The sequence below is a fragment of the Syngnathus acus genome, chromosome 20 (genome assembly GCF_901709675.1).
Source record: "Syngnathus acus chromosome 20, fSynAcu1.2, whole genome shotgun sequence".
NCBI classification, from domain to species: Eukaryota; Metazoa; Chordata; class Actinopteri; order Syngnathiformes; family Syngnathidae; genus Syngnathus; species Syngnathus acus.
In genome coordinates, this window is record NC_051104.1 from 2403269 (window position 1) to 2474517 (window position 71249).

At 48.7% G+C, this 71249-nt stretch overlaps 2 protein-coding genes across 7 annotated transcripts in view; one reads left to right on the forward strand and one right to left on the reverse strand.

Annotated features, from left to right (window-relative positions):
- cdh19 (cadherin 19, type 2) overlaps window positions 1-9025 on the forward strand; it is an 11608-nt gene extending 2583 nt beyond the window's left edge. For 2 of the 6 annotated variants that reach the window (XM_037279906.1, XM_037279907.1), the window contains exons 2-14: window positions 816-950; window positions 1128-1383; window positions 1443-1737; window positions 2554-2673; window positions 3088-3255; window positions 3833-4023; window positions 4156-4409; window positions 5485-5621; window positions 5680-5801; window positions 5903-6020; window positions 6482-6733; window positions 7954-8459; window positions 8539-9025. In XM_037279906.1, coding sequence (XP_037135801.1) covers window positions 1171-1383; window positions 1443-1737; window positions 2554-2673; window positions 3088-3255; window positions 3833-4023; window positions 4156-4409; window positions 5485-5621; window positions 5680-5801; window positions 5903-6020; window positions 6482-6733; window positions 7954-8444 — 2361 coding nt within the window. In that variant the 5' untranslated portion in view covers window positions 816-950; window positions 1128-1170 and the 3' untranslated portion in view covers window positions 8445-8459; window positions 8539-9025. The other 4 variants (XR_005101346.1, XM_037279908.1, XM_037279910.1 and 1 more) reach the window with 4 other exon arrangements.
- An 8276-nt stretch (window positions 9026-17301) lies between these two features.
- cdh7a (cadherin 7a) lies at window positions 17302-57407 on the reverse strand. The gene is made up of 12 exons (XM_037279856.1): window positions 56932-57407; window positions 53138-53699; window positions 38886-39180; window positions 37063-37182; window positions 30667-30834; window positions 27565-27752; window positions 26821-27074; window positions 25736-25872; window positions 25071-25192; window positions 21062-21179; window positions 20603-20851; window positions 17302-19469 (listed from the first exon to the last, which is right to left on the reverse strand). The coding sequence occupies exons 2-12, from the start codon at window positions 53375-53377 to the stop codon at window positions 18910-18912; spliced, it is 2451 nt and encodes an 816-aa protein (XP_037135751.1). The 5' UTR covers window positions 53378-53699; window positions 56932-57407; the 3' UTR covers window positions 17302-18909.
- Between the last annotated feature and the right edge of the window lie 13842 nt (window positions 57408-71249).

Here is a 71249-nt window from a genome sequence, read left to right on the forward strand (position 1 = left end):
GGTATCAAAAAGCATCTCACTTTTCTCGCCATCAGATCTCAAAACATGTCAAACCGCAGATTTGGTGGCCTGATGTCGCCTGATGGAAACTGCGATGTGTAAAAACAAAAAGGCTTCTTGTCTCACTGCTGAAAGCGAGCCTTTTGTCCGTTTTGTCTGCTGTTCGTGGTTTTCTTGGACCCAGTGTGACACTGCATGCTGGCCCTAATGAAGACTTGTAATGAGATCGATAACTTCCCGGCCAGACGTGCGTCGATGCTGTCATTACAACCAGGTCAAGAGTGCGAGAGGGGACAGTTTTGAGGCACAGGCCTCAAACTCGAACTCAGGCCTCAGACCGTCTCTATTGTTGTTGACGCGTCCTTTGTTGTTAGTACTTAGCAACATTAGCTTAGCGCGAGCAAATGCATGTTAGCACGATCGCGTTTGTTTGTTTCAACTTCCCTGGCTAAAGAAGCAAATTAAAAAACATCCTGTGATATGTCCCCGAAATTATTCTTTCTATTTATTCTAATTGTTACTAAGTGTGCATCTTATTTTTTTCCACACCACAGTCATCCATCACTGTTTAATCAAGTCTCTATATTCATATCTTTTATCGCTATGCTTGTTTACTAAACATTTATCATGTGCTCTTAATTGCCACACAGCATTTAATGAAACGGAGCCAATTTCTCCACAATAAAGCCCCCCTGCCCCCCAACCTCTTTTGTACAACAAAGTGCAGAGAGCTTGCAAATGTAGGTGGTGTAATGAATGTTTGGGCTTTGAGAGCGTTGCATCTTTAATCTGCTCATTCTGCAATCTCTGTGAAGTGTACAGAACATTCTCGCTGCCTGTGTTGCTTCTTCCACACGCAAGATGGCAAACGTCGCTGCCGGGATGGCGACAGACTGGCCGGCTGGCACGAGAGACTGGACGCTTGCAACCTCCTGTTGTGTGTGTCTTTGGTAAGCCCACAAAAGGGAATGAGAACATGCAGCTCGCCTCTCTCAGTCAGTTTCAAGGAGAGTGCAGTGGCGCTGTCTCTGACCACTCGAAACGCTTCCTACACTTTGCGGGGGTTCGTCGGAACTAAAAGAACCAAAATGTGGCCAGCAATTGCGTTCAACGTTTCTTTATTTCAGGCTTTGAGACGGCGCCAAAGTGACAGGAAGGTTTCGAGCGAGCATGGGAGCTGCAGAAGACACCAAAGCGAGGAGCGTGTTGGCGGCCCTGACACTGCTGTCCCTGTTGAGCCACATGGATGGCATCGGCCAGGGCCCCCAAGGGCCCCGCTCGGGCCCGGACTCCATCGGGAGGCACCGTCGCCACAAGAGAGGCTGGATCTGGAAGCAGATGTTTGTCTCGGAGGAGGACCCCACACCTCGCGTCATCGGCCAGGTACCGAAGCCCCTCCGCGTCCTTCACGCTCACAACTCATCCGACCTCTCGTCACGCAGCTGAAATCAGATTACGACCGCGGGGAGTTCACCATCCGATACATCCTGTCCGGGGAAGGCGCCGGCGACACTTTTGCCATCGACGAGTACTCAGGCAAGATCCGCACGCTGAAGAAGCTGGACCGCGAGGAGAAGGCCTTCTACATACTCCAAGCGCAAGCCATCAACAGGCTCTCTGGGGAGCCCGAAGAACCCCAGTCCGAGTTCATCATCAAGGTGCAGGACATCAACGACAACGCACCGCAGTTCCTCAACCAGCCGTACGCGGCCAGCATTCCCGAGATGTGCCCCGTCGGTACGTTGGACGCACGCCATTGACAAGATATCGTGACATTAGCTTAGCAATAGCAAACATGGCAAGTTGAGTTAACATAAAGGCTTTTTACTTTGCACTACCCGACGGCAGCAAAGCAAGCGCTTTGCTCTGCCCTCCGGCATCACCTCACCGCCGTAAATAAATTCTTTATGATCATTTCCGCAGATGCACTTTTCAAGGCAAATTTATATCCCGGTTGCAGATTAAAAGCAGAAGGTTATATGAATGTCTGTCATCCGTCCACCTGCAGGAAGTTAAATGTATTGCTTTCTGCACGACGGCTCAGTTGCCTTTTTCTTCTTAAGTAATGTTATTACAGCCGCTGCCCTTTCATAGCGCAAACATTAGCATTTCAATTTATATGTAATCTGACTTTTGCAGTATAATATCTCCCCTCTAATAAATCAGAATGTATTTGGCTGGGAATGAGGCAGCGGCGTGACGCTTGAAGGCGGACGACTTTCAAATACGAAGCCAGAGAGAGATTATGGTGAGGCCGAGGCTAAGCGGGCGACCCCTCCCCCCCACCACCCAGTCCTGTTGTCGTGGTGCCATCTCATCCGGGCCCGGCGGCACCGCGACACGATGCCGGGCATGTTCCTGGCTCAAATGAAAACACATTTTGCTTTTCTGAAAGCAAAATTGACCTCAAACTGTTTCTTCTAGAAGCAACATGCAACTACAACAGTCTTTATGAAAAAAATTAAAATTAGGTCCTGTCCTAATCCCTTTATGTACTGGTCGAGTGGAACTGCCGTCCCCAGCTATCTGACTCCCCCCACACCCCCCCGCCAGGCACCACCGTGGTCCAAGTGACGGCCACAGACGCTGACGACCCCATGTTTGGCAATAACGCCAAGCTCATCTACTCCATCCTGCAGGGGGAGCCCTACTTCTCGGTGGAGCCAAAGACAGGTTAGCGCACACCAGCTCACTGGTAGCGTTTTTGTTTGAGTCAAAAAAGATTGGATGGATGTTTCCCAAGGCTTGTTTTTCCTCCTTGTTCCCTTCAACTCACTTTCTAAAGGTAGCTCTTTATTGACTGATGCTATCGTGATACTTTTCCCAAATGGTTGCCCCACCCCCACCCCTGGCTAGATTATTGTTATGCCCGGCGGCGCTTCCCGCACACAGCGTTGACCTTTAATGATCCGCCAATTCTTTAAATGCAAAGCGAGACTTGAGACTTCTTGAAGTGGTGGTTTTGCCCCAAGCGTCGTTTGCCCTACGAATCGAGCTCAAAATTTTCAGCACGTTTTCTAATAAATTCTTAACCGCTCATTCATGAATGCTGGTTGTTGTTGATTTGCGAATGCGCCGCCCCCGCAGGGATCATCGTGACCTCCTGGCCCGACATGGACCGCGAGGCCAAGGAGCAGTACCTGGTGGTGGTGCAGGTGAAGGACATGCTGGGCATGAGCGGCGGCTACTCGGCCTCCGCCACCGTCAGCGTCAGCTTGAGCGACATCAACGACAACGGGCCCATCTTCCAGCACCGTGAGTCTCAAGCCTGTCGATGATCGGCAAATACAAATCGGCAAACGGGCCGCCACAGGCAAGGAGGATTAGACCCTGAAATCGACTCTTTTAGTCTTTCGCAGTCACCCCGGCCGCCCGTCCGTCTATTGCCACATTGCTTTCCGAAACAGGAGCAATCTATCAATCCATCAACTTCCAACTTTGGAATGCAAAGCAATAAGATGGGTGGGGGAGGGGGGAGAGGGCGTGTTCGTCTGGCTCATCTGCATGTCGCCCCGTGGACGACACCAATCCTTCACACGTCGTATCGTGACCTTTAGGAAACAAACGTTCTCTGTGATAAAGCTCGCCCAACAGATGATCCGGGAAAGAAATCAATTCTGCCGGAGTGAGGCGAGGCGAGGGTGGCTCGTTGTCACGTACGCCTTCGCCGCAGACGCTTATAAATGTTGCATCGCCACACTTGTGCCTGAACCGTGCCCTCTGTTTTGACACAGCGTTACAAATTAGAAGCAACAGTGACAGCACGGGCACCATCGATAATAAAATCTATCAATGAAAATTGTAAACATTCCATGCCATCATTTCATTTCAGATTTATACACCTTTGCCATTCCCGAAGATGCCGCGGTGGGAACCACGGTGGGCAGGGTCAAAGCGTACGACGCCGACATAGGCGTCAATGCCAAGATGAACTACAGCCTGCTGGCGGACCTGGAAGAGAACGCTACCTTCAGCGTCCACACCGACCCGCTGACGCAAGAGGGCGTCATCCTGCTGGCCAAGGTGAGGACGGCCCACTTCCTGTTTGGTCAGAAAGGGCTGACAGATAATCGAGGGGGTCACCGCCCGAATTGTGATCACATGACTTTGTTGTGAACATATTTTCGGAGATGACCTTCTAATGTCTCGTTGCAGCTGCTGGACTACGAAACCAAGCGCCGCTACGTGATGGTGGCGGAGGCCATCAATGAGGACGTGGATCCCCGCTTCCTGCCCCCGGGGGAGTTCTCGGACCGGACCACGCTGAAGATCCTGGTGGAGGAGGTGGACGAGCCGCCCGTCTTTCTTTCGCCGGTCTACGAGTGGAAGGTGGCTGAGAACGCGGCGGCGGGGATCGTCGTCGGCGTTGTCAGCGCCCGCGACACCGACGCGGCCAACAACACTGTCAGGTACGCAGGCTCCCTCTAGTGCAGGGGGTCTCAAACTCCAGTCCTCGGGGGCCGCATTCCTACATGTTTTCCAAGTTTCCCTCGTTAAACACACCTGATTCAATTATCAGGCTCCTGCAGAACGTGAGGATGAACTGATCATTTGAATTTGACAACTTATGTTTTAATTTATGATCATATATGCCATTTTTAATGTTGGTCATCATCATGTGGGTTGACGGAATGCAGCGGCTAGCTAGCTAACGTAACTGTCTTTTTGTTACCAAACTTGCCGGCGTTTCACGTTAACACGGCAAATCAAGACAAATCAACCTCCGTCCCGTGGCCCATTTTTCATATTATGGACCTGAGCGTAGAATAGAATTATGAAAAATGTGTCCTTTGTTTGGCTTTTTTGAATTTGATTGCGTGTCGAAAATGGAAAGAACAAATGATACACGGATTATTTTCCTCCATGCGGTGAAAAATGATTCAATTTCAAACGCCGTTACTTTGTGGGCGCATCCCTTTTTACCCTTGATCTCCGCATTCCGGTCATATTTATCTCATATTAGTTTAGTTGGAAATGAGCCCGGCTGAATAAATCATCATGATTTTTTCCCTTCATACCTCACAGGCTTTTCCTATCTATTGCGGTATTATCACAAAGCGACGTTGGCCGGGACGTGGGAATGTAATAAAGCGCCCTGCGAGGCGGCGTAGCGAATTGAGATTTGATGTCATTTGCAAGCGAGGCACGTTTTCCCGCCCGGAGTCCGTCGGAGGCGAGCGAGCTTGCCAATGGCAGGTGCCGCACATCATCCGCCGCCCGCCGTCCATTAGTGTCCCTTTGGTGACGCCGGCGCCGTGATGAACACGTCCTGCCTGACATTTTCCAACTTTGCAAAGTTGCACTAAAAATGATGAAGTTTGCTCTTGTTCCAGCGAGCTCGATGTGATTCATTTCCGGGCCTTGGCTTCGTTCCATACCGTAACGCGTCATAGACGATTGTAGCGCCGATTGTACTGTGATGTCAACGTGCAGCTTGATACGAATGCTGCCATCGTTTACTCCTGCCTGTGGTGCCCTCACCAGATATTCTTTCGAAAAGCACAGTGACGCAGCAAAAGCTTTCAAGATGGACCCGCTCAACGGAACCATCTCCATCGCCAAGCCTCTGGACCGAGAGCTATCCGCCTGGCACAATCTGACCATCGTCGCCAAAGAGAGCTGTAAGTGCTCTGTGGTCTCGATGGTGGTCTCGATGCTAACGTGCGCCCGCTCTCTCAGCGTCCAAGCGTTTGTCCTCCCGGGTTCTGGCGTCCATCAAGGTGCTGGACATCAACGACAACGCACCGCAACTGGCCGGCCCTTACCGGCCGTATATCTGCGAGGGAACGCAAGCGGGGGAGGTACGAACTCGTCGCTAACATCTGGGCCACCTCAACTGCAATATGCACCGTACAAGGCCGTCAAATTGACTTGATGGTGAGAATTTTATTTGACGTCTCAGCTCATCCAGCTACTGAGCGCCATTGATCCAGACGAGCCTTCCGAGGGTCACCACTTCTATTTCTCCATGGTCCCCGGCAAGCAAATCAATCCCAACTTCACCATTCGGGATAACCAAGGTGTGTTTTTTAATACTAAGTAGAATCATAGTGGAAATATAATCAGTGAATCTGCTTGAGGGCAGCATCAATTCTACTGAATGAAAATGGACAGTTCGGTATAATTAGTAGGAACGTAGTCACATGAATATGATATGCCTTAACACCTTTCAATTCTTAAACAATTTTTAGATCTCAAATGCAAGTGGAGTTGTAGGGAAAAATAAAACTGCAGCACAAAAGTGAGTTTTGTTGTTTGTGAGACGGAAGGAGCTTGAAATGAAGGGCCGCTGCTCAATCCGCCGTCCGCTTGCCGCTGCGCACCCTTCCCAAAGCCCCGCTAAGTATTGAAACAGATATTCCAAATGTGCTTTTTCACATGCTGAATATTTCATTTTCTCACTCAGCTTTGAAATGTGTTCCATATTCCCCCCCCCCCCCCCACTAAAAATAATCTCCTTCTCTTCCCCCTCCCCCTCCAGACAACACGGCGGGCATCGTGGCACGCAGGAGCACCTTCAGCCGCAGGGAGCGCAGCCACTACCTGCTGCCGGTGGTGGTGACGGACAGCGGCTCGCCCGCCCTGTCCAGCACCGGCACGCTGACCGTCAGTGTGTGCGGCTGCGGGCCCGCCGGCCGCTGCCCCTCCGGAGGCGTGGAGGCCCTGGCTCTGTCCATGGGGGTCAGTCCGCGCACCTTGCTTGTGCTTCTCGTCTGCCTGCTCTTGGCCGCAGGTGAGCAAGTGACAAACCGGCAGAGCAAAAAAAAAAAAAAGCACAGTGTGACATCAATATATAAGCCTTGACGGGGGGGGGGCTCCATGGAAGCCGTACTTGACAAAGTCGTGATGGAAAATTCACCGTGACTCGAGTGCTCGTCTTCACGACGACTTCGCCGCCGCTCGTTTCTGTTTCCAGGTGAACTCTGCCCATGGATTGTTTTTCCGGGCTGAAAAGGATTTGTTTCATGAGATGTGAAGTGATCAACGCCAGCTATGAAGAGGACCACAGCATCTGATTACTAATTTTTGCATCTTGAGTCCTCTGGAGCCCCCTCCTTATTTCCATTTTTTACCTGATCCCTCTTTTATTTAGATTTTTTTTTTTACCCAATCCACTGATTATTCACTTTGTGCTTTTTTTACCCAATCACCCACCCATTCTTTTTTTTTTATACCCAATCTCAGTTCATTCACTTTTTTTTTTTAATCAGAGCCCCCACTTATCATTTTCTTAACCCCTTATTCCTATTAAAATGAAATCAAAAATTAAAAACATTAAATTATTAATTATTATTATTCATTAAAAAATCAATTAAAAACACCCCCAGCCCCATGTCAAGTATCAAGCACAACAAATCCCCCTCACCCCTCCTTCCTTCCTGACTGGACAAAAAGAGAAAAAGGTTTTGGATTTGTTTTGTCTCCCGGCAGATCCGCTGAGCTAGAGCGTTTCCCGCCCTCCCGCCGTCGCCACGGCAAGTAAGCAAACGTCTCCTCACGGCAGGAGTGTCCCACTAACAATTGAATTGGCGGCTACAAGGTGAACGCGTGCCCTCACAATGCCGCCGCAACCGGCCGCCGCCATCCCGAGACGCTGACGTCTGCGGCATAGTGAGGAGCTTCATTATGACCTCTGCTGCTTGGCGTGGTCCCCACGCCCTCCCTATGAAAGATTAATGGCCATGCCCGCTGTGCTAACACCCCTGACAGATGAGAGGCTGCAAAAAAAAAAGAAAAACAAATTCTGCTGCATCCCAACAGTACAATGACTTATCTCCTGCTAAGGTGCTCATATTTTTATTATGTGGATCCATCCATAACCATCCCAAAAGATGCAGCCAAGTCCTTGGAGACCATTGTCATCTTTTTGGCACCAGATGTTACCACCTCTGGATAGATGAGAATTGTGTCCATGTCATGTCAAGTGGTAACGGAGCCATGTTGTGTCCGCAGCCTCGTCAGTCCCCACGCTGTTGCTGTGGCGACGCAGGCGTGCGCAAAAGGCGGCACGCAGGAAGGCCAGCGAGCTGGAACTGCCCGATACCGTGTCGCAGAAGGTGCTGTACTACGCCCAGGTGGGCCAGCCGATTCGAGACCCGGTGGTCCCGCTACGCTCCCACCCCAGGAGGCGCGAGAGGCGGCTGGCTCGGGAAGAAGTCCGGGCCAGCATCCGCATGTCCCTGCGAGAGTCTCGCCTAGTGGGGCCCGAGGACGATGTCTTCAGGCAGTTCATCCTGGACCGGGTGGAGGAGGCGGACGGCGACCCGTACGCGCCGCCATTCGACTGCCTGACGGCCTACGCCTACGAGGGCTCGGGATCCTCGGCCGGCTCGCTCAGCTCGGTGGACTCGTGCGCGTCGGAGAGGCCGAGCCCGGTTCCCGGAGCTCCCTGGGCCAGACTGTCGCCCTGGTACGGCGGAGGCCAGGAGGACACCATCTTCTGAGGACTACACGACCAGGTAGGACCAAAACAAAACAAGTGCCAGTTGTCGTTGCTGTAAAACTGTTGACTTTTGTCACGCTGTGCTTCTTCTTCAGGCTCGCTGCTGTCACGCTTGGTGGAGGGCTCACTCTGTTCTTCATTTCGGAGGTTTTGGACTTATTGATGCTCAGTGGGATCCCCCCGCCCAAGCTTTCCTCATTCATGCTGCGTGCTTTTTTTTTTCCAGACTTTTGTGCAGCACACTGCTGTCACACCGTCTTTTTGTGTTTGTCACCTTTCTAACTTTTGCACTCAGTGTTCCTTTTCTCTGCTTTATTTTCAGACTTTTCCGTGGCAGCTTTACCCAAAAAGTATTTCCATTAATTGATGTAGAATGTAACATTTGATTGTGCCGTTGGTTTATGCTTTAATCAGTGTCGTATTATTATGTATTATTCTCCCCCGTGTGAAAGCACACTATAACTGACCCGTAAATTTCCATTCCATGATGCAATCTACAATGGAATATTTGATATACGGAAGGTGTGAACGCTTATCGTAATGTATTTTTATAAATAAAGATCACAATTCCGGAATGCGCCAGGCTGCATTCTGTCATGCTTGCCAGTGAGGCAGCCAATCAGCGGCACAAATTTGAAATGTATAAAGACATACACACCAAAAAAAAAACAAGCGTGATGCGTGTTAGCAATAGCAACAGCTAATTGCGTCCCCGCCCCCTTCTGGCTGTTTAATTGGGCTGAAGGTCAGACGCCAGCGAGTTCTTCCTGACCAAGTAAAATGCCAAGAAAGACGTCGATCTTTTTCCTTTTGGCTCGCTAAGTGCTCGACTCAGCTGATCCGGTCCGCCCGCGCTGCCCGCGGCGCTGTGTGTTTTTTTTTTTTTCCCCCTGCTTGGTCTTTTAGATTCAACGATTCCTCAAAGTGCTCCCCTGAAGACGCAGGGGTTCACCTCAAGAGGGGCCTTTCAAGGCGACAGCGGCCGCAGACGTGCACAAAGGTGATCGATTTGGGCCGTGACGCTTCTCTTCAAGTCCTCCTTCAATCACGCCGCCACGTAAAAAAAGTCATTGGGCTCCCGTTGTCCTTGGAAAGCCTCGGCCCGTGCCAATACTGCATCTAATTTCAACTCGCGGGCCCTTTTCTTTGTGTAATTATCTCCATTACGCCGGCTTTCATCTCGGCGTCGAGATCCGGGAGATTCATTTTCAGCTGGAAAACTCCCCTTTTAAGCTCAACATCACCTACGCTTGCCTTGGACCGTTTTGACATTTGACAGCAATAGAAAAACTCTCAATGTTATTTTATTCTTTCTACGCTGACTCATAATAGAAGTATTTGAAAATGTCCGTCTTGTGTATAGCCGCTGCAAAAGTTGTCAGGAGTCCAATTTGGTTGATAGCTACTAAAAAATTGATCAGCGTGTGTCAAATCAAGGAAAACGATGAGGAGTGAAATTACGGATATCTTCCAAATCGTGTCGGCAAACAAAACCAAGCCGGCGGCGCTTAACTACACTGACGATTGTGTGGCTAAAATAGTGATTCCGAAATCACTGGTACCAAAGGGCATCCAAGTGACGTACTCGAGGCAGCCTCTCCAAATATCCACTCGCTCGCTCTCTACCCTCGCCCACTAGCTTCTACCTTGGCGGTCACACGTTGGTTTGCTGGGTATCGTAAAGTTTGTCGACAAGTTTGATGAGAAAAACAAGAAGCGATTAGGACGCTGTGAGATGACCCTCGGACGCCATGTCGACTTGAGTGGGAGTGGACGGCGAGCTTCTATCGCGTATCGATTCTTTAAGTCCTACTAGTGAGCCGCGATCGCATGACCAGAGGCGGCACGTCGAGCGCAGCCCGCGTATCGCAATCTTCATCAAGTTCAATTCGGCTTGGTGGCTAAGTTGGATGCTTGGCTAAGCAGTGCATGTCTTCGGCTTCCATAATGTGCCGTTTCCACTCGGTGGCAGAGGCCTCGGGACCGGCGTGAAAAGTGTCATTGATAAAAAGAGGACATGGCGCTGAAGGATTGACGCTGGCGCCGGACATCGCTCAAAAAGCTCATTGAAAAGCTCCGGCGGGCCCACGCGTTCCCTGCTTGGTTGGCGCTCACTCTTTCTTCTCTGCGTCATCCTTCAAAAAAAAAAAGTGAGTTACGCCTTCCTCTTTTGAACCCAGAAATGACTTTCAGTACTTCTTATTTTCTTTTGTGCACGCACACACACACACCTACACACGCACACACACACTTGTGGATGATAAGTGAAGTCTCCTTACTCTAATCTGCAGCATGGCAAAAAAAAAAAAACTTTTTTTTTTGTTCCTTCTGTGTCCACAGCGGGTGACACGGGCTGAATTTAGTCGACTTTGACACGGCGGAGAGCGATGGCCGCCGCGCACGGCTAATTAGCTGTCATTGGTAATTGATTCAAGTCCGAATGGAAGTAATACATGGAAATTGAATTTGATTTCGACAGGCTTGGAGCTTTGCTGCCTTGTCAAATCCGGTTACATGGCGTAGAGAGCGGCTGTAAACACGGCAGCAAGATGGCTTCATTCAATCAAATTGAGTTCATCAGGGAAAAAAGGCCTGAGAGAGACATAAGTGCTTAAGTACTTTCCAAAATGAGAAGCACTGGCAAGGAGGAGCCCACCCCTACCCCTCTTTAAATTTGCTTTCTAGTGCTGAACAAAAATTGATTTTTAATGTTTTTCGCTGGTTTGATTTGGTAGTCAGTTCAAAATGGTCGACTTCCTGTTTAATTTCAGACAGGGCTTCTTCAGACGTTTTGGTGTTTGCTCTTATGACAGACACGTTCCATCTGATTTTGTTTTGCACCTCTGCATGGGTGGGGGGTGGGGGATGGGGTCACCCCCACAGCTAAATACCCCACACCACCGTGCACCGCCAAGTATTGAGCCCGCCGCGCCTGCTACGCTGTGATGCGTGTCGACGTTGTCGATGCAGCGGCAGCGGCCGAGTAGCACATCATTAATAACCGCGAGACCTTTGAAGATCCCGCATAAATGTCTAATTAGGTTTGCTAACCTTTAGGAAACACCCGCGTCGGAATGCTAAGCAGGGCCGGGGGACGTGTTGTGCCGCGCGCCGTGCCGTGTTGACACTGAGCAGCTTTGTTGAAAAGAAAGAAATGGCACTCGTTTAAAAGCAGCCCTTGGGAGATAACTTCTATTGTTGTTGCTGAGGCTGAGCTGGAGCGCAGCGGGAAAGGAGGCGACTTGGCATCAGAAATGCGGTGAAGCAGCATGCGGCTCATTTTACACACTTATGATTGTCACTGTCAACAAGTGGATGAAAAAGGTGAATGAGCTCGTATCTTGAGAAAGTGCAGTTGGCTGGCTCGCCTGCTCGGAATGCAGAGGCGCCGCCGTGTTAGCGTTGCATCAGATGACGCGAGCGTCGCCGTCCCGCGTGCGTTTCCTCTGCCGCAGCCAAGCTGTCGGCCTCCATTAACGACCCCGCCGATGTTTGTGACAACCCGCGCGCGCGTGCGTACGTGCGCATCTCATAAATACGCCGCAGCGCATCTGTCGACGACGCTCATCTCGGGACGTCGTACGTTTTTATTGCTTTGGCGAGGTGAAGCCTTCCTTCTGTGCACAAAAGTCTGTCTGATGCCAGGCAACATTTGAGCTGACGCTTCGTTTTTTATTTTTGTTCCCCTTCCGTGAGGTCACATTTAGAACTTTTACAACCCCACAAAGACATAACCAAAAACATTTGCATTTCTACATTTGGATGCCGTCGTGAATCATTAGCGTGACAAAACAGGACGCGTCCCGCTTGTCAGCATCTGCCGCCGCCGTCTTTATGAAAGATTGCGCGCTTGCCGCAATTTCCTTTTGCCGCGACGCACGCGACAATACTTTCATCTTCATCACAATGAAATCGTACGCAGCCAGTAAATGCAATTCTACCCGTTTATCAGGCCCCGACGTCTCAGTGAAGCAGCATGCGGTTTGTTATCCGAGCTGCTTCTCGTCAACAATTGTGTTTGTTGCCACAAGGCGGCGGAGGAAAGAAAAAAGTCAAGTGCGAGAAAAAAATAGGAAATTGTCCAGGAGAAAATGAGACTGCATTTCCTTCCCTTGAAATCATCTCATTAACGTACTGTAATTTGCAAAGGTAAATTCGCCGTCATTGCGGCTGTCGGGCACATGGTGCCATTTAGCAGCGTTAAATGCGGCCGCCGCGCCCGTTCGCAATCTGCCAGATGTTGCCTGGCTGCTTGGTTGGGCGAGCGAGGACGCGGTGGATGACGGACGGGCGGCCAGGCAGCCGGGACGGCTCCCGACCATCAAAATATTTGCTTGGCCTAGAAAATCAATGTTTGTTTGTTTGTTTTTTAATGACAAGAAAATTGGGGGGGAGGGGCGTAATTGGACAGTCACGTGTTAAATGTTCTCTCGAAGGTACTTTTCCACCAGATTATAAATTAATTATCTTGAAATGTTTTTCCTCCCTTTACACTTTTAGCACATTTGGCGTAGGCTCAGATTGTTTCTCCCGCTCGTGGCATGTGCAGCATATGGCCATTGTGATGGAAGGTAAAAGGAAACGACAGGCCATTTGAAAAAGCTCTTGTGGCGGCGGCATGAATAATGCAGCGGGCGAGCGGTTTCAAAGTTGAACGTCTCACCGGGATAGGAGAAAGCCGGCCGGAGATGCGGCGAGATTACGCCGACGTCCGTTCGACACCTGTTCAAACTCAATTAAATGCGAGCCAGGTAATTTGCTCTTCTACTGTTTTTACTTCTTTAAGCTAAATCCAGGAGCGCGCTCGCAGTGGAATGATTAGGTGGCGGAATGTAAAAATATGCAAAAGAGATGAGAGGATGCGTGCGTGTTGTGGCTAATAAGCTCAAAGAAATAACGTAGCGCCAAACGCCGATGCGGCGCCGTGTCGTAAAAGGCCCCCATCAGCCGCTGATGGATTTGCACCGGCGCGTTAAACCTGGCTGATGGATTTAATAAGCCCTTTGATAGATGATTTACTCGGTGCTCGCATTGCAATGCCACTCGACAATCCTGACACAATTCAAGCCACTCCAAAAAGTCAACAATTGCATTTTCTTTTACTAAGGTTTGAAAAATTCAAATGCTGCACTGGGGAAAAAAAATTAATCTATATATCGGTTTGGATGTGACTATTATGAAACAGCAAACCAAAGTAAAATTTAATAAGAAAAAAAACTAAAGATCGATTGATAGTTTTTAAGATAGTTTGGGGATTACAAAAATATACTTTAAAACCATTTTGAGCTCGAGTGACAAAATTCAAAATGAAAGAAAAACTTTTTGGGAAAAGTTGTTGATTTGGTCATTTAAAAAAAACAAGAAATATTTCGTAATTTGACGAAAGGCATTTTCTAAAGGCAGCCAAACGCAAGCTTTTGTATTGAAGCGAATCTCTAGAGCGAGAGTCCCGGCGGTAAGAATGCACCCACCCGCCCGCCCATGCGCACGGCCTCTTGTGGCATGTAAGCGTTTAGCATGTCGACATGCTGAACACGCGTCGAGCGCGCCATCAATCCCGACTCACTTAATGAGGATGAAAAGTCGTCGTGGTACAAAGCCTCGCTAATTAGGCCGCCACCATTGATTACGTCTCTTTAGCGCCACTGCGTCATCGCCTGTTTTGCTTTTGCAAAAGTCTCCGCCGGACATCTTGCTGCTTTCACTTCCAATTCATTGCGCTGATGTGTAGAGGCAAAAAAGTGTCCCAATATTTATGGAGCTGGCACGGCTGTGATAAATATTCAATGAAGAGCGTAGACACGCACGGCGTGTGGCTGCAAATCTATCCAGGGTGTTTTCTTTGGGGGGGGGGGGGGGCATCGCGTTGCTGCCGGCTGTCTGGAAGAGAAAATAAAAGCGTGGCCTGATGCTGCCATACTTGTTTTTTATCTGCCGTCCGGACCGCTAGCCTTTGTCCACACAGCGAGCCGTCCCCCTTTTTTTTTCTTTTCTTTCTCCGAAGCCCAAAGAAAAGAAAGACTTTGCTTTGGAGTTGTGCTTGTTTGCTGCAGGCTGAGCACACAAATGAATATTCAACTTATCTTGACTGGGCTAACACTGCGGCGTGTGTGTATGTTTGCGCGTCGGAATGAACTTTTCCAACTTTGCTAGTATTGTAGCAGGGCTGACTCCTTTGAATTCATGACGCGAAGTTGCGCCTGGAATTGATTGGAATGCGATTGGTGAATTGTGAACATATAGAAGAGGGTGTGCAGACATTTGCAACCATTGTCTCGCTTGCATTCTTTTTCAAATGCTAAATTTTTTTTTCTCATCACAAAGCCGAAACGTTTGAACAGGGGGGTGTCGACTTTCTATATCAGTTAGTGTTGGCTCGTGAGTGAACGATTCCTTCAAAAGAACGAATCTTTTCAGTGAACAGGAGTGAACGATCGTTTTTTTTTTTCCAGTTCATATGACTTCAACCAGTAGGTGTCGGTAATGCGCATTGAAGCTGGTGCCACCTCGACGTAAAACAGGACGAAGAAGAAAATGACGCAACTTCCCGTTCACAAACGAGTCGTGAATTGCATTTCCCGTTCACCAACTTAACGGATCTGTGAGTGAGTGAGTGAGTGAGTGAGTGAGTGAGTGAGTGAGTGAGTGAGTGAGTGAGTGAGTGAGTGAGTGAGTGAGTGAGTGAGTGAGTAATTTGCATTTCCAGTTCATCGCGAGATCGGATCAGTGACGGAACGAATCCTGACTTTCCCGTTCGCGAACGAGTCAATGGGTGAACTGCCTTCCTTCCCGTGCATCAACGTCAGTGAACGTGTTGCGTCTCCCTCCTGTCGTGAACTATGTAAGCCAGAATGTAGATTTACGATTTGCCAAGGGAAGAAAGAACCACTCACTGAAACACCACTTATTTTATGCACGTTTTCTCCAAGCTAACGGCTAACTTTATTGCATGAAGGGATGCGCCGTTATGCAACAACGGGAAAATTATGCTTTTCTTTGGGTAATCTTGATTTTATAACACTTATAGTAGTTTTTAAATAACGTGTATGCATATATACGCCTAAATATTGTTATCCAATATATCTACTGCAATTTCACATTAAATTGCTGGTTTGAAATGTACTTTTATTATTATTATTATTATTATTGTTTTAATAAATATTTATGTTAAAACTTGTCTGGTGTTTTATTCCTTGTTTTTATATTCGCCAATTAAAACATAAAAATCAGACATTTGGTTAATTGCTTTATATGACAATATGTATGTGTTTTACGTTGTTATATGAGTTGGTGTCCCCCAAAATAACAAATTTCGGCATAACGGATTTTTTTTTTCAACCTTTTAATCAAACACAAACACATTCGGTATAATTACATCATCAACTACAATCCAACAAATACAAAATTAAAACATCAATGTCGGCATAACGTGTGTCGGTTGGCATAACAGCAACGCTGTCTGTCACTCACTCGTGAATCTTCGCGAACGAACCTGAAAATGGCGGTGTACCTAATAGAGTGTCCGTGTGACGTCACAGATCAAACAGCCAATCAGAAAGTGGGGGTGAGGGTGGGTGTGGCACTTTTCACTTTCAGTTAAGCTTTGACCAAGATTTTTCCCTAATGAAGTGGCCTGCGATTAGGTACACCTGAAAATGGCGGTGTACCTAATGGGGTGTCCGAGTGACGTCACAGATCAAACAGCCAATCAGAAAGTGGGGGTGAGGGCGGGTGTGGCACTTTTAACTTTCAGTTAAACCAGGGATGTTGAACTCCAGTCCTCGGGGGGCCGCGTTCCAATATGTTTTCCAAGTTACCCTCGTTAAACACACCTGAGTGAAAAGATCAGTTCATTTTCACGTTCTGCAGGAGCCTAACTTTAGACACAGGTGCACTTAATGAGGGAATCTTGGAAAACATGTTGGAATGCGGCCCGAGGACTGGAGTTTGACACCTGTGACCTTTCTTATTTATTTATTTATTTATTTATTTATTTATTTATTTATTTATTTTTACCTCGTGAAGTGTACTTATTAAAGTGTCCATGAGGTGCGCCTAATAACAGGCCACTTCATTAGGGAAAAATCATGGTCAAAGCTTAACTGAAAGTGAAAAGTGCCAGACCCGCCCTCACCCCCACTTTCTGATTGGCGGTTTGATATGTGACGTCACTTGGACACTCCATTAGGTACACCCCCATTTTCAGGTGTACCTAATAACAGGCCACTTCATTCGGGAAAAATTATGGTCAAAGCTTAACTGAAAGTGAAGTGCCACATCCGCCCTCACCTCCACTTTCTGATTGGCTGTTGATCTGTGACGTCACTCGGACACCCCATTAGGTACACCGCCATTTTCAGGTGTACCTAATAACAGGCCACTTCATTAGGGAAAAATTATGGTCAAAGCTTAACTGAAAGTGAAAAGTGCCACACCCGCCCTCACCCCCACTTTCTGATTGGCTGTTGATCTGTGACGTCACTCGGACGCTTTATTAGGTACATCGCCATTTTCAGGTGTACCTAATAACAGGCCACTTCATTAGGGAAAAATTATGGTCAAAGCTTAACTGAAAGTGAAAAGCGCCACACCCGCCCTCACCCCCACTTTCTGATTGGCTGTTGATCTGTGACGTCACTCGGACGCTTTATTAGGTACATCGCCATTTTCAGGTGTACCTAATAACAGGCCACTTCATTAGGGAAATATTATGGTCAAAGCTTAACTGAAAGTGAAAAGTGCCACACCCGCCCTCACCCCCACTTTCTGATTGGCTGGTGATCTGTGACGTCACTCGGACTCTCCGTCAGGTACAGTTGGTGAACGGGAATTGCAATTCACTGACTCGTTCGTGAACGCGTTTTGTTTTATGGTGAGGTGGCAGCAGCTTCGATGCGCATTACCGACACCTACGGTGTGGGATAAGTTATGTCATTGCATGTTGGTTGAAGTCATGAACTGTAAAAAGAACAAATAACTTCAGGAAGTGATCCGTTCACTCACGTTCACTGAAAAGATTCGTTCTTTTGAACGAATCGCTCACTCACGGGTCAACACTAGTGGCGACTTCCAATTTGGCCCCGCCGATGCGGGCTTGTGATAAGAATGGCGGCCGGCGGCGGCCACCGGGGCAATCTACCCAAGCGCTGATAGCGAGTCGCGTCGCCTGATTGGCGCTAAGTGTCCCCCGCGGCAAGCATCTTGTCGGACGTGTCCTCCTGATTTGGATTGACAGTGGTCCAAGGCGCCTTATGCCGCCGCACGCTCTTGTGTGGAGTGTTTGGAGTGTTTGTCTCGCCATACGTCAACAGCAAAGAGCACTTAGCCGCATGCTAATTAGCACTCACATTTTGAGTGGTTTACCGTACACTTCTGCTGGCTCCACAGAGAGGCACAAGTTCTAACTAGGACGATTTTATTAAAATTCAAATAACCGAGTCAAGTTAATTTGAAATCGCTACTGTGGATAAAAAAGCTTAAATGGGCCTTACATGTTGGGAGATGTGCAAAGAACCTCACGTTTAAATCAGTTTGGCGCACAGCAGACGTATGTGAACGAGCCGAGATTATAAATCGATAGCTGGAAAAAGACATCTAACAACTCTGCGGTTTGACTGTATAGCAATTTTATTTCATGAAAAAAAAGTAAAAAAAAAAAAAAATCACAATCTTGCCTGCTGAAAATAAATAACAACACCCATCGGTTGAAAGTGTGAGAAGGGAAAACCAAACGTAAACAACACAAGGTGGTTTTCGTACAGTGAGCGCGTGTTCCATGAATGAAGGTGACCATCCATGCTGGACTACAAAAGCAAAAACTTCACAGTTCCACCTCAGCGCTGAAAGACCGGCACGCTTCTTCTTCTAACGTCTAAGCGGTGTCAATGTCACACAATCAAGAGCAATAAGAATCTAAAAAAAAAAAAAAGCCCGACCCGACAAAGTCGAGGAGGACTGCTTTTATCTCTAACAGGAGAATGAGGATTACAAAAATGAGACAAGAGCGACATTTCAACGTGGCGAGGGCTGAGACGTCAAGCCGTCGCTTTTTCGATTGACTCACTTGCTTAGCATGATGCGCGACTTGTTTGAGGCACCTCCCCCCACCAGCACACTTCAAAACGAGACAAACGTACTCACAAAGAGTTTCAGGACGACCCTCAAGTGTAAGATCGGTGGCTTTTCTGCTTGGCCAGTTGGGCGTGTGCATTCCAAAGATTCCAAACTTGGGTCGATTTTTGATGATCTTTTTGGATGGCTGTCAGACACCCTTTGGAAACGCACCTCCCGCTTGGTGTTACGCAATCAGCGTCTGTAGCGCACAACCCCAACAAGAAACTTCAACTTGAGTCGACTGAAGTGAGATCCGTCTGAGGAGTTAAACGAGGCCCAAAGCTTTTTCAAGCGTCTTTCGCTTCGCTCACTGCGTCTTGTCTTTGAATCTCTCCCACTAAATTGCTCATCCGTCAGTGTCCTCCTCTTCCTGCATTCAAAGGCTTCAAGAAGACGCCGGCGGCGCCGTCGGCGTTGCCGTAGAGGTCGGCCAGTTTCTTGAAGCGCGGCCCCCAGTTGCTGAGGTAATCATAGTTCTGCTCCGAGTCGGTGCTGAGCGACTCCAGCGAGCTGAGTGAGTCGGCCACCGAGCCGCTGCCCTCGAAGGCGTACGTCTGCAGCGAGTCGTACGGCGGCGCCCACGGGTCCACGTCGGCGTCCTTCAGACGGTCCCAGATGAACTCACGGAACACCACGTTGTCCGGGAGTGACTTGTAGGCCGGGCGGGTCGCCGCCGAGCTGGCGGGCGTGTACTGGAAGAAGGTGGGCGTGTCCGGGGTGACGTCCCGCCGCGCGCCGGGGTCTCGGATGACGTTGAGGTTGCGCAAGGCCACCATGTCGAAGGCCTCCGTGTCCTCCTCGCCACCGCCCTCGTCGTCGTAGCGGACGATGTTCTCCCGGATGTCACGCTCCTCCTCCAGGATGAGCGGAACCTTCCGCCGCCGGCGCGCCGTCACGATGAGGAGGACGATCGCTGCGGAAGACAGATGGTGGAGTCAGTATGGAGTGACAAACGACGCTCTTCAGACGCCATCAAATTGTTGGCGGCGCCATTAGCAAAACGCTTCAGACGCGGCGGAGATGCAAATGACTTTGAAGCACAAGGAGCAAAACAAGCTAACGATCCATCCGTCTCGACGAGGTCCAATCATCTTTCTTCTAACATAAGTGAGCCCGTGACATAACCTTAGCGCCACCGCCGTTCTGAAACCAGGAAGCGTCGACGAGCCGAGTGGCATGGCTTTGAGCTTGCGGCGCATTAGCGGCTGAAAATAACTCTCCGCCCAAGCAAAGTGGCAAATGTCGAATCGTCCTCCATCCATCAATGTCAAGCTGCTGCCAGCAAAATATCATTTCGCGGCCCACGTTTCCTTTTGGCGCCAGCCCCCTTCGGTCGCTAATCACGTAGCAAACGGAAGAAATTGACCCGCCGACGACTTTTCTCTGGCACTCGCAAGGGCATCGGTCCCAAACGTGACGGCTCGGGATTTAGCATCGGCGTTTCTTGGAGTCCTCCAATCCCAACCGATGTTAAGTTCAAAAAGTCGTAATTTTAATCGCGACTTCAAGTCCGATTGCTGTTTTTCTAACGTGGATTACAGGAAAAGTGTGCCGTGTTCCTTTTTGACAAATTCCTTCTCGTATCCTCAAATAACCTCAAAGGTCTTTGTAAACGTACGCCAAACTGTCAGTTGTCGTCTCCTTTCGCCTTTCGTAAACAATTACGCTGCCGAAACGCACGAATGCTGTCGACGAGCGCCGTCAAGGCAAAAAAGATGACAAGTGGTTGCCGTGTGAAGACGGACGGATGGACGGACGACAGACCCGAGTGGACGGGAGAAAAGAAAATCTAAGCGCTCCATCGCATCCTAATTGGCCCTCAAGAGGATTGTGCACCTAAATGATGGCGCCATAGTTGTCAGGATGCCTCGCTTTAAAAAGATTTCCATCATCAAGAAAATACAAAGTAGACCTCAAGGAGGGACAATTTTCAACGGTGAAAAATGATCATTTTATCAAATTCATCCAAGTTTCGACGGCTGCCGTCGACATTATTCAGGAAACACGGGAGCGGACCGATGAGTGGAGGCGAGGCCGACTTCTTACCCAGCAGTGTGAGGATGCAGCCCAGAATGGCCAAGAGAGCGCCGGTACCGAGACCGGTGGCGGCGTAGGCCACGGCGCCGCACGCCAGGGGAACGCCGTCGGCGTCGCACTCGCACACGCGCACCGACAGCGTGTTGGTACTACTCAGGGCCGGGCTGCCGCTGTCGGCGATCAGCACGGGCAGCCGGTACGCCGGCTGCTCGCGTCTCCGGAAGGCGCCGCGTTTGGTCAGTACGGACGCCGTGTTATCTGGAACCGACACACACCAAAAGACGGCAAATGTGGAGGTTTTTATGCTGGCAAAATGAAAACAAAAGTCTAGGGCTAGCATTTCCATAGACCAGTAGTATATAAATAAGTAAACAAACAAGAAATGATTGTTATCATTTGTTAGCTGGGTTTGATTCGGAAATCTAAGAAGAGAAAACATGGCATCCTTGAATGAAAGTGCTTGGTTACCTTTGTTGTCCCGGAGGGTGAAGTTGAGATTTCCCGCCACGGCGGCATCCAAGGAGAAGAAGAAGCGATGACCGTTCTGAGGCTCGTCCTTATCCACGCCGCTCACCGTCTGAATCACCTGCCAAGAAGACCAAAACAAGCCTTTGAAAATCCAATGCAATATTTGTAGTGTGTGGGTGGGCGGAAGGCAGACGACAGCTTTGACAATGGCGTCAAGGTGGGAGTCGCTGACTCATTCCCCTCAAAAGCTGACGACTCCTTCGCAGCCCCGCCGGCCCTCCCCGACAACTTATCGGGCCAGGCAGACCCGCTGTACTGACAACATTACAAAAAGAAAATTCAAAACAAAAAAGTCCGGTTTTTCTCACTTGTATGCCAACACGTGGAGGTGGCGCCAAAACGATCACAAAATGTCGCTTCGGCTTCATTGGGGAGGACAAAAAAAAACGTGATCGGGAGAGCTGGAGCTATAAATCCGCCTGTTGATGAGAACGCACCATACGGCGGCATCAGTCACAGGGACGCGTTTCGTTTCTTTATCGGCGAAGACGTCGATACGGCATCGGGATTAGCCGAGACCGAACCTGTACCGAATGTTGTGACAGCTTGCCAAAAGCCGCCATTCAACGGGCAGATCGCGCAAGCTATGTTATGGAAATCTGGATAGCGCGATCAACAACAAGGAGGAGGAGGCGGCCCGGCCCTTGCGCAATTTCAACCTTTTCATGTCCTTTGAGTGGCGAGGACGGATCGGCGGCTTATCGGCAAGAAGGCGGCGGCGAGAAAAGACGCCCTCCCCCCAGGAAATCTAGACTTAAATCAAACACTTTGTAATGCATAACGCCTTTCATTAGCCCGAATGAGGAGGCCCGCGAGTCGGCGGATGAAAACGTTCCTGCCGCCTCCAAAAGGCAAATGAAGAGTTGTGAGCGAAGTGCTTTGTTTTTGAAAATCTTCAGACTGCTGCTGGCCGAAGCACCGCTTTTGCAAGTTGGACAAATTCAACAGCAGTCGACCAACAAATAAGCGCGTTCCGAGCATGAAGTTGTTTTTCATGGCCAAAGAGTCATGCGAAGACTCGAGGGGGCGAATCCCGAGGGAGCTTGTCATCATTCATGCATGAACGGGCTCAAAAACTGACCTATTTAATTCATGAATATTATGCAAATGAGAAGTCCCAACATGAATAATTCTCCTCCCCGTATTGCTTGCAAATGTTTTCCGTGGTGAAGCTTTTGCACCATTCGAACGCGCAGTGGCGGATGCTGGTTAATTTCGGCCGACGTCATAAAATGTGTTGCGGGTTGGCGCCCTTGAAATGAAACGGACGCCACCTAACACACAAGCCCCGCCCCCTCTGGAAAAAGCCAATTATCTCGCAGTGTGGCTACTTGAATGCTTTCTCAAAAAAATTGTCTTCGCGGGAGCTGACACACGTTTGGAAGAGAAACGCGAACATCACATCTGACAGCGAACACGCCCGGGTGCCTTCTTTGACATCGACAAAGAAAGGAAACCCGTCCGCGTGGAATATTCAAACGCGTATTAGCAGACGCAGCCGAGCGAGCGTCTTTGAAGCAAACGCAAACTTCGAGATCAAGGCGTGGAGTGGAAATAAGCGCGCCGTCGACGAGGTGGCACTTGTCGCCGTGGCGATATGACAGCTGTCAGCGGGGACGTGTGGGGGCACGCGGCTTTCGCAGCTTTCCATCAGCGCCCTAAACATCACCCGCATGTGACACCCGCCGTGACAGGGCGGCGGCCTGCTCGACCTGATGCGGATTACGCGAGCGTTGCCATCCCGCCGTGTGATCCGATGATGTTTTTTTATAGCTTGCCGCATGTTTGTTTTCACCTCACCTTGCGCCTTGCAGGCTGAAGTGATAATTTGGACGGATAGGCGATGACATCGTCACTCGCACGCGGTTGATGTGGAAGTGATGCCAAAGTGCAGTTGAGACCGCAGCTGGCGATGCACTTTGCACTTCAGGGAGAGACGAGATATTAAAAAGGGGTAAAAAAAACCGACGAGGCAAATTTAAAGCAAATTAGTCCCAATGCACTTCAATTTATTTGGGCGCAAAAGTAAAGATAGATTTTTTTTTACTGTCGATGATTGTGTACAAGATCCATTTTGATAACTTGGCACAATGGGAGGGAAAAAAAGACGTTTTAAAATAGTTTGCTTGTTTTATCAGCGCGCCTGGCTGGCACTTCTGATAAGGGGAAAAAACAAAGAACTGCTCTCAAAATGTCTTTCCTCTTTTGTTTTAAGTACCCCAAAAAATGCAATCAGAAAATGACAACACACAAAAAAACTTCGAGATCAGACGTCGGCATTCGCCTCTTCTGATTCTTGAAGCAGACATCAAACAAGTCTCTCGATATCTCAACTATTGTTGCGTCGTCGTCATTACGCTCTTAGCTCAACTTTCTCAAAGTCACAAACAGCCTCGAGATCTCAATCGTGACAATCCATCAATCATTCATGCAAAATGTCAAGCGTGCTTGACTTGACTTCTTTCTATTCATGTCATTTTTTTTATTTTTACAATGTGCCATTGTTTGCCGAGGTTGAATCAGTAACAAGGAAGGGGTTGAAAGTATCTCTTGAAACACGGGGACTAAAAATAACTCCTAAAAAATCGACTTAAAGGGGAACTAAATGTTCATATTTTCCATGGGTGGCCATGACGGCAAGGGATGCAGAATGCAAGACCAGGTGTGCTCATAGATAGAATGCGGCGGGGGCCGGGGCTGCCCTGGCCACCCCATCAATTAATAAAGATGGCAAAGTGCAGATGCCGTCGATGATCCGTGACAAGCGTCAAGTGCGTTAATTAGGCCCGACCGCTGCAGGTTATTCCCATGGCCGCCAAGCCCGCCATTTGATTTCATCTTCGGAGCAGCTAGCGGGCGTGACAGCCAGTGGGCGGCCTCAGCGAGGGGACACGGCCATTACTGGACTGCCGCACACGCTAAAAGAGCAGTTCAATTAATTTCAAATCAGCACTCTGACATGTTGCCAGTCCGACATTTCATCTCTTTTATTGCATCGCAACTGCTAGAAACTGACCGGGTCCGATTAAAACGGTCGCCACAACAAGGTCACGTCACACATTTGCCTCAAAGGTTGACTTTGGAGAGAAGATCGAGAAAAAGGACCTTTGGGCCACAAAGCAAGGACCTTCTGAACCTCGAGCTAAATGAATAAAAATAATTAGATGTGTTTTTATCATTCTGTTGCTGATGTTCTGATCCTCCAGAAGGACGAAATAAACAGACTGATTAGCAACATTCCGCTTGAGACGTGTCTGGGCCCGCTTTGATTGCTTCGGCGCGGTCACATTCACATCAGGAATGAATTACGGTGGCGCTCGTAGGTCGTGGTGGTGGTGGGGGGGGGGGGGTGTAAATGCGCAACGCGTATCGGAGCGGAGTGCTGGCGTGAGATTGATGGCTGATAGAAAGCCGCCGCTGCTTTTGTTCAGCAATAATCATCGGCGGACAAGTGGAAAGGACGATAATCATCCAGCGGCGGCGGCGGCGAGGGCTTTGTCGATAACGCCGGTGGCTAATGAAGACGCAATGTTTACGCTAATAACGACTCGAGGGTGACGTGCGGGTAAAACAATTTCATTTCAGCTTCAACTGCACTTAGCCGCTTTGATTTCTAATGATTTTGAAAATTAACACAAAAGAAGCAGGAAAAAGTCTCCGAGCCAAATCGGAACTCCTTCCTGCATACCAATCAAATCACTTTTTTTGCCACTCTCATCTCAGACAAAAGTAGTGTGCGACATCTTCAACAAGGCCCTGTCTCGATTGCAGCCCGCCACTGAGGCTGGCCAATGGCGTGCCCCCGTCAGCCGCTGCCTGATTGCCTTCCCCAAAAGCTGGAGAAATCAGCACGACGGCCACTCAGGTCATTTAGCAACAACCTGGCCGAATGCGAACACATGGAAAGAAAAAGCTTCACGCAGGCAAGCAAGGTTGAGGAGGGACGTACCGTGCCCGCCGGCGCGTTTTCACACACCAGCGTCTCGTAGTCGATGGCGAAGACGGGCGCGTTGTCGTTGACGTCCAGCACGGTGATGACGGCCGCGCCTTTGCCGATTTGGTTGGGGTCTTCTGAAAGACGGACAAAAGGAGCGGCGCTCATATCACTTTTGCTTTACGACTTCCCGCGCCAACGCCTAAACGTCTGTGGCCGGGCGCAGCGGACACTAATTCGGCTTGGCGGGCCCGGCCCGAGATGATGCGCTGACATTCAGAGGGCTGACGCAGCGGACACAGAAAAAAAGGACGCGCAGCACCCCGGGGCCACTGGCAAGCATGTTGCGCTGACATGGAGGCTGGCGGACACCCGCTCCGCAGCTGCCAATTGCGTCTGAGCGCCACTACGTCACACGAGGAGGAAAAATAAAAACCCCGAGTCATGACCTCCCCCAGTCGGGTCGGGTCAGAGCAACTGTCCTCACGCGTGACTTCATTCTCACTGACAGCACTACAAAATCTTTATGGAGTGCCGTGGCGCCACATTTGCACGCCCCCAACGCGCTCAATTAGGACTCCGACTCTTCTTGATTGCCTTATAAATAGCCCAGACAAGCCACGGAGGAAAAAAAACAAAAAAACATGAGACACACGAGGCGACGGTTGCGCTTGACTCACGACTCTCGATGGCGAGGATGGTGATGTTGTGCACCGAGTTGGCCTCGCGGTCCAGCGGCTTGGCCGTGCTGATGATGCCACTCAGCGCGTCCACGTTGAAGAAGCGCTCCATGTCTGTGTTGCGGTCGATCGAATACCTGCAAAGCAGCGCACACCCCTCAGTCAACTTGCACAATCTTTTTAAAAAACTGAAACGCATGCGTGCAAAATCAACACATGTTAATAACATCGATGTCATTATTTTGTTTATTATTTTATTTATTTTTATTTATTATTGTATTTTTTATTTTTTTCATGTATTATTTTATTTTTTAGATAATTTTTTTATGAGAACATTGTAAGTTCAATTAGCCTTTTTTTAAAACTGAAATGCATGCGTGCAAAATCAATACGTTAACATCGATGTCATTATTTTGTTCATTATTTTATTCATTTTTTATATTTTTATTTATTATTGTATTTTTTTAATTTTTTTACTTATTTTATTTTTTATATAATTTTTTTATGAGAACATTGCAAGTTCAATTAGCTCCCACCTATTGACTATTACAGCAAAATAATTTGACTGCGGTGGCGCCATTAGTTCCGCAATCTTCTTCAATTCGTCTGGTGTGTTGGAAAAAATCATTTCGCAGACGCTGATAACAACCAAGAAAGAAAAAAAAGAAGTACAATGCTGCAGTAATTTGATTTTCTGATTAGGGCTAGTAACAATTGTGATGGAACATTGACTCAATTCATTCAATTAATACAAAGTGGGGAGGGGGGGGGGGTGGAGAGCGGGGGTCACCCGTACGACACCCGACAGATTGTCAACGTAACGTTTGGAAGCGAAAAGGCCACGGTGGTAAGCCTTGACTAAAAGACTTAAAACAATGCCCTTTTCTGGCTTCAAGATGGCATTTGACTTTTGCAGATGCTGCACACCCCCTCCACCTCTGCTCCCCTCCCCCCAAGCACAAACGGTGCCATCTGGCAACGCTCATGACGGCCACATGGGGGACCTTTCATTGTGATTACTTCTGAGTCCACCCCAACACAATGCTCAAGTTCTCACAAGAAAATAAAGTGACATTCCGTCGTACCTGATGCTGCTGTCGGAGGTGTCCGGATCGTGGGCCGACACCTTCCCGATGGACGTGCCCACCCGGGCGCCCTCGGAGACGGACATGGTGCTGAGCGGCGAGGCGAAGACGGGCACCTCGTCCACGTCCTCCACGCTCACCTTGAGCGAGGTGGTGTCGCTGAAGGGGCCCAAGTTCAGGAAGTTGGAGTCGATGTTCCTGTTGGTGGCCTCCACCCGCAGAGAGAAGCTGTTCTTGCTTTCAAAGTCCAGAGGCTGACAGAGGGGAGGGGGGGGTACTATTAAGGAGCCGTTACTACTGACGGATCGTCGTCACGGCGACACAGACGTCGTCGTATCACTTTGGTGTTTAATGCAACATGCGAGCGCATCAATTTGACACTTTGATCGGCGCGTCCGAATAATTGCTTGGCAACGACAAATCAAAGACAGACAGAGATCCATTTGGCACGCCTGACATGGATGGTCACAATTTAGCAGGATTTGGACTATTTATTGTCCTTTTTTGTGGAGGCGGTTTCATGTAGCGAAAGCATCGGTTGTCATGGCGGCGCCATGTGGTTTACACAATTCAGACCGCTTGGAAACTAGCACTTTAGGGGAAGGGGAAACAACTGAGCAGCTGCTTAGAAGCTTTTCGAAAAAAAACATTTGCACATGAATGAGCTATAAAGCAAAAGTGCCAAATCGGACATTAATGATGTGAGCTAGTGATTGTTGCTAGCTGGCGTTGGCTTGGCTGTACCTTTAACAGGAGGAGGACTCCCTCCTGCGTGTTCTCGTCCGTGGTGATGTTGAAGACGCCGGGCCCATCGCCGTCCATGATCCTGTAGTCCATCTCGGCGTTGGGACCCATGTCGGAGTCGGCTGCCTTGATCCGGGCCACCACCGACTGCACGGGAAGCGACTCCAGCACCGTGTATTGGTTGACCTCTGGGAACAAAAGGTCAGATGCAAGATTGGAAGCGAGCTCATGAGGCTACCAAGGGCAACGTGGTGGAAAATGTTTGCCAACGAGAAACTGACCAAATTTTTCGAAGAGGTTTTGGACTTTGGAGCACAGCCAACAAAATAGAATAATTGGGGCCAGTCTTTATTTATGTAGGCGGTAAATATTAAAAGCATCTCGGTTGCCGTGGTGACCAGACGTTGACAAGACTCTGTGCGGAGGCACGATTTTGGATCCAAACTTCTAATCGGCTTTTAAAAAGCACATTTTCACATGAATGAGCGTTGAGTGACACCCCTGGAAAAAAAAAAATTCAAAGCTTTGCCCTCACCTGCTACGGCAGAAATTATAAACGTGAGTACAGCAGCTTTCATTTCCACACAAAGCTTTAGAACAAGCTCTAATCGTTGGCAAAAAAATTGCGCAATCTGTCATTCACGTCAATGTCTGAGTTCAACTGCGGTGCAAGCGGTGCGGTCCAAAATTCACTCTCAAGTGCGGCTATACCAATAAGGCCAAAATGATCATCACGATGATTTGGGATCAATGTTGCAATCACCGTTGCAAATACGGTGAGACTATTCCAAATTGGACAGGCCAACATTTTGTTTCCAATTGAGCAGCCATCCCAAATGATTGCTCCTTAAATGGAAGTTCAACTCCATTGTGAGCTTCGGCTCACTCCGATCCAAGCGTCCACTTCACAAGATTCGATTACGCCATGCGCGGCTCTCTCATTGGCTTTCCCCGAGCTTTTGTCCGACCCCTGAAGCGGTCTGGCGAGAATAAAGGAAGGGAATCATATTCATAATCATAATCTCCCCCCAATCGGCGTGACAGAGCTCATTACGAGACCTTTTCTGTGTTCCTGACAGTGCCCCCCCCCCTCCCCCGTCTAAATGCTAATCTGCCCCACATTGTTTGCGGCCATGTAATCTGTATAATGGCTTTTTAATTTGCCGTGGAATAGCGGCTCTCTAAAAGGCGAGCGGACCGAGAAAAAAAAATCCAATTTGCTCGTTTTCCACCTTTCCTCCACTGAGTAGCCCGTCCAGGTCCCCTTTCAGGCCCGCTCCGGGTCTCTAATGCGTTGTAATGGACTGTGAGGAAAATAAGAAAAAATGAACCCAGGTTCATCGCTGTCATGCGCAAAGGCAAAAACGCAACTCACAGACCCTAACCGAACATGTCTGCCATTTTTCCCAAATATGAATAGAACGTTCTTCTCGGGGCATTTTGGTTCGCTTCATTTCCGGGGCGAATCCCAACTCGGAACTTTAGGCGAACCCTAACGCGGCAAAATCTACGGGAGTAAAACCAAGTAAGTTCTCCGACAGTTTATCTCCCTGGAGCGACAGCTGGCCGGATCCGGGATTTAGGCGGCACTGATAAATTGTTGTGCAAACTTCAACGTCTCGGCACACTCCCTCGCCCCGGGAGGCAGCAAATTGACTGGCTGGCGCGTGGCGGTCCGAGAGCGGCGAGCCAACCGCGGGGTGGCGGGGCTGTTGGTGGCAAACTGATTGCTGGCGCTTTGGATTATATCACATGAAGCCCCAGACGTCTTTGAATCCCAAAGCTGAGCCAGGAAGCCATTAGCACGCCAGGAAATAAACCCACAACAACAACAACAACTACAAAAAAAAAGGAATCGGATTGATCCCGATTATCCGATGCCAAAGCTTTGCGCGGTTCTGATGAGGAATGAAGCAGGGAAATTGCCCACCTTGCAGGAAGGCTTTTTAATTTGCTGCTAGCAAAGACCAGAACAAAGTGAAGTAGTTAGCGAAGCTGCAAGATTAGCTTAGGTGTTAGAGGTGCTAACACACAAATCAACAAACTAACATACCGTAATTTTCGGACTATAAGTCGCACCGGAGTATAAGTCGCACCAGCCATAAAATGCCCAAAAAAGTGAAAAAAAACCATATATATGTATATAAGTCGCTCCTGAGTATAAGTCGCCCCCCCACCCAAACTATGAAAAAAAACCGCGACTTATAGTCCGAAAATTACGGTACAAACAAATGAAAGAGCTAACAAACATACAAAAAACAAACTTATTTACAGAAGAAAAAAGAACAAAAGGCTAGATGACAAAATCAATTTTCAAACCAGCTTTTAAAAAACTAATTAGCCAACTAACAAAGAAAGCAACTAGCAAACAAGCTAGCTAACAGACAGAGCCAAGACGGTAGTAACAAAACAAAGGAACAAAACAAATCAACTAAAACGCTAACAAATTATGAAAAGAACAATATAAAACTAATCAAAAAGCAACTTAGTTTGGACAGATACGATCCAACATTTCATGGCTTCTTCCTCGGCCAGTCTCTGGCTATTGTTTTCCACAACTATGCCACTTATGTGCTTAGCGAAGGTTGTTTTCAATTTACCATTCACTCTGAAAGAAGAATTCCAAATTTCTAACTACAAGTGCAGCAAGTGCCTTGCTGACTTTAAAATGCTTGGATGCCAATCAACAAAGGAGAGCAAAAATCATGCGCGCCAATAAATCAGACGATATTTGTTGTAAGGCCAAATGTGGTTAAAAGTATCTGAAACAAAAGTAGCAATTATGTAAAGTGGCAGTTGAAAGTATCAGTAAGCGCTTCTGAATGAATGTCTCTCCACTCAGCTTATCTCGAGAGCACTTTATCACATTATTTATTGCACATGATTTTAATCTACATCAAGTTCAAAAGAGGGGGTAAAAAAAAGCTTGGAGGGGTTCTTTCTGGCTATTTTTTGGTTGCTTTTGTCCATAGAGAAATAAAGACGTGTTTTGGAGTCAAATTCATAACTGTCTCAAACGGAAAGCTGAAGGCTCCAAGATGTTCATAGGAAAAACTTTAGCACCAAAATCAATCAGTGTTGCCAGGCGGAGGCGGGGCTTACTGTGAGGGAAGCGAGGCGGGTTGTCGTTGACGTCGGTGAGCGTGACGGTGACGGAAGTGGTACCCGAGAGGCCGCCCATCTGGCCCACCATGTCCTTGGCCTGGATGACCAGCACGTACTGGTCGCGGGTCTCACGGTCCATGTTGGGCAAAGCCGTCCGGATGACACCTGAAGGCACAAGCAAAGCACGTTCGTTAGCGTCTCGCCAAAATTCCTGCAGCATTTTGATGAATGCTTCGTTTTGTTTTTGTTCCAATCACAACCTTATCTCCACAACGTTTCCTGATACGTTTTGAAATTCAGGGAAAGTGCGCTAATCCTTCAAAAGCAATCACTGTTGCTTTCAAAGTTAATGACTTGCCGTTCGTTCATTAAACGACGCTTATTAAAGATTCCCGCCGAACGCGAGAGATTACTTTGTCATTTCTCAGCCGCTCGGCGGTTTGATGGAGCAGATCAAAAGGCAAATTTCTCGTCATCTTCAAGCGATGAAAAGCGGGAGGGAAACACTGCTCGTTAAACACATAGTTGTGTCCAATCCTCAATTAACCGTGTTGTGTTTAGACACACAATTAGCAGTGTCGCTAATGGAATTAACAAATCAATCGTTAATGAAATAGCCGAGGCAAACGTGACATATATGACAACAAGTCTGCGTGGATGTGATTAACAACAATGACTAGAAAGTGCACCATCAAGCTAGTTAGCAACAAGCTAGCGAACATTTTCTAAATGTCTTCATGTTGTTGTTAACCCTGAAAATGATTCACTTATGTCGTAAGATTGTTTATCGTTTCAAAGCTGTGGTGCTTAACTTATTTTCCAAAGAATGAATTGCCTTTTTGGGAGCCCCAACACGCCAGAAGCGTAGCTCAATGCCTGAAATTGAACAGGAAGTCGGCCATTTTGCCAATTTGGGGGAATTCTGGAAATGTTCCCTAATGGAAGCTGCAGCGAGGGCTTTTGTTTGTCCAGAAAAGGGCCAAATTTGTGAGCCTGTGCTCTAATGATATTTGGGCGCCCCGGACCTCTTCCGCAGCTGTCTGGTGGTCTCACGTGTTCACGGTGAACATTAAGCGAGTCTTTTGTTGTCAAGCTTCTGCCTGACTCGGGGAACTTAAGGCGCTGCATTGCAGTGGCTGTCACCGCTTCATGAATTAAAACTACATCCATAAAAAATACACACTGTGGGTTGTGTGGGAAGAAGCCTAATATTATGCCAAGCGTATTATTTTTTTTTTATGTTTGTAGTCGCGGCTAATGAGGCCGCCGTGACAAGGACGATAGCGGCAGGCGAAACTGTTTTGCCACAATTCCACTGCTTATTTCAGTTGTTCCTCCCTCTTTAAGGTTTATTGCATCACTTCAAAAAATGACGTCAATAAGTGCATTAACTTGTTAAAAACACGTGTTTATACAAGGAACCGCCAGGGACATAAATCAGGATTACCTCCAGCTCATCACTGATTGTTTTTTTTCTCACTCACACGATTGTAATGCTCTCATAAATCATATGGATTTATGCTTGAATACTGAAATGACTGTATGAGAGCAACCACTTTGTTAGGAACGCCTACACGAAACAAATTGAGGGGTCCTGAACATGAGCCCAGCAGCACTCCTGTTAAAGTTAGAACAAAACACCAGTTCAGCAGGAGATTTGGTGGACACGTCGATCATGAAATTTAAAAAAAAAAAAACATGCACAAAAAAGTCTCAAGGCCTGAAAATAAACAGGAAGTTCAAAATCAGTCATTCCAAAGATGCTAAGGAAAACGTAGTCGAAACACCTCGACATAGCCCACTGCAATAATAAAAATAGTGCGAAACTAAAACCTCTCTGACAGTGTCATCAATCAAACCAGAGAATCTACCTTTTTTTAATATATTTCTTGTATCAAGTGTTAGAAGGTGAGGCGGGTCTACCTAATGAAGTGGCCAGCGAGTCTTGTGGAAAATTGCTCAGTGTAGCTTGTTAACGTTCTTTCTGGAGGACAATCGCTTGCTTTATTAACTTGTCAAGCTTGCGCACACACACACGCACACACACACACACACACACACACACACACACACTTTAATGTGCACCCAGATACTGCTTTTGGGCCGGCGCCAACATCGCGGGCTTCTTCGCTGGCCGAGCACCGCTGATTAATCTTGGCTCTCTTTCCAGCCAGCAAGAATCTGATTGGCTGTCGTGACAGCGCGGCGCATTATACAAGTCTTAATGCCTTGACTTTGTCTGCTGTTCACTGTCAAATATATATATCTCTATATATACTTTAAAAAAACAGAAAAGGAAGGATGGGGCTGTAAGTTGTCTATCATGGGGGGGGGGGCGTCCGGCCTGGAGTTGTTACAAGACTTTTATGGCTTTCCAGAAGTTGCTTTATGAGTGTTTTAGTTACTGAGGGGAATATTGGGTGGGATGCGTTGACGTCAACTTGATGGAGTTAACTTCCAACAAAGTTGGCAATGCAAGTCTATTGGAAACTTTGTGGCAGCCCACAGACTCAAAATTGGCCTTTTCTACCATTTACTTTGTCAAGAAACTGTTAAATTGGCACCACCAGGCCAATGGAAAATTCCTACTAGCCTACAGAGAAATAACGGAAGCATTGAAGTGTGTAAGAAATGCTAATTTGGCAAGAAAATGTTCGACTAATTAGCCTACGTGTTCATCCAGCAAAAGTTGCTCGTGTGTACAAGCAGAACCTAATCGTTTTGAAACTTCGAATCTGTATTTTTTTTATCACGACACGGGTATTTTGCGTTCTTTGATATTTCAAAGATGTTTACCGCGATTATTGGACGAATCCTGCAAGCTTTTGGTCTTCTGATCAGCATGCCCCAAAAAAATGAGCTTTCCAACCTTGAAATTTGTCTGAATTTGGCCTGAAGTGTGTCTGACCAATGACCCCACCAGCTAATCCCAAGTGGCGTGTGCATTTTTGAAATTGTTGCATTCAATTTTGTCATCTGCGGACAAATCTCAAGCCTGCGCCAGGGACGTGTTTTCCATTTGGCTAAATTCCATTCTTTTCTCATCGCGGCAAAGATTTAACGGCCGCCGATTCCTCGGCGTAATGAGAGCGGGAAGCAATCTTGTCTGCGCGGGAGATAGCGGATACATTTTCTATCCCGGCTACATCCTGGCCTTAAGCCGCCGTCCACCTACGGGTGACTCTCGCTGACCGCCGAATGTCAATGACAACGTGACACACAGACGTGAGGGATGATGAGGAGTGACAAGAGGGTTACCACGGCAACCGCAGGCCGGATGAGGAAAAAGGTCACGATCAGGCAACGTTGCACCAAAATTCTTCCAGGACAGACTCCAACTCAGAGCCGATGGCCGGTTCCATAAAGGACGTGCCAGCTTGTGGCAAATCTTATCTCTGTTGTCAGAGCAAATAAAAGGCGTTCTCGCACAATTGCAGACGGAGGACGAGATAACCGCAAAGTTGATTTCTTCTCTTACTGAGGATCTCATTTGGGTCTTTTTTTTTTCCCCCTCTCCACACCACCGCAGGGCAGGAAAAGGAAGCCTTGGGTGTTAAAGTTCACACCGCGCAGGTCTGACTCGGACTTGTGTTACTTCCATTTCCCATCCTGGTAGCTACAACAGCTTTCAAAAAGTGAGTCTCTGGTGCTAAAGTTCACAAGCCGGTTCCTTCCATTGTGGCACATCTTACACAGCCGCCTACAAGCTGGGAAATGAAACTTTTACTTCTCGTTCTGTCTCCAGCAGACACACCGAAGGGGGAGGGCCTCCGAGTGTGACTTGCTAATTAGTCCCGTTTGCGGCACACGCCATGGTCTTTGGTGTTGGGTGACTTTGACAAAGTGCCTAATGGTCAGGAGGGCTTGGGGGGGGGGCTGTGAAGCTGCCCGCTGTGTTGCATCCCGAATGGCCTTCTTGCAACAACTCTGCGTTTTTCTTTTTTAATCCCAAATTGAATCTCCAAGGTGCCCTTGGGAAGCGCCATTTCATCCCGCAGCCGTTTGCAAGCCACGCATAACGCGGACGGTCAAATACATCCGTCGCCATGCCTGAAGCGCTTAACTTTTGTCATTTATATTCATCGATTAGTCGTAGTTGAGCTTGAAGGTGATGTCGCGGCGAGATGCTAAGGACCAGGCTCTTAATTGATAGCCGCCTCCAGCGGCTTAGAGCGGAGTGTGCCTTCGACCGCGGTGCAAGTCACTTGAGCCGTAATTAACAAGACGCACGTTCGCAAAGTCACAAATAATAAGAGTGGAATCGGGTTCGGGTGAAACGCAAGCTGAAGGCGACATGAGCGGCCTCACCTCGCCTCACCTCACGTGTCGGTGACAGGTGACTGGCGGCCAGACGGCTTTGTCTGCTCCCGGCGGCGAATCTAATCAAAAGGCGGCCGCTCAAACAAAAGAAAAGGCCACGTCCAATCCCGACTGACCGCCCTCGTGTGAAAATGTCAGATAGGAGACGCCCGCTCGCCGTGATCGTCTCATGATGGAGATGTTAGCAAGGGGCTCCCGCTGCGGCGGCCGCTCCAAATGGAGAACATTACGGCCCGAGGCGTCTCATAAATCTCTCGGCCTCCCGCTGTTGGCTAATACAGCGGCTTGCCGTGCAATTATTTCCCTCTGATGACAAACAACAAAACAAAACATGCGCGAGTGTGACTAACATGCGCTGTCAGGAGTCCATTGATGGAAAGTGCCATGAAAAGTGCACAAACACATGCGGCAAATTGTTGCGACGTTTCCCTTGAAGAAAGAAAAAGCAACTGAACCAGTTTTGGGTTCTGGCAAGCTGTTTCGTTTCAGAATCCCTTAATTATGTGATTGTGAGATTTCGCCGTGGAATTAGGACAACCTGTGGCGACATATGCAAAATGGCAATCTGCTCTGGCAGCACACGTGCGGTCCGCGTCGTGTCTCAGGTTGGCTCACCTGGCCGGAGACGCCGCTGCCCCGCTTTTGTGTCGCAAGGCTCTATTTGGCGGGAAAGGGGCTGCCCGAGGGGCCTCGCAAATCCCAGCTTCCCCTCTTCATCTTGAAGAGCTCAAGTCTGCCTTTTTTACGTTGTGTGTGTGTGGGGGGGGGAGTGCTCGGTGCTCGCCACCTGTCTGCCGCTAGTAGCGAGGCGACAGTCAGATAAATGCGCGGAAACAACGCGGCTGGTTAGCACCGGGGGCGGCGAGTCAGAGCGCGATGCGAGGCCATGCGCCGCAGTTGGGATTTTAATCATCTCCTCTCCCCGGGAGTGACACTGGCGCCGCACGGGGTAACAAAGATAGAGAGCGAGGGGGTGGGGGGGGGCACCCAGCCAACAAACAACAGCCTCGCCAACCTCGCCGAGTGGATTAGCGGCGTCGCTTAGTGACAACTAAGCAAGCGTCCGGGCCAGGTGGTGAAGAAATGTTGCTTCTTTTTTGTTTCCATTTTATTTTTATGATTCATGACATCGTTAAAAGCAGCCACAAACTGCGACATTGCCAGATCAGATTAAATTAGAGGCGGCGAATGAAACATGAGGTCGCCAAACTGAGCAAGTGGCTGTGGATAAAAACAACGTCCGACCCGAGGATATTGTCACACAGCGTGTTGGCGAATCCATGTCTTAAATGACGACCTCGGCATTCTCCAACCGCTCCCGTCGCCGTTACTCAACATGAGCTGAAATTGTGCAGCACGTCAGCATTGCTGCTCCGGAAAAGTGCTCGACGTCTATTTTTGATTTGATGCCATAGTCGACTCCGCTAAAAATCCCTCTGTGCTAATTAGCGACTTTGAACATCTTTGAAAGCAGCCGCTGTGTTTGGAATCGTTGGCTTATTTTCTACACCCGAACCGCTACCAGGGATTTTGAGAGGACATTTTAGTAAACATATACGGATCCCCGTGGAGATACACAACACGGATGTGTGTGTGTGTGTGTGTGTGTGTGTGTGTGTGTGTGTGTGTGTGTGTGTGTGTGTGTGTGTGTGTGTGTGTGTGTGTGTGAGCCATTCATTTGCTGCAGTTGCTTCTGGCCGTTCATCCATCGCAGGTGTTTTTACAATCCAGCCATTATCCGGCCGCGGCTTCGCCTCTCCTTGAGTCAAGTCGGCGCCCGGGAAAAGTTTGGCGCTCGTTTGAGGAGTTGAGCCCGGCATTACGGCTGTCTCGCAGCATCGAGGGCTTGATGGAGCCTTTCCGATGCAATGCGGTAAACAAGCTTCACAGGTGTGCCGGCGCTTCTGCTCCTTAATTGGCTAGCGAGGTGCGCGATGGAGCTAGCAACACACGCGCGCACGTCACGCACGCACTCACTCACTCACAACAGTCGGATGGAGTGACTGTGCAGTATACGGATTCTCAATTACTTTTGTGTATTATTTTTAAAAATGACGTGCTTGAGCCACCCACCTGTCTTGGGCTCCACGGAGAAGTAGGGCTGTCCGTGCACGATGCTGTACACCACCCTGGCGCTGTTCCCGTACGTGGGGTCGTCGGCGTCGGTGGCCGCCACTTGCACCACCATAGTTCCTGCGGGGGCGGACGGGCCTTCATTAGTTGCCACGGCAACCGACACGGCTAATTGCGGAAACGGCTGCGGTTGCACTTGAAAGCTGAGTCACATTGGAAGGATGGAAACTTATCAGGCGGTAAATAACGTCATTAGGTGCGATGCTGTCGTCAACGCCGCCGCTGTTTAGCTTCGGAATGACTTGTTATTTTCGGATGTCGTCAAGAACGCAACATCTCAAAGGCCTGCTGCCGTTTGTTTGCAAGTGTAATTCTTTTCTACTTCCATTGTTTCTGTTTTGAGCCAAAGATGTCGACGCCAGATGGAGAGTGCGACCCATCGAGGACTCTACTTGTTTGTCCAGGATGTTCTCGTGCATCACACAACGCAATTACATCTTCTAAATTACTTTCTTGGGTTTTCAAGCAAGGGTCACGCTAACATTTTTGGGCTCCAACCCTGAAGACTGAATTGAAAGTCACATGATCAAAATGTTGAGTTCATCGTATTGGTGGAATCTCCTTGAAAAGCCTCAAAAAAGCTCCTTGCCCGCCTGCTTCATATTTCATTTTAACGACGCGCACGTTTAGATTGTAGCATATGACAGAAAAGCGACGCCTTTTGGGAAGCAAAGCCGCTCGTAAAAAACGCGACTTTCCGAGGCGAGCCGTGTTTTACGGGCTTTTACAGAATGAAGTGATCACAGAAATGGAAGATTAGAGTCGGCCGGGCGCCTCGTAAAGAAGCACAATTAACGGGCGGGCGGGCGGACGGCGGTTCCGTGCAGGAGTTACAGCGTGCCGGCCGGAGAAGGACGCCCGGATTATATCATCGCCTCTTAGTCATGACAGCTTCCGTTACGGCTCGTTGGGAGCGCCAAGGTCAAAGGACCGACGAGAGGGGCGGGGCGTCTGGCCTCACTTGAACCGTGGCGGCTGGCAAAAAAAAAAGGGCATTTGTACTTTAAAGGACTCACTTTTTGTTTTCTGCTCATTTCCATCTGTATGCAAGCACCAGGGAAGAGTTTTATTTATTTATTTATTTTTAATCTCTTTTTGCAAGCAGAGCATTAGTAAAAAAAAAAAAAAAACTCGAGGGATGTGCTCGCTCTCTACAGGACTTTTTTTTTTTTTAAGACAAAAGGCCATGGAAGACAGAGCAAATGAGACATGAGCCAGTTATCCGAGCAAGTTGTTTTAGTCCATCGAAATCGATCTCTTGAGAGTATCATGTTAGTTAGTTGTTAGCTACTGGCCTTGGACGGTATTGTAGCTACCAATCACGTCAATTCTTTTGGATGGCTTCCATATCTCATCCAGAGCAGGATGTTAGCATGTCAGTCTGTCTGCCGAGTTTGTCGCAGAACTGCAGTAACAATGCGGCGGTGACGCCGATGAGGTGGCAGCTCGCGGCCTAGCCGACGGCATTTCACCGTCTCGGCTGGAGGACGCCAGATAACGGCATTGTCCCCCGATCAAAATGGATTTGCCTCAATCAGAGGGTGACCACGCAGGTAAGCGTGGACAGGAAACACCCCGGAGGCGTGCCTTGCTTTGCTCCGGTGGCCTCTCAAACGTGCGTCACACATCAACAGCCTTCAGGCCCGCGCTGGCATTTTAGCTGATGGATGGAAATCGAGGGGACGGCCGGCACCAAAACAAGCTTGTTTCAAGAGATTAAAATGTAATGTAAGAGCAAATAATGGAAATGAGAGCAAGCTCACCTAGCGGCGACATCTCTGGCACTCCCGCCAAGTAGGGCCCGTCGAGAAACTTGGGCTCGTTATCGTTGATGTCCTGCACCTTGACCACAAACTCGGAGCGCGGCTCGACGGGCAGGTTGCTGAGTCGGTCCACGGCTTGCGCCTGCAGCGTGTAGTAGGCCTGCGCTTCCCGGTCCAGCCTCTTAGTGGCGTGGATGTCGCCTGTGTTCTCATCGATGGTGAAGATGGAGGTGGCGCCCTCGCCCGACAGCACGTACTTCACCTTGCCGTCGCCCTTGTCCACGTCCGAGTGAAGCTGGCCCAAACAAAAAGGGCATGAATGGAAATATCAAGGCCTTGTGTACATTTGGCGACTACATTCATATTTATGAAATGGCCAATATGAGCAGTGATGTTCGGGGGGGGGGGGGGGGGGGGGGTTTGCATTAATCTGGACGAGCAGCGCTTCTTTTCGGAAACGTTGAAAGCTTCTTTGATAAATTCACGATTGTATAGACCGAGCGCGGAGGTCGTGTTCCCCAGTGAGATAAGTCCCTTTTGATTGCTTCATATGAAATTGCCGTGTTGACAAATCCATGATCAAACCGGAAAAGAAAAAAACATTTTTCATATCGCCCAGCAAAACTCAGATGAAAAAGGGTCGACTAAAGCTGGCCTGTTATTATTTTAAAAATCTGAAGAAGCATCTGAAAATCCCAGAGTGACGTCCGGCGTTGTTGAAGCTCTAATGAGCCGCAATACAGAGTGCCACAAGTGGTGAGTTGAGGCTTTTAAGAAAAATGTTTCTGCAGACACCATGATGGAGCACCTTCCATTTCATGGGACAGAATGGGCGGGGGGGGGGTAATTTAGGTTTGTCGAGCGGCGGAATATACTAAGTGGGAAGATGGCATGCATTTACATGGCGCCTTCAAGATGCTACGAGTGCCTCATTCACGGCGTTCAAAATGGAAGCCAGCTCAGGTCATCTGGACCCACCCGCTCACTTTTATTTGCGGGCCATTCAAAAACATGAAAAGCGCTCCTCCAGCCGCCCAAATAAAAATGGTATCATGACACTAATTCAAGTCTTCAAAATAATGTGGCCATGTAAGATTTTATTTGAAACTGACGATACCTTGTCAACACAAAGATGGCGTCCTTCAATGTAAAAGTGCCGTGACGCGCCTGTTGCTTTGTTTGCAAGTAAAATGAGTCGAGTTGAGCGTCTCGCTCAAGGCCGCATCAGCCCGAGACGTAACTTAACTCGCTGAGCCGCTACCGTAAGAGTGCGCAACATTCAGCCTGGAAAAGGCAACGAGAATCATCGTATTGGCGAATCAGGCATCACAGCTCAATCATGTTTTCGGTTGTTGTGCTTTTCAATCACGGCGGAGAAAAAGAATAATTGGCTTGAGTCAAATGACTTTTTTGCCATTATTGTGAGCAGCGGCGTCTAATTAAGTTTGTGTGTGTTTGTCATATAGCGCGGCGACAGGCTGCATGTGTCAACATTTTCTTTGCGTTAGCGCCAGATTATTGTCGGAAGCCCTCGTTCAATCTATTGGAAGAATGTCAACATGACGGGAAATAAGCGACGCCGCTGCAAGTTTGATTCGACGCCAGAGTTTTTCCATTACCGCGATGCATCAGCGACGAGAGCTGGCGTGTTTGGGAAGCGCCAGAATTGCCATTTGGCGTCTTGGAGTGGCTCCATGCTCGTGTGTTTAACAAAGTCAACATTTCATTTTGGCGAGGGGGAGGTTGGGCACCTCGCTAAGACTTGACATTCCTTCCCCCCATTTGATTCTGCTATGCACTTTCTATTTCAGTCCAAACATCATTTCCTGTCTGCATCTTCATTTAATTGGTCCTCTTTTTCATTTTTCTACTTTGCAAATCAATAACCGAGCAGACGTTTCAATCCGCCGGGCATCATTCATTAATTTCGAGTGGTGAATCATTAAAAAGGAGGCCGAGATGAGAGGGAGATGTGTGACGGCGCTACAAAAAAAAGAAGAAGGGGGGGACAAAAAAAGAGATGTCACACAAAGAATCCATGTGAGCAGCTGTCTCGGACGTCGGCGCTTTGCGTCCATTCACTTCGTCCACTTGTCGCCACAGGAGATGCGACAAGGGGGCGGCATGGACACCATTGAAACTCACTAACCCGTTTTTTTTCCCCACTATAATCAAAACCCAAGCTGGTTGATTGGTAAAATTAAATCAATTGCTATATTTTGTGTGATTATTATTTTTTAAATCCCTCGTGTCATTATGTCTCATTATTTATGATTATAATGCTGATTAAGTTGTTGAGTAACTATGAATGAAGTGTACTCCTATTGATCAATTCTCAATTATTTTCCATTAGGATGGAATTGGAATGGATATTTTGGGGCTGTTGACAGATTGGACTCGATTCCTGCCAGGAAGCGGGCCGCCGCTTGAATCGCCTCTGATTACAAATTGGCCAACGAGAAGGCAGATGTGAACAAAGACGGACAAAAATGCGGCGAGCTGGTTTGCATTTCCACCGACCGCTGCTGCCACGATTCAAAGAGGTCGCCGCTCCGAGTCGGGGAAACAATGAGACGTGATGCGGCGGCCAAAGTTGCCGGATATTGAATGGTGGACATTTGTTCTGGGAGTTGAGACCCCTTGGGGGTTCCTAATAAAGTGGCTGGATGATGAGAAGAAAGCTACTGATGGCCCCTCCACTTGGCCACCATTCGCCCGCTCCCACATCAATAGACTGAATCAAAGTGGCAGTCGGGGCAAGCTCTTGTATTTATTCCGATATTTCATGCGTGTGTGTGTGCGTGTGCGCCCTCATCACAGGGATGCACATGAATGGGGGACAGGAATAGGTATCCCTTTCAAATGGTTCTGGAGGAGGGAATCAAAGCCCCTTTGTCAGAAAAAAAAGGCCAGTCAGATGCAAAGCCGCTATTTTATTGTGGGCTTTTTTTTTTTTTTTTTGCTTCGTTCCCTGATGCGCAACGGCAGAACGAGGCTGCCAAGCGTCTGATGGACACAGAAATAAAAGTGAACAATAACAAGCCGGTTGTATCGTTTCGGCTTGGCTTGGTGTCACCTGCAGAAACACACGAGGGGAACGTTGTTTGTTGGCAACCGCTCGTTTTAGCTATCAAGATGCTAGCAGTTCGTCATTGATTTAACAGGTGATAAATGCGGCCCAGGCCAGCCGGCCAGCGTTCTTCTTGGACTTCAAGCGTGTAGACGGGAGCTAACTGAAATGAATGTTACCGTCGGTGGCTAAATGCATGCTTCAACTTGCTGTGAGTCACAGCCGACAAAAACTGCAGGCGAGGAGCTTTGATAGTGCACTAATGCTACTCTATGATTTGCGACATTTACAAATGGCGCCCAACACACACGCACACACACACACACACACACACACACACACTCGCACACAAGTGAAGTGTTGATTTTAAGCAACAGCCAGTGTAAACCTTGCGTTCTTCCTTTTGGCGAGCAAGAAGTACAACTATAAATATCGGCCTTTCGAGGGCCTGGCCAGATATTTCCACCTACGATTGGAGCTCATAAAAGAGTTACAATCTTGTGAATTCACACACACACAAACACACACACACACACTCTGTCTCGCACTCTCACGTCGGCTAGCAAATAATATGATTTGTCAGAGGGGCTCCAACGGGGTCAAGGTGTGCATTTGACACATCTTCCCCTCCGGTGTGGCACAATAACGACAATTTACGAGGCGCACTGTCGCTTGCCAACACGCTCCACAAAAGCACCGCAACAAAATGTCATTTGAGACGCTGACACACTTGCACTTGCTGACAAGTAGCTTCGTCATTGCCCTCGGCATCATTAGGAGTTGCACTTCCTGGATGATGATGACGATGAGAACAATAACAATAGAAAAAAAAACTACTACTAATGATACCAAGTGTGATTTTAAGATGTAATTTCTTCACACGCACTCCAAATGATTTCTTGCTATTGTTTCCCAAAGGTGAGCGTGGGCAAAAAAAGTAGGGGAAGAAGAAGCGAGCCTGGCGGAGGGAAACGCTGGCTTAATGACACGGCTGGTGATTTGCAGCTGATTTTACCAGCGACAACTTTGTTGCATTGTGAAGGTGAGCCGTCAAGGTGAGCCAGCCCGCCGCTGCTGAAAAACACTTTGCTCAATCCCATTTTGCCGGCATATGATGAAAAAGCGAGCGTCGCGGCCGAGGAGCCATTACGCCGCCGAAGGGAGCTTCTCCGGCGCCGCTCCATTTTTTCCTTTTTCCTTCCTGTCTTGATCTCGAGGGGAATGTGACAAAGCCCTTCCCGTTTTTTTTTTTTTGCCTCTGCTGTCCAATTTGCACGACCCGCAGCGAAAAGTCAAAATTGGCAAGTGTGCGCTGCTTTGCGGCCGCTCTCCATTCATCTTCCAGCCACTCTGCATTGTCTTGTAAAAAAAAAAAAGCCCAATAAAATATCCTAAAAGTGCTCCTGCGCAGGTAAAATGAGGGAGCTTTCCCTTTCTGTGCCGTAGCGTCATCCATCATGGTGTTTCTATCGCCGCCTAATTAGTTGGCCTTGCTCTCTGCGTGCAAAGCTACTTTTCATCCAACGTGAGACTTCAGCCTCAGGGCAACACGTGCCGTTTGATAGACAATGGCGGCGGCGGCGACACCCGTTCAGATGCTTCAGGGTCAATGAGATCGCACGGGGGGTCGCGCCGCACTCATAACACTAATTAGAGTCCCCATAATTAAACTCCCAAGCCTCTCGAGCGTAGTCGGGAAGCGGGCGGGGGGTTCTTGGCAGACGCTAATCAGAGCCGAGCCACTTTGAATTATTTGAAGGCTTTCACTCAAAGTGAGGAGGAAGCGAAATTGGCTTGAAAGACGGGCAGGTAGGCAAGAAGAACGAAAACAGCAAAGAACCGGCCATCGACGCGACTTCAAGTCGATCTCCGAGTGAGATGAGATAAGACAACGTCTCATTCAGCGTCGGCCATCTTTTCCTGTTCATCCATTTTCAAACTTCGCACATCCGCCAACATCAGCATCTTGCACTTGTTAAGAGCAAACGCAAAGCACAAGCACACCAACGTCCACTCGAATGGACCCCGGCAGGCTAATTAGCCCACCGCAAAGTAGCCCGTAAAGCTGCGGGTGCGACGCCGAGCTATAAAATCCAGCGCCGTCCGGGGTGCGCCAAGCTTGAAGCGCCACAAGTCATCCGAGCCCTCCAGGTGCAATCACGCTCGAGTGCGCCGGCTCTTACTCGAGTGAGCTTGAAAGTGACTTTTTTGATGAGCTTCGTCTTTGTCATGTGTAACTTAAAAGCAAAGTGCCACGACGTTTGCAATAAAAAAAAAAAAGCCCACGTCCGTAACTGTTACGGTGAGCGCTCGCCCAAAAAAAAACATGAACAGGGAATTGCATTAGTGCATCTGTATGATGTCGAGAACAAAGCTCAGTCTCAGGAGTCGAAGTGGAACAGCCACTTGAGTACCCTTCTTCATCCTTTTCTTCCTCCTCATCTCAAAAGAGGCAAAGACGTGTCTTTGCTATTTCCTTGGCATAATTGCGTCTGCTTGTTTACCATTCTCAGGCTCTCTGCACACATTTGGATTCATAAACATGGCCGGCCTCTCATTTAACGAGAGCGACATCGCTAATCTCCTTGCCTGAAGCCACAGATTAAGATGGCCGACAAGGACACGGGGCGGCGGGTGACGGCCACGCATGATTAGCGACACGTTAGCCGAGGACGGCCGCCATCTTAGGGAGCCGGAAGGAATTCTGCGAGGTTTACGCTGCTAGGCTCGTTAGGACGCGTCGGATACACGGCGTCAGATTTATCGTTAGCATCAATACGATTTACAACCAATCCCAACGTTGTTTTTGTCCAATCTTTGTATCCGGGAAATATTTTACGACGCCGTACGTCAACCTGTTCCTGCATCTTTTTAGGCAATTGACTGGTCAGGGAGACGACTGCATTCTACATTTGGACTTGCTTCATTTGGAGCTCGGGTAAGTGATCAAAAGACAGAACGGCCTCTTTTTGAGCTATAGAATCTAACTGTGGGTAATTCAGTTCCCTGTCCTTGCAGGTTTTTTTTTTTGGAGTGGGACTCAGACAGAAAGGGCAGGTCTCCGCGGCGCTGCGTGTAAATATTGTCATGACCGCCGGGAAAAGCAACCCAGTGTTTACTGCTCGGCTCCCTGAGCCAAACCGCGCGGCGGACGAGCACAGGAACGCCACCGTGTAGAGGATGCGCAAGGAAAAAAAATGTTTGGAGCCTGACATTTATCAAAAGTGGCCTTTAGTCAAAGTCCTGGGCGAAGCGTGAAGAGGTTTCCTGATGAGGGCGCTGATGTTTGTGGCTGCTGTGAGCCGGTCAGGCAGACGCTGGCGTTTAATAGCGCAATCCATCTGCCCCATCGACTCCAATCGCATCCAAAAGCGGCGCCGGCTCGGATCGGAGATGCCGACGACTCCGTTTGCGCCTCGTTTTTCAGCTAATAGACGTCGATGACATCCGGCGACTTTTCACCGGGTTCGGATCACGCTTAACCGGGAAGATATCGGATGCGGCCCAACGACTTTGGAAGGAGACGTCTTCAATTTCGCACTTTTGAAAAGCGCTCCCAGGTGTGAAATAACGCGTCTGCCGTCATGCCGTCGCTGCAAATTGCCGTGGCCCTGTCTCAGAAAAATGCAAACAAGAACTTATTTGGCATTTTTCAGATCCATTTTGACACACTTGCTTGTGGCAAAAGAGTGTTTTGAGGGGGCGGTCATAAAAGGAGACCTGAGGCAGCTTGTTTAAGAGGAGGCCATCTTGTCTCATGCTCAACATGTTTTGTAACCGTGGCAACCAAGGGCTGAGATGAGGCGATTAGGATGAGGCAAACAATTTTCTCAACAGCGTGACCTGATGTCATGTTGTTCTTCTACAGACAGGCTTGGAGTCACAGCTCAACAGCGCCTCTGCTGGTGGCAGCCAAGCAGTGCACTCTGTTTTGCTTAAAATCAACAATGGATTCTGACATCATCACAACGCTTCATTTATGGCATTTTACAGCGATTTGGAAGAAAACAATTATGCAAATGAAGCTATTATGCATTATATTTTAAAAAGAATGAGGAATATAAATTCCAAGACAAATTAGCATGTAATATTCAAGCCCGGGGCTGGTCTATGCTAAGTGGCGTCACCGTGCAACGGCTCGCTTTTAAAACAGAAGGTTCCTGTTTGAGGGGATTTCGCAATTTTTTTTTCTCTGCATTCTGTTGGACACAAAAAAAAAAACGCAGCTACGCTTCATTATTAGATTTAAGTGACATCGTTTTCATAATGTCACATTTTTCCTCACATTATGGTGACTAATTTTGAACAGCATTTGACAAAATACAACCACAGCGTATTGGGTCGGGTACACGCACGTGTTTGGCCTGGGCGCGTGTCCTCGGAGCTCCTGGCAAGCGAGCACGCCGCTTGATTTGATGTACTCGCATTGATTGACTGCCACGTAAAGTGGATCCCATCCGCCACGGGAAATAAAACAGTCGCAAATGACCCTTGAAACTATTTACCCAGCTGCATTAGCGCCAGCGGCTAATTATAAGGAAGGCGAGCGTCGCGGCTACGCGGCCACTTCATCAGCCGGAGCGATTTCTCGGTCTTCTCGGCGACAAGCTTCTCGTCCCGAGATTCTCCTCTCACTCATCAATGTGGCGGTGCCTCGTCAGCTGAGCGACGGATTCTGTTTACATTTGGTGGACGAAGGCAGAACCAGGCGAGGAACTTGGACAAAGGCCGTTTAGCGCGACTGGAAGCCAAAAAATGCTACCCCCGTCGCCATTGTGACATCTTTGGCTTCATGACAGCTTTAGTATCTTACAGACATGGAGTGGAAGCTGACGGCGCCGCCGCTAATTGAGCTTTATGAGCTGCGAGAGCCAACGACAGCAGCGCGCCGAGCGAGACCACCTGGACTCCCAAACTGAGCGTGGTGCTAAAAATTGACAAAGGGCCCTGGAGTTGGCCGAATCCCCCAAAGCGCCAGATGACTGACTTCACGACACAAGCCTCTTCCACTTGGTGAGCGTCGCCACAAGGTCACTTTACGATGGGCACTTTTACATCTCGGGATTTTATAAAAAAAAAAAAAAATCCCAATTGAAGTCCGGCTGCTCCCATTTGCTGTTCCATGTCATCCTCATGTAACTATTGATCACGTGTGGCATTTTGTTTTCCTACTTAAACGGCAACGCACGTCGAACGCCTTAATTGCTTCAATTGCTTTCCACTTGACCACGGCGGCGGCTTCGACTCAAAACTGCCGGCACCAAACAAACTGAATCTATGTATCGACTCGAACAGCATCTCTCAATTGATCTATTTCCTTTTCCTCTCAACACAAATCCTTGAAGCTGCCACTCAAGCCGCGTTTTACTTCTCCAGCTTGATTGAAAGCCTTGCACCACTCAAGTCTGCTCAAAGAAAAAGAGAAAAAAAAACAAAAAAAAACACCAGTAGCATGATGGCTTTTTTTTTTTTTTTAACGCGGCATCAAGTGAAATCCGAGGGGATTACAAGCATCTCCACGACTTCAAACAATGAAACGCCTTATTAATTAAAGAGCAACATGCCTTTGGAGACTTTGGATGTGTACACAATGCTTGCAGTGCTGGATTTGATTTAGAGCAGTTCGCTGGTCAACCGACCGCCAGGACCGTTCTGAGTCGCGCGCTGAACTCATCTCCTCCATTGAAAGCCGATCGACCCGCTTCCAAGGATATTTCTGCAGAAATCCCTCGGCTTTGTTTTGTTTTTTTTTCCCCTCCCAGTGAGAGTTGCAAATTTATGACTGCATCCTGGCTGTGTCAAAGTCATTGGAAGTGCAGAAAGAGTCCAAATGGAATGAGATGGAGGCTGAATAGCGGCAAGATCATTTATCTGGCAATCGCCCGTCGTCAGGGAAGCCCTTAATGGGCCCGACAAGCATGTTTTTTTTTTTTCCGCCAGAGATCATAAAACGCTGCTACGTCTCCCAGCCCATCATGAAATCATCATCATCATTGTTGGCTGACACAATCCAAGGTGATCGCATTGCATACAAAATCGGCCGTGGCTACTATTATGAACGAGCGCGTTCGTCGATGCAAAACGATTTTCTCGCAAGGGAAAATAATGCAATGATGTCATCAAGAAGGGCCAGAAAAGCAAAATGGCCACATTGGCTGCTCGCTGAGCTGAGCTCTGTTGAGATTTTCAGCGGTGATCCCACTACTGGCCCCTGGTGGCCAACACAAGAAAGACAGCAAGAATTGAATGACTAAGTGGGACTCCCATTCTTTTTATTTCGATTCCGTTACTAACGGTTGGGAAAGCATAGTAGTATAAATAATTTATTTTTTTAAGTTGGATGACAAAAAAAAAAGGATGACGAAAAAGCCACCGCGAGGCCCTGTTGATTGCTGCTGGGGCTTTCAATATTAATATTAGTATTCGAATAAATCATGCGATTTTTTTTTTCCTTTGGGCAGGCTTGTGATGAATGGCAAGCTCAGCGGATCATTAGACTTGCATGACGTCCACGCTGGTGTATAAAATGAATTTGCAAATCCCATTTACATCTGGGAAAATCACGACACGGAAGTCGGTCGACGAGATGGTCCGCTCGGCCATTTGGCTGGTAGGCCCGCATTGCAACTCCATCAATGTTTGAAGGGATGGAAATGAGACGGCCGCATCGCTTCTTCACGTTCAAAGTCGGCGCTCGTACATGTAGGTCATTCCCACTCCCCTTGGAGATGGAGCCCCGCCCACTTTTAGGATTAGTGGCCATCATTCATTACGACCGCACTTAATTACAGCAGGAGGTGGCTCACGCCAACTCCCTCCCCTCCGCACTTTGAGCATATTAGGCTCTCCTTCACCGGACGACATGCCTCCAGGTGACTCGAGCACAGCTGCAATTCGGACTTGTTTACACACCGACCTAAAAACAGATTAGGCAGGCTAATCAGGTTAGAATGAGAAATTCAACTAACTCGGTGATACCGTCCCGCAGCGTCTTCCAGGCAAAAATGCTACAAAAAAAAAAAAAGTAAAAAAGTAAAGCAGCTTGAAGCTTCAGCTTTAACTTTTTGTGCCCTTGACACTTGTTTGGGAACACAAGCTTCATGATCCTTTTATCCTTTTGGGGTGCACTTGTGTACATTCGCCCACACAAGGAGATTAAAAAAAAAATTCAATTATGTAATACAATTTAATAACTTAATCATGTTATATATATATATATATATATATATATATATATATATATATATATATATATATAAAAAACTTTTGAAATTACATAAAATATAAATTACGGGTCAATTAGGCAGCACTAAATGGGAATAAATGGGAATCATTTTGTGTATTAATGAATATGTTTTAATCATGCATTAGTAATGCAAAAACATTTACTTTTGTATTTGTTAAAAACTAAATCCAGCAACATTAAAACTACGACAAAATAATTGAAATTCTTGGAGCTATCTTAAACATTTTCAAAAATGCAGCAATTAATGGTTTAGTCTCACGCAAATACGCGGAACATATTTAAGACAAATTTGCTTTGAACGTTTTGAAAGAACCCAATTAAATAAAAATGTGAAAAATGAGTTGCTGTATTTTCTTATCATGGTGCTATCAAACATTCCAAACCATCACGTCTTTTTTTTTCTGCAATTCCGCTGTTAGCGTGCTTTAAGGAGCCACTTATGCTACCAAATATACTTCGGCGGCGCTCGCTCAGCCCCAACAATCACCGAATCATCAGTGACGACTTTGCCGCCCACTTTGCATTGATCACAATCAAGCGGCCATTTTACGTGCGAAGCTTGACGAGGTGATGATTGTGCGGGAATGAAATGGAATATGACTCCGGCTTGTAAAGACAAAAGCACGTGAAATTAGCTCATCGGTCTCGTCGGCTTCGTAAAAAAGCCACCTCGGCCGTATATCACTACGTCCGCTGCCAGCCAAATCAGGAATACTAGCTGTCGTAAAATGGAGGCTCGCCAAAAGTGCTGTAAATTTACCTCGCCCCTCCCATCCACGGCAGTTACAAGTACAAACTTTTTTTTTTTTTTCCGTGAATTCACAGCACACCAATAACGGTGGGCTGCCGCAGCGAGCGGGCCGCTCTTGAATTATTCAGCAGCGAGACCTGTTGGGGATGACGAAAATCCGACACATCAGCAGTTCACTAGCGGGCCTCCCCCCACCCTCCTCACCCACCCACAAAAAATGAAGATGAAAAAAAGGCACATAAAAGGAGGCAGGCGCAAAAGTTGGAATCAAACTATTCCATGCACATCCTCTTCCTCTTTTCATATTTCATCACTTTAAGACTCGCACACACGCCAAACGCTTTCTGCGCTTTGGAACTAGCCGCAACAGAATGACGTCACATGACCTGTGTCGTCACGTACGGGCGACTCTTCCTGCTTGGGGCAAATGTCACTTCCTGTTCAACTTCGAGTAGGGTCCATTTTGTGTTACTACAAATTTGGGCCTAATTGAAACGGACTTCTGGGCCCTTCCGGGCTCTCTGCAGCACCTTGACGAGCACGCCCCTCCCACCCTTCTGAATTATCGCCCTCCTCCTCCCTCCTCTCATCTCATCTCAGCAACGCACGCTATGTCAAGTGACCTTTGTCGCTACGCCGCACGCTCGCCGACCTTTTAGACAGCGGACGTCCGCGGCGATGATAATGAGGACCGCCGAACAAAGCGGCATTAGCATCGCGCGCGTCACCGGCGTCCGGCTGCCGGGTGGCAAAGTGCGCGTGACTCACCATCGTAAACTTATTTATGGGCTTTCCCGTAAATATAATCATCCGTCGTAAAAAAATGATTGATGAAGCGGCAAAGGAAAATGTTTTCATAGCCTCTTCCCCTTTTGGCAAATGGCAGAGGATATCTACAACAACTACAACATGGCAACTTTGCGACTACATCAGGTAGCAGGTGCGCTCCGCAGGCGCTTCAGTCAAGCATAGCCGGAGAAACACGTGCATGCGCCGTGTGAGCGTTTCCCGCTCGGGATCATGTCGTCGACGTCCGCAGGGGACCTTTCAGTTCACCTTTCAGTCGCAGACGTGTGAGCGAACAAGCGTCTGTCCCCGCGGCGGCGGACAGATGCTCGCCGCCCGCGTTCCCTTGAGAAGCGTGTTCCGGCTAAGAGGAGTTCGTTCGCTATTCCGATTTGTGTTCGGCAATCTCCCGCCCGCCAGGGATGCGCATTCAAATCCATTCCCTTGATCAATGGGCGGGAAAATTAACATAATACATCAGTTGATGACAGAAAAGAAAGATGAAGAAGCGCAGCCTGAGGCTCAGAGCTGCACTTTGTCACATTCAAGCGCTAACTGTCATGTATGAAAAAGCAGAAACTCTCATCTTTTTACAATTCAACTTTAAAGACACCACTCATGGGCCAAAATGGAGGAATGTGAAAATGTCAAGGTGCTAACTTCACCAGGCCGAGGAACCTCAGTCTATTGATTTCTTGTAAAGCAACAAAAAAAGACTGCACAAAACTCCTTTTTGAATGCCGTCGACAAAATTTCATCCTTTGTCAGCCTCCAATTTTGACAAATCTGCATCGTCGCGGCCGAATTTTCCAGTTTAGTGCACTCCAATTATTTTCTCCTGACATTCAAAGAGTGGACGAGCCAGAGCAGCCTTTTAATTTCCTCGGCTTTCAACGAGCCTCTTTTTTTATTAGTCATATGAAAAGAAAAGTCATTTTCAAATGCCCTTGTAAGCATGTGGCGGCGTCGGCAGCGTACAAGGTGGGATGACTTTTACCAAACCAGTAAGACGCATTGAAAGACTGCAATTAGAAGCTATTGACAATAAAAAATAAAAAAAAAACTCAAAGAATGTCACGTCGCGCAGCCTTCTGAGCTGCCATTAAATCTCGGGCAAAGTTGCTTTCAAGCGAGCGGCCGGCAGAAAGCGGGCTAATCGTGTTACGTTTACCAGCGAGCGCTTCGAGTGCTGCGTCACTAGCGTGTCGTGGTTCCGCGGCGCCAAGTCCAAGCAGAAGGCTTCCCGCTAGATGTTGCGGGACGGAGGAGAAGAACAGGACAACCGAGCGGCCACCTAGCTCCCCGCGGGATCGGAGCCGCTAATCCGGTTCCGAATGGCTTTGCCAGAAAACAGCGACGGCGCGCCGCCAATCAGCCCGCAGATGAGCGGAAAGAGCGAAAAGTAATTGGATCATAAAGAGCAGACAACTCCAGGGGGGCGCGGAGATGACTCCATCTGGAGCGCCAGCGCACGGCCGTTTTGTCCTAACGACGGGCAACAGTGCTGCAAGCCAATCATGGATGCATCCGACGGTGCGTCACTATTATAAAAGTGCACTTTTTTCCTTGTTTGGACCTACTTGTTTTGATTCAGTGGACCGAACGACTCATTTACGATCTGAATTTGCTTACTAAGACAAACTATGTAAAGCACTAAAGGTTATTTTCGGGTCGAGGTCAAATCCGGACCGTGACGGTGCAAAAAGAGGATGACCATCTTGTTTTTGCAAATTCTTTCATTTGTAAGCGAATCCGAAAATAAATGTAACGGCACACACAGGAAATTGCGCATTTGCACTTAAACCGAGGTTTAATATGCATTCAAAGGCAGGCAAGTTTTTTTATCTTATGTTTATCGCTTCAGCAGAACTAATAGCATCAATAAAACTCAAAATATTCCACACCTATCTAGTAAACATCCGGTACTGCTATTTTCTTGGTGGATTACTGCCTTATTTTTAGAATTCACAACAAACACGGCCTGGCCACATGAGTTACGACATTACATTCATTACGCTCCCATATTGCTTTTTTTTATTTTTTTTTTTGAGGAGCTAGCGCGTTGTTCGGGTTGTCTCCACGGCAACCCAAGGACTTTCTGGAAGTTTGCTTTTGCGTGTGGAGTATGTGGCCGAATTCATTGCAGCTGCTTCCACTTTGCAGTTTCTTCCACTTGCGTGCGCCACCGCTACCTGAGGACAAGCTTTTATAACGAGAGCTTCAACATATGTCGTTTCTGCGACATTAGCCGCGTTACCGTGCGCTCAAGAGCGAGCCCGCCCCAAGCAACTCAAAGCTGAGTGCTACAAACTGCTGAAACAAACGCATCTACATTTGGGCCAATTGTGGTGGCAAATGCAAACTCAACGAAAAAAACAAAAGCCAAGCGGGTCACTCACCTTTCCCACATAGAGCGGCTCGTTTCCCGTGAACTCCTCCAGCACGAAGAACTGGTTCCATACCCAGCTGCGTCTGTGTCTATGCGGGCCCCCCCGAGGGGTTGCACCTGACTCGTCCCGGTCTCCTGAGCCGCCGCCCCCGTCGGGCCCCGAGCAAGCTCCCTGGATGGAAAGCAGGAGGCCAAGGAGCGCCAGGAGAGCTGGGGCTCTGCGCACGGCCGAGCAGCACCGCGCCATCATCTGCGCCACCCCTGCCGCCTTCCTCCCCCCGCGCTGCTCCAAACCGCACTCAGGCCAGAAGAGGAGCAAAATAAATAAATAAAATGGGGAAGGGGGGGGAAAGCTAAAATGTCAAACCCCCTCTGGGTTTTTATCCTCACAGCACCGAGCTCGTTTCACCGCGGTGCGGTCAAGCTCGGCATTCTGCTGTTTTTTTCTCGATTGGAGACTAAAAGCGAGGTAATTCCTTCCACTCGGGCGCCGAGGAGTTGACATTAAAGGCGGCTAACGGGGTCAGCGGTGGCCCAGAAGCTTCTCGGCGGCAGGGTCCGATAATTGGCACCTATCGGAGCGCAGAGAAGACAAAAAAGACAACGGCAAACGTCAGCAAAAGTGCCGCTGTGACCGCGGCAAGTAATGTGATTACTGGCGCGCCTGTAATGTGATTACTGGCGCACCAGTAATGACATGCTCTCGCTAATCATATAGAAACTCAAAAGACAGGCAATTGGGTCACCAAGCCAAGTTGGAGTGCAAAAACAACTTTTCATTTAAATGGTAAATTGCCTTTACAAAGTTGGAATGCGCATGAAAATGCGTTTGCAGGATGTCACAGCAAGGGGGCGCTGTAACCACAGATTTTACACTGCATTTGCGAAACGGTGCAACAACAAAGAGGATCGTTTGATGGAACCGTTACAATTTTGTGTTACTTGGCGAGACATCCAACTTTGCCAACAAGCTCCACCCACAACAAAAGACAAAATCTTAGGATGATTTGCAATTTAGTGTCATCCTTCGGTCTTGAACAAAACACACGGTTTGCTAGCAATTGGACTGCGTTGTCTCGAGGCTGACACGTCGGCCAAACTTGGATGTTGCCAAGTAAAATTGCTCATCAAGGACACCTTTTCGGCTTTACAAAAGGTCTGCTCGCATCTTGTTTAGTGAATGTGGTGGCCTGCCACCGCATTGGCAGACGAAACGTCTCACGGGCCTGCCCTTGACCCGGCGTCACAAAGGATCGTCAAAGGCCTCCATGCTAACGAGCGCAACAACAAAGGCCGGTCAGCTGACTCCCAATTATCTAGCTGCACCCCAGCAAGGTCATCATAGACACGCTAACAAGTCACGTGGGTGGGTCAGATTAAAAATAAATCGGAGGCGACCTCAAGCCGGATGCTCGGTGGCACGCCGGCCTTTGTCTTAACGCCTGGGCCGCGTGCCTGACAGTTTACCCAGCATGCCTCAAACGCGGAGGAGGAGGTGAAGAAGGTCGTGGTGTCTTGACACGAAAGAATCCCAGCAGGACCGAGCGGCCTTGTCGCAAAGGCGGCCGGTTAGCCGTGTATGAGTCGCGAGGCGATGCGTGCGCGTCCTCCAGCCTCCTTACGGCCAACAAATGCCACGTAAACGGCGGGAGGTCATGTGAGAGGAGACGTCGAGAGAGCTTGGCTCGCACGCGACGTTACGCTTGGCTCACCAAAACGCTCTCTTGACTTTTCGCTGATATCCTGATCATGAGAACATCACATCATGATAACTTTCATATCGAAATAATAAGTCGTGCACAGCGTGATAATATTCTATCGTGACATCATCATGATAATGTCCTCCTACTGTGCGCCATCACGAGTGTGATCATATTTTATCATCCGCTGTATCATGAGCGCATGATATCACAACATCGTCAATCTTGTGAGCGTGCTGGTGTGCAAGTCGCTGAGTGCTTGCCTGCCAAGCTGCGCGGTCTCAGAATGACATTTGGACGAGGGAAGTCGAAAGTGGAGCAGATGTGTGTGCAGGGCGGCGGGAGTCTGCAGGTGGACCATGGCTCACGCCGACCGGCTCAGCCGAGGCAAACCATCTCCGCAAGTAACGGAACGTTCATAGACTGCTCACACGACTTTGACTTGCGCTAGCTTCATGCTAACGCGCAGTATAAAACACCACTGAAGGGCGAAGCGCAGGATCTTTAAACGCAAACAGTGCTACAACATACACTCAAAGGCATATATTCTTTATCCTCTTCCATAAATGACAGACAGTCGTGCATTATGCTGCTCCCTGCTGGACAAATCACGCATAGCAGATGGTGGCACAGTGAATTGACAAATGAAAACTTCACAAAATGTTTCATTCGTTGCATTCAATTTGATTACGATATGTGTATTCTTGACTAAATATAATTGACTGCTATTTTACTTTTTAAAAACACATTCCTAAAAATGCGGGAGCCTGTTTAAAATTTGCCTTTTCCTCCAATTCATTTTCAAACTGTGTTTTGGGGACATTATAACCTTCATGTGGATTTCCCCCCGGGAGGCCGGTCAGTGGGGGTTGGGGGGCAGCGTCAATGTGATGAGCGCGAATGAAGTGAAAATACAAGATAAAGCAGCCCCCCCCCTCCGCCCCCCAGCCGCTGTTTGGCTTCCACACAGTTGTTCTAATCCCATTTAGCCATCCCACAACAGGATTACCAGCGAGCGCCGCGGGTCCGGACGACCAATCGCACACTCGCTGCCGTTTCACGGACTCCTCCAGCACCGATCATCACCCCACGTCAACGGAGACCTTTCACCCCTTGCTCAAGGGCCCCTCGGCCGGAGTTGAGAAAATGAGCGGATTGGCCAACCGAAGCGAAGTGGCGGTGACGTTTTTGAGAGGTCGGATGGAGGACGCGAGCCATCATCTGCGCCCGAGGTTGGGGCCACAAAGCCACCCGGCCTTTGATTCGCGACGCCCCCTTTTGCCCCGCTTTGGATTGGCCACGCCGCCCGCAGCGGGGACAAGTGACAGCCGGCACAACGCGGCGGCTAATTTTGTGGACAGCGAGTCAGCGAGAATGGTAATAATATTTATCACGCTGGCGTCATTTCCAAATGGCATGGGACATTTCATTAGGCACGCTTGCACCCCAGGTGCAAAACAAAAATGTACCCAAAATAAGAACGCTCACTTTTAGGTCATGACTTCATCATCCAATTTTCTTTGCGAAAAATGAAGAGCAAAAGTATAATAACGTTCGACGAATGCATTTCACAGTGTATCATTATCGTCATGGAATGAATCCCGCATTTCATTATCAACTGCTTCATCAACAGGCTAAGGTGTACCTAATAAAACGACCCGCCCTTGTTGCGTATCTTTTTTTCACTACTCCATTCAGTTTTTGCTCAAAATCTGGATGCTCTAAGAATAGGTCAGAAATGATTCAATCATAATCTCCTCTGTTGAGAAAGGGGAGTTTTCTTCTTTTGTCTTATATTGGGAGGTGGAGGTGGAAGGGCGGGGGTCACGTCCTCTCTCCCGGCGTGCGAGAAAACCGCTGTGGTGACACGCGTGGTGCACATCTATCACCACGCAGCCACGTAAAACGCACACACACCAAAAAAGTTACACACGCCCTCATCTTCTGCATTGACAAGTGACAGCAAAAAAAAAAAAAAAAAAAAAAAAAACGCCGCGGAGGCAGAGCAAATGAGCGCAGAATACTAATGATGCACGACGAGGAGGAAAAAAGGTTGAATATGCAGCGAGCGTGCAAAAAAGGGAGAAGAAGCAGCCACACTCACCCGCCAAAAAAAGGTGACAGAAGTTGCCACCGGCGAGGACGCCCAAAGTTGACTGAGCAGGACAACAAGACCCCCAGAGAAAGAAGAAGAAGAAAGGAGGAGCAGGAGGATGAGGAGGAGGAATGGAGCGTGCGTGACGTTGTTGAACAAGTCGTCAATTAGGTCCCGATGGCGTGGATTTGTGTTGCTTGCGCTGACGGAGCCGAGCCGCTGCGCACGCTGGCTCTGCCTCCACTCAGATGTGACTCGGCTCGGCTCGCACTTTCTCTCCAGCCTCACTCCCCCTCTCTCTCGCTCTCTCTCTCTCTCCTGCGTAGTGCCGCCTCCTACTCTTCCTCCTCCTTCCTCGCACGGGAGACCAGCTGCAGACTTCTTCCTCTTCTGCCGGTGTGGCGATCGCAGCAAGCGCTAGAGCAAAGGTGTCCAAACTAAAGGCCGGGGACCCGCGTGCAGACCCCCGTCTATTTTTTGACAGGCCCGAAAATGTTGTTTAAAAAAAGGGTTGGGTGTTTAAAGAGAAAAAAGTCAGGGGCTAAAAGAGTGACAACATTTCGCTCCAAAAAAAATCCGGACCCGTTTACCTCGCCGCCTATTCATAAATAACAATCCACATTTGTGAGTTGGACTGTCTTTAGCATATTGACTCAATTAAAGTCAAAGAATTTCTTTGCAGCCTTCAGATTTTTCTCTCTGTGTTGCTTGGATGAAAATGTTTGCGCAGCCCTGGAACAGAGTGACACAAATCACGAGGAGGAGAGAAGACGTGCGGGAGATGCTCATAAAAAAGGAGAAGGATGGCGAGAAGGAGTTTTCACACTCGCACAAATCACCCAGACGGAGAGAAAGGACGGACAAGGGGGAGAAGAGGAGAGAGAGATAAAAAAACGGGGAGGGGGCAGAAGGAGGAGGAAAGGAAGATTGATATGAGGAGGAAGGCGATAAGAGCAGCGGAGGGGCAACAAAATGAGAAGATTAGCAGGAGCCAATGAAGATGGAGGTGGTGGAGGAGAGGAGGTGAAGGAGACAGGAGGAGCAAACAAAGATAGATAAGGAGGTGAAACGAGCAGGAAGAGATTGAAGAGGAGGATAAGCAAGGAACAAAGATTGACGACGAGGTGAAGCGTGCAATGGAATGAGAGATGATGGATAGGAGAGGAGGAGAAGATAGACTTGCTAGAGGGGCTGAAGGAGAATGTACAAAAAAAGGATGAGGTGAATGAGATAAAAGATAGCTGAAGGATGACATGGATGAGGTAAAAGGGGGAGGGGAGGGGGAGGAGCTGCGGAGGACATTCTGTGCGAAACACAAGTCCATTTTGAAAGGTGGCAACTTGTGATGGGCAGATGGCTTGTGAAGTCCCTGCTGAAACTTTGAAAAATATTCCAGACACCTTGGTGCGCTCTCACGAGTTGCACGTCACGCGCCAACGTATTTACGTTTCATTGATGTACAACCAGTAGGGGGCAGACTTGGTCGGGAGTCTTTGCTTGGCTTTGTTGCTAGCCAGAATGTACGCCATCCCGAAAAATAAATGCCGACATATGACAGAGAATCAGAGATCTGGTGTAAAAATGCAGAACCAAAGCACTACTTTTGTCCAAGTGAAACGCCACAAAAATCATGCTTTGCCAACACGTTGCATTTGTGTGCACTTCGTGTTTTTGTCTTTCTTTCCTTCTTCACTAATTGAATTTTCAAATGTCACCACGTAATTACGCTCCCAAAACTCCCCCGCTTTTGCATTCCGCCCAATTAGCAAAACGCGCCACAAAACACGGCACATGTGCACGCAGGCAGCAGCTGGTTAGCCGCAGATGCATTGCTGGAATAAACGCAGGGCGAGGCCTCAAAATATCACACCGAGTCACATCAAGGTAAGAAAGACCATCCGGCGCGCAAACGCTCTTCAGAAGTTTACACGGAGCCCGCGAAGCTAGCAAACAAGCATGAATCCGTTCATTTTCTGCTAACAGCTATGCGAAACAAATCCAGATTGCAGGTGCAAAGTTTCAACATAAGGTATGCAGAAGTCCCACCCGTCCCGCCCCCAGGTTCAGACAACGGACTTGACGGGCGCTTAGCGGCGGGTATTAGTCACCCACCGTTGGCGCTCCCTGGGTGTATTTGCATTTTGCCGCCGGAGTCCATTGTCTGCCGCGAGAATGGCGAGCGCCGACCCAAACTAATAGAAAGAGCATCCCCTGTCTGTCAGCTGGGGGAAGAGCGCTTAGCTGGTGTGCAGCGGCTCGGGAGCAAACGGCGAGTCAAAGGTATATGCAGATAGATGAGAGGGAGGGAGGGTTGGGGGGAGGAGGCGTATTTAATTGGACGGTGACATTGGGAGTTCATCAGCACCTCCCCATCCATCAGCAGATGCCCGCAGGCGATGAGGCCGTCCCCCACGTGTCCGGCGCGCCCGCCTCCCACTTATCGGCCATCTTCTTGTCTTGACCCCGCCCCCCTCCCGCGTGAGTCTACCATATCACGAGCGTGACCTCCGCTTACCTGGCCACCGGTTATCTGCTCGAGGTCTTTTGGCTTAGTGAGAGGAGGACAGTGAGTAAAAAATAACCTGCAAGGAAGGGAGGGAGAGTTCGAAGGTTCGGGTCCTGTACGTGGCTTGCGTGCCATTTCTTCACCGGTCACCAAAGCTAAGCTTCATGTTTGAAAACCAAAGTCGACATTCCAGTCCAAAGCAGCGAGCACGCAAGCTGATCGGTAAATAGCGGCAGATCAATAAGCCGCCAGCGGACAGGTGCCGGTGTCGTTCCCGCGAGCCGGCCGCTCTGTAACACACTCAAAGGATCATCGATCGCGGCAGAGGGACTTTCTAAAGGAAACACTTAAGGAGCTGTCATAACATGCGACAGCTTCTGAAAGCCCGAGCCAGCGGTGCGGTGAGGAAGACGGCCTTTTTCAATTCATTTCAACTTTATGGAAATAGAATTTGCCCCGCCCCCACGCACTCCCTCTGCTCCTCAAAGACGGGAGGCGCGATGACTCAGAGCGCGTGACCTTTCCGTGGCAGCGTGACTCTCGACGGCGGGTGGCTGATTTATCATCAAACCGGATTTCGTTTAGCGGCGGATCAAATGCATCTTCCCTCTCCGTAATTGCGCAACAACGTTTCCCGCCGAGGAGTCGACTTGTAATTGTATTTTAATTCCTTCTGCGCGCGCTTGTGTTTTCTTTTAATCATCCTGAGCCGCTGTGCGGTCGCGGGGCGCCTCGGCGGAGTGAGACCTTGATGTCGGAGGCCTGCCGCCGTCAAGCCGGTCGAGGCTCGTCATCTTTGCGTCAAAGCACCCTTTGAGGACTCGGTGTCCAGAAGGTATTGAGCCATTATATTTTGCTCAGGCGCAGCCGGAGAGGGTCGCCGGGATCAAGTGGACGAAAGGACGAGCTAATCGCGGGGGATCGGCCGGATCGATGGCGGCCGTCTTCTCATTATTGGCCGTCGAGTCGCAGCTGGAGTGGCGGGGGAGAGGTGGGGGGGGGCTCCAGGCCCTCGCTGACTCAAAGCACAACATTCAGGTTGCATTCATCGAGCCGCTCTTTCTCCTGATTGTGCTCTGAGTTCTTCTTCTCTGGTAGTCGGGACTCTCTGTGGCCTCTCAGAGGTTGATTTGGGTATTGCAGTGGAATTCTGATTTGAACGTAGACACATCATAGCGGGATATCGACATCGAGTCGAATCTACATTTGTGCTGCCTCAAAGAGTAAACAAGCATCGAGGTCATCCTGGGCCGATGCGTCACATGGTGTTGCCAAAAGAGAAAGCGTAGACAGACGCGCTCATTCATCTGCCAGTTTTGTCGAGCGAGGCGGCGTCCTGATCCGAATCCTAATGATTCGCCGGCTCGCCTGTGTGTCGCACAGCCGCTGAGTCGGGCTTGGATCTGCGCGAGCCCCTCTCCCCGTCCCCACTTCCACAAAAGACACTCTGAAGTTTCATCTTCAACGCTCTTGCTGCTGTTCTGCATGACACAGCACAAAGTCCGATGTTATCCACTTCACAGACTGAAGCAACCTCGCCTGCTCAAATGTTGAACTTTCCAGCATTTGAAAGGCAAACCGCAAACCGCTACGCTAAACGAAACGAGAAATTTGCGCGACTGGCTCGACGCATCGGGCGTATTTCGGAAAAGTTATCGTCTCGTGTCTGGCGCAAGCGCAACGAGACCTCGCAAAACTTTCTGATTGTTTGGCAGTTTTCATTCCTTGACAGAAGCAAACTTTGCCATTGCGGTCCGCAGGGGGGCGAGCGCTTACGCGCGTTTCGACGCATAATCAGTTTTAAAGCCGTTTTCACGGCGCCGCGTCGCCTCCCGGCGCCATTCAGGTGTCGTTTCTTCATTTGTTGTAACTGCCGAGTGGCGCTTTTCAATTACGCTTCTGCAACGCTCACGCCCCCACCCACCCAGCCACCCCCGAAAGGTGGCAAATGTTCTTTGGACAGCAAGCCAGATGCTCTTCTTTGCGCTTCCAGCAAAAGAATGTCACCTCGTGTCAGGCAGAATGAGCAAGCAAACAGAAAGCGCAAACAAGCCCGAAATGAGGACGGGACAAGGCGAGGCGCCAGTCCGGACGGGGCGCCATGGTAACGAGGAACAGGCAAAGGCACGGACGGGTTCTTTGTCGTGACACGTCGTCTCCCCCGCGGTGTCAAAGATGTGCGCTCGCACGCTCCGCCGCTCGCATTCACTCTCCGTCCGTCCGTTGCCCGGCTGGCTGGCAAAGGCTTCGTTATCGGCAACCGTCGCCGCCTTCTCCGCGAGATCCGGAATTCTTCCGACGTCGCGCCGCATTTCCCCAACCTCGGTGTAACGAGCAAAACAACAAACAGCTGCCCTTCGGGTGAGACGCAGGTGGGCGGCGCGAGCGCAGGTGTCGGCGGCAGGCGTCTCAAGTTTCGCCTTCGAGTGGATGGCGGAGGCTCCGACTTTGCCGAGAAGCAAACACGAGGTGCTGGACGACCCCAAAAACAAAATGGCGCCTTTCATTCAATGTTTCTCATTAACGTCGCGGAGCCCGTTGAATTTAATCCCGTCGTCGCCGAGTCAGTCGTTGGAGGACAAACGGAAGACAAATACCTCACCAACTTTTTTTTTTGTTTTGGTTCTACGTGAGAACTTCTCCAGCAGACAAAGTGAAAATAAAGTCAGACGTCGGTTTTAAGATAAAAAGTGAGCGAGTGAAGGAGAGCGAGGACGAGTGGCGTTTTCCCCCCTGACGCAAATTCACAGCTAAGTTACAAAAGTAAGAAGAAGAGTGGAAATACCTTCTGCGTCGCCGCCAGGCCGGAAAGTGGCGTGTTGCGTCGACGCCGTAAACACGAGCTTGCCGATGAGCTCAAAGGCGCTCGACGAACACCGACGAGATGCCACGTCGTCTTGCATTGTCTGAAATCACAAGAGCAAATCAACATTAACGACGACATCCGTCCATCCGTTCGCTCGTCTATGAATTCACATCAAAGCCGTGGTTTTTTTTTTCTTCCCCCTTTTTTGATTTCCGCTGCGACTGATCGTGTGAAATGAGAAAAAGTTCTTCTCTAGTGCGGCGGAACGAGCTCAAAGCTCAGCCGGCGGTGGCACAACTTGATGGAGCCGATGGCCGCTTGGTGTCGACTCCCCCCCCCCCGGGTGTTCCATGGCTGACACAACGACCCCCCCCTTCATGGTCTTGGCAGGTGCCAAGCCTGAGAAGCATTCTCTGAGTAGAAACCCGCCGACAGGACCTGACGCGCTCGTCCGTGTCCGTCACAGCTTTCATTTCCCGCGCCGGGCCATCGATTCTTTGGCCGGGTGACATTAGCGAGCCACGCTGGGTTTTAATCTGGTGTAAAGCGCCGCGGCCCCGGGGGGCCCGTCTCCTGAGGACGACAGCAAACGTGCTGCTCGGGATGGAGGGGGGAACTTTAAGTGAGCCAGAGTTTTTTTTTTTTTTTTCAAAAAATCTCTCTGTCGGCATTCAAGCGCAAGCTTGAAAACACACACGGGCAAAAGACCGAGGTCGTGTGTATTTGGAAAAATTGAATTAGGAAACGATCTGAGCGCAGCGCAGTCCGCCGTGCAGGCCACATCAAATTGAAGAGCGGCGACAGTTTGAGCAAGCCCGGCTGGCGGAAAACGGTCATCGCCCTTCTCCGGCGTTGTCAAGGCCGCTTGACGTATTGTTTGAGGAGCTTGTAGACACAAGTCGCTGTCTAGCCAGCGACATTAAAAAAGGTCCCTCTGAGAAAGGGGAAATTAATACACGCCATCCATTTCTGCCTTTCTACAAAAAAGTGACATATTTCAGGCTGACACATTTTAATTAGGCCATCAATAGCCCGGCGACGGCGCCTAATGGCGCGAGCGACGCTGGCGATGCGGGCGGGACAAGTTGCCTTCGCTTTAACTCGTTTGCACCGACATTTAAATGGGCCTTTAAAGTGCCGTGCTCACGCTGCCGTTATTTACTTTTCTCCCCCTGCGCTTAAATTGGACAACGGTTTCACGGCGAGATCTGCATCGGCCGTGATTTGTGACAGATGATCGACGACTTACATGTGCAAAAAGGACTGACGTAATTCGTCGTTTTTTTTTTGTTTTTTTTACGTTTAGGAATTTTGTCCAACATATGAAACTTCATTGAGGTCGCAAATATTGAAAGTAATATTGTTGTGAAATCCAAACTATGTACGTATGTATGCATTTGGTGTGCAATTATCTGGAAAGTAAAGTTGAAAAAAAAAAAGTCAAGTAAGCGCCAAAGATGGTGAAATAAGATAAAAGTGACTCCGCTATGAAAGTGGGAGGGAAGAATCCTTCTCCTCGCCAAGAGCCGCTGGCTATCCGTGTTCGAGGCCCAAAACAGAATGTGCTCATCAATCGACAATTACTCGTACTTTCTAGCCACACTCAGATTGTGTGTTTAAAAAAAAATGGTCGCCAAGGCAGGTCTGGGGTGTTTTCTCCTGACAAGGCGCTCTCCCAAGCCTCCGCCCCTCCCCTTGGGGAGACAAAATAAGAGCGACGAGCGCTGGCGTCCATCATTCAAAGCGGGAGAGGGTCATTGAGCCCGGCCCCCGTGACAGCTTTACAACTTTGCGCGCGATTCCGTTTTAATTGGCAATCATGAATTAAGTGAACGAGAGCGCCAATGCCGCTTTTAATTGGCTCGACTTGATGAGTTCCTCAGATAAAAGCCAGCCATATATTCTCACGTTTGCTGCCACGTAATTAGCTGGCAGACGTATCAAGCCCGTGACCGGCAGCCACCGCCTCGCTACTTTGGCCCGGACGTCGCGCGGGATTTACGAAATGGCGGCGTGCTCGCTTGTTCGGGCAATCATAAATCAAGGCGGCCTGCTCAGGTTGTTTAGGTTTCTATCAAAAAAAAATATATCATCGGAGCAATAAAGGGAGATCTGCTTGTGTTGAAGAAAACCCCGGAGAGGGAAATAATGAGGAAATGCGTGGGGCTGTTTGGTTGCATCTGGATTCCGTGCAGGTCACAATGAAAGAAAGAAACAAGGCAGCTGCAGCTTTGTTTGCTTTTCCTTTTTTGACATGGAAAGAAAGGAGCTCCTCCTTTTAACGATCTGCGTCGTCGCCAATCACGTCGAGACGTTCGATTTTGGCATAGCAGAACTTTTGATCGCGGTCACAGAAAGTTTCAAGGCGAGTCATTCTGGTGCAAGTTGGTGTCTTCGAGTGTGTTTGTTTGTTTGTTTCTGTGCCTGCATTTTCAGGGAATTTCATGACATTTGGACTCGTGTGTGTGTGTGTGTGTGTGTGTGTGTGCGTGTGTGTGCGTGCCAAGGATAGCAAGTATTTTGTCTTTGTGTGTAGAACGTTAAGGGTGATTTTAAGCCCCTCCCCTTCCCATTCTGGATAATGATTAAAGACAATCCCTACGGCGCCTCAGCCGACACTTTTTACATATAAGGTCAAATGTTCAAAGCTTTCCTCCGCTCTGCCTCCCTTTTAAAAATAGTGCAGGAAAAAAATGGGGGGAAATTAAACATTAATGGGCTGATGAATAAATATTTTGTGTCTCCAGAACTCAGCACTTTCTTGCCGTGGCTTAATTAACTCTTCCTGTAAATGAATACATCACCTTTCAATGTCCTCCCACATTGCTCTCCCCCTCCCACACCTGCCCGCCTACCTCGCTTCATATTTAGGAAGACTTTTGTTTTCACATCGGTATGCGCATCAGCGCCATTCCACCTTATGAGCCACCATTTTAACTTACGGATTTGATCTCCCGATGATGAACGATTGATGAACGATTGCTCGGGGCACAAACGTTTGTCTTGCCGCATGGTTTTGTATTCGCCAAATAGCTGCGGAAATGTGCAGATCTTCGTTGGGGGAAACCGTCAAGATTGTATCTGACTGCCATAGGAAGGCAGGAGATCTTTTCTATCCATTATTGAATGTTCTCCGCGTGCGATGCGAGCGCGGCCCGACGTGTCGGCAAGTCGTTGCTTTTTAAAAAGGCTCTAATTCCAAGTCTGATTGATGTTGAGTGGGCGAAAAAAAGGAAGCGGCAGCTCGTAACCGGTGAGAAGAATATTCCGACACGGCGTCTTCCATCATTACCTGCGAGGTAACGATTCATCTATCGATAGCTGAATCGATTTCAAGTCCGACCATCCAGTTACATCAAGTCGTGATACAAATTGATCGGGCTGGGCTTGAACGCGTTCGTTTCTAAAATTGTCCGTCCTCAGATTCCAGCTGCCGGTCAGAAGCTCTTCTTTGGAGCCATGAATGTGACATTGCGTCATCGTGAAAAGCCGGCTGGCGCATATGGAAGGTGGTCGTGGCGACGGATCAATGGTTCATCTAACACTCTCCGCGAATATCAACAAACGTGTCCATTGCTGCGTTGACAGACAATAAATAAATAAATAAATAAATTTAAGCGAGTATCCAAACAATACGTAAGAAGGCCGAAAAGCTTTGCAACCCAAAGCAAAAAAAAAAACAATTTGATCCTTTCCCACTCCCGTCTGATGCAAAAAAGATGAAACACAAGAAAGTTCAGCTGCATTTGGACCACTTTGGCACACATTTGAAGATGCGCCTCTCGGGAATCGCTTTCCGAGTCAGAGCGCGGCATCTCGAGCCCCCCAATAACAGCCCCACCCCCCCACCGCTTGCAAAGCGCTAGTGGCGCACAAAGAGTCCGCCGGCTATTGGCAGAGCGACGTCACTCGCCCGGAGGAGCCAGACGGGCACGAGAACAATCTCGCCAGCCCCTCGATCGTGACCGACTTCAATGAATTGCTTCATCAGCGGCGCACCTGAGAGCGTTTCTCGGGAGCGTGGAGATAACCGTGAGGATCCCGCAGCGAGCAGCAAGGTCACCGTTGCATCAAAAGCCAGCGCCGCTTTTTTCTCCTCCTGTGTGAACTTTGCTTTGCCGGAGGAAACAATTAAGACGAGGTGCTAATGCCTTCGCACGCGCTAATTGGCACCGCTGTCATTAAGGCCTTTGGGCAAATGTTGCCGCCATATTGCGAGCGGGGAGGGAGATCAAATCTTGGAATGGCGAATCATCTCAAATCTTCTTCCCGGCTGGAAACGCTGAAAGGTCCTTTTTCAAAGTGTCCAAGTTTGGCAGGGAGCAATCAGCGGCTCTCCGCTTGGATGCCGTGAGCGTTATCAGATGTGACAGCCGGGCCCCAACAAAGTGGCGAGCTCTTTAACGAGTCTTCTTCTTCATACTGGAGGTGAGGGCCAGATGCAATCTTCGGCCAATTTCCCGCCTCATCTTGCTGCCGCCCGTGTTTCGGTCAAAGTTGAAGGTCAAAGTTGAAAAGCTTGGAACAACAGCATTATGAAAGGCGAGCGCTTTGCCGGCCGACTCGACTATTAGCGACACGGCCTTTCGGGACTGTCCCACTGCAGGTCCGTGCGGCGGCGAGATAAAAGCCGGGCGGCTAATACGTCGGCCATCTTGAAAGTGGCTGAGACAATACAGACGTTTAAAAGGACACTTTGAGGGCCTGCCTATCGCTTTTGTTTCACAAACATCTGCCAGCGAAAAGGGGATCCTTGATCCCCCCAAAGGGCTTTCTTTCAAAATCCGTTACTAGAGCGAAACCCAGACGGTGCTGGATGAGAGGCGCACCGAGACATTCACAATGCCGACACCCCTGCCGAGGCCAAGGCTGAAAAATAAGCGTCGTTCCTTTCTTAGAGCAGCAAAACAGCCCAAGGCGGACCTTCACCCAGGCCCCATTCGTTATAAGAGCAGGGGAAAAAAAAAAATCCCCTTTTGTTCCTTTTTGGTTTTTTTGTTCCCGTCCACGAAGGACATTAAACGACTGGCGCCACAAAAGATGTTCCCGTCACGTTTTCTAACAAATGTGGATTCGCCGCCTATTTCGACTTGCTTTTGTGGAGTCAAGCGCAGAGAGAAAGCCAATCGCTGCTTTTAATTGCGCAAAAGATGTGCCAAGTGTGCCCCGGGCTTCGTGGCCAAACTTATTAACACCGGGAAGAGGAGCTCCGCTAATCACATCGTCGTCATTTACAATTCCAAAGACCTTTCGCTGCTAAATGTTGCGCTTCACTTTGGGTCAAGAATGGATTGGTAAAAATACTGCAAAAAAAATAAAAAATAATCACTCGCTCGGAGCGAGGTGTCAGAGAGCCCTCACACTCTCTCCACACGGATGTGAAGATGCTCCGAAAGCTCCTCAAAACGAGTCGACTTTCTCCCGTCCCACTTTTACAAAGAAGCCGAGCAACTTCATTAAAGCTTCTTCTTCATTTTCTGCTATTCCGGGAGCTTTATTTGTTTGTTTTAAAATAGCGCAAAAAAAATAAAAAAAAGAACCCCAGCGGAGGAAAACGATAAGCAGTGCCAGGGAACATTTAAAATATCTACCAGCCATCTTCGACAACAACGCGCATATCTCGCGGGCTTTGATAAACAAGAACATTTCGGAGGAACTGGACGCAAAACTTGCCAAGATGCTCAACGGCGGCGGCTGGATGGCTGGCTGGCTGGCCAATCACGGCTGAGCTTGCTCACATGATGTGTGTTTAATGCAGTCATGCAGTTGATAAAATATGAAAACGGTGCGAAAGCGTGGGATTCGTAATGCCGACAATTATCGGCAGAGTAGAGGCACTCGCGATTTACATAATTAAGGCGGGGGGGGGGGGTACGGCCCTGAGCTAACTGCGTTGCATGCCGATGAGACTCATTAATAGAGCGGCAACAACAAGTCCGCGCGTGCCGTGTACGTTTACATTAGCATGGAGCGCGTTCGCGACCTTGGCCACACACTTAACGTTCTTCGCATTAACGAGATGCATTGTTTGAAAACAACGGCGCGGAAGCTCGGCTTTCTCGCTTTCAATTTATTATTGCCAATTATTTTCACATAAAGTTACTCAAGCATTTCTGTTTGTTTGGGGCTTGGTTTTGGAGTTTGTTTGCACAAAAGCTAATTTTAGACTCAATTTGAAGCTCTCATTTGCAGGATTCAACTTATTTTCACCTCCGACTTTGAGACCTGCTCGCTGGCTTGAAACTTGAACCCGGGTTGGATATCTCAACCTTTGCTAATTTTTGCTTTGCAACACAGACCCACCCGGGCTCATTTTAAAACCTTTCCAACCCTCCCGCTTGGAAACCCGACCCAATTATGAAACCCAGTCTCCCATTTTGCTGGAGTCTCCTGCGTTGGGCGGTCACCGGGGTTAAAGTTCAACCCGACACAATTAGCCGTGAACGCTCTTTGATTGGAGGGCGGCGTCCCGTGCCCTCATTAAGTCTACACGGCATAGCGTAGCCGGCGGGCTCTACCTCATTACGGCAACTTGGACGGAAGAAAGATCAGCGCCCCCCCACCCCCCCTGTAGCGAAATCATTGGCGGTGAAATTTTACCAATCCAGCCATGGTGTGAACATACGCTTGCAAAACGTAGCGCTAGTTTACCGCTAAATGCATTCTGGCCTTGCTGACATTTTATATGTTGCAGATCAGCAAAAAAAGAAGACAAACGATGCGGAGCGGCAAAGATGTGCATATGGAAGACGGCGAAACATTTGCTTGCGCATGGCTGTCAGCCAAAGCTCGTTTTGTATGTTTGTTTTGTCACCGACAAGAACGCGGACGACTTTCACGAGGCTTCGGGTGCTAACGTTATATAGCGGCTGTTGAAAAAAAAAAAAAATTTTACGGTCATCTGTCAAGGTTAGCGTGCAGCTCTAGTTTTGCTATAAAGCCGCTTTAGTTAAGATCAAGGTTTAAGAAGTGCGGCCCTGTGACAGGCCCAGTAAATTTGCTGTTATTGTCCGACATTGTTTGGCAAGTTAGTGGAAAAACAGTCCAGTAAAAGTGACGAAGGCCAGCTACATTCATTTTGAACAAAGAATAGAAAGGGGTCACGCTAAGGAGAAAAGACAAAAATTTGATGCACCGAATGAGACGCAAACATCTGAAGGACACGTGGCCTTCTACTGCATGTTTCCACGTTTGCCCAGCTAGCCTCGCCCAGCCACACAAGCGGCACCGCCATATTGACCCAAGTTAAAATTTTACAAAAATCACGTCGAGTCATCGGCATCTCGAAGCACGTGACTCGGCCACTCGGACGGATGGACGAACGTTCGTCCAAAAGGTGACGCGGCCATGTCAAGGTGAGCCGTTTTCAATATCGATGAGAGGCCCAGCCTATTTAAGGGATATTGGCTTTTTAGCAGCGGGGCCCATTTGCGTTGCTCATTGCGGTGATTTAGTGGCAGGCCGCGTGTGCTCTGGCATCTATTCATCTGTGTTTAACATCTACGGGGTCACGGGTTCACCCGCTCGCCCGCCTTTCCCGGCGGAGCTTATTAACCGCCGGCGCAACCGCTAGCACTCCTTGTTAATTACATAAATGGATATGAAGGCGGCCAAATAGAGCACATCCCCAGTTTGAGCCCATAAATCAGTGTAAGTAAATCTGCAGGGGAGGTTGGCCGGCCGGCCGGCGGCTACGACGCCATCGCTTCTTCCATCTTCACGTTTTTCCAAAGAGTGGACTTTTGTGAGCTCGCCGCCGTAAATACTCAAACGCAAATGTCAGGCCTGGCTATAAACGGATACATCAAATAGATAATCTCATTAGGCAAGTAAATAAAGTGTGAAATGAAATGTAGCTTTGTACTTTCACCTCCAGCGGGGGTTAAAAAGTCCTTATCGCTAATTAGCTCCTTTTAACGTGCTTGTTTACTTACTGCCTTATCGAGCAGCACAATCGCTTTTTAAAATGATTTTGTTGATACAATTACACGAAAAGGGCCGAGATGGAGAGCCAGCGAGAGAGAACTCGCATCATAATGTCGGATTAGCGCGATGAAGGCTTTACTGAACTGTCATTTAGACGGCTAGCTAATGTTAGCGGATTAGCGAGCTGTGTGTGCTACTGCTATCCCAAAAAGCTTTGACAATAAAAACATTTATGCAACATTTTTCAAGCTAGTAAAAATCTAAAAGGTGGCTTCCCATCATTCCAAAATTATTTAATTAAATCAATAGCCACCTTCTGGAAATTTGCTTATTTTGTGTGTCGGAATGTCGCGCGACACAAACGTTTCTCCTCATAAAAGTGCAGAAAACGTACTTAATGCATCTTTTAGTTTGAATAACGCCGTAAAGCGCATTGCGCGTTGCACGCCAGAGACTCTGCGCAATGCTAAGCGATCAATAGCGAGCAGGTTATTAATATTTTCTTTTATGTGGGAGACTTGAGACGGGGCCCTTTCCCCCCCGCACCGCCACCAAAACAGCAGGATTATGAAAGGGAGCAAAAAGGCTTTGATGCTTAATAATATATGTTGGCGAGACGTAAAAATAGAAGTCGCAGGAGATGCCGACCGGCAAAAGTCACTCTTGCTTTCGAGGTAGCGAACTAAAAATATCGCTTTTCAGACCCACAACGACACGACGCGTGTTGATGTGCGTGCGCTTGGGTAAAGGAAGTGTACACGATTTTTTTTCTTGGCTATTCCCACTCATGTTGGGAAAATGCTAAACGAATAAATAAATAAATAAATAACCAAAAACATCCCACTTCTTCCAAATGAACGGCATTAATTGGCCCACTGCTGGGCCCTGTGTAGCTTTCCCCACGGCTCTTTTGGGTTTTTATTTTTTCCCTTGCTAACCTTGAAGGGAAAAATCAATTATTTCCTTTCAGCCCCGAGGTGCTGCAACGCCTCCCTCGCCGCAATCAGCAGCCACATCACAACACATTAGCCAAAAACACACGTGGATGTTTGTTGGTGGGTATTTTGTTTGTTTATCAGAATCGCCTAC

Excerpts from the sequence above, each read along its gene's own strand:
- cdh7a (XM_037279856.1), bottom strand. The coding sequence starts at position 53,377 with ATGATGGCGCGGTGCTGCTCGGCCGTGCGCAGAGCCCCAGCTCTCCTG. Across the intron at positions 30,835-37,062 it reads CTCCGTGGAGCCCAAGACAG|GTGTCATCCGGACGGCTTTG; the intron begins GTGGGTGGCTCA and ends TTGTGCCTTCAG. Across the intron at positions 25,193-25,735 it reads CATCCTCGCCATCGAGAGTC|AAGACCCCAACCAAATCGGC; the intron begins GTGAGTCAAGCG and ends TCCGTCTTTCAG.